General features: G+C 40.3%; 1 protein-coding gene across 2 annotated transcripts; it reads right to left on the minus strand.

The window, feature by feature from the left end:
- Positions 1-9,417: 9,417 nt before the first annotated feature.
- PXYLP1 (2-phosphoxylose phosphatase 1) lies at positions 9,418-51,265 on the minus strand. 2 transcript variants are annotated; one of them, XM_074153735.1, is made up of 5 exons: positions 51,134-51,265; positions 27,024-27,185; positions 25,961-26,087; positions 14,279-14,418; positions 9,418-11,755 (listed from the first exon to the last, which is right to left on the minus strand). In XM_074153735.1, exons 1-5 carry the CDS (start codon positions 51,210-51,212, stop codon positions 10,824-10,826), a joined length of 1,440 nt encoding a protein of 479 aa, XP_074009836.1. In that variant the 5' UTR covers positions 51,213-51,265; the 3' UTR covers positions 9,418-10,823. The 2 variants fall into 2 exon arrangements, with proteins under 2 accessions (XP_074009836.1, XP_074009835.1); XM_074153734.1 differs by lacking the exon at positions 51,134-51,265 and adding an exon at positions 32,527-32,620 and having other exon boundaries at positions 10,824-11,755.
- Between the last annotated feature and the right edge of the window lie 20,824 nt (positions 51,266-72,089).

Below are 72,089 nucleotides of genomic sequence, written 5' to 3' on the forward strand. Positions count from 1 at the left end.
CCTAGTGGCCTTCTATGATGGAGTGACTTCGTCAATGGACAAGGGAAGGGCTGTGGATGTCATATACCTGGAATTCTGCAAGGCCTTTGACACGGTCCCCCACAATATCCTTCTCTCCAAATTGGAGAGATATGGTTTTGATGGGTGGAGTGTTCCGTGCTTCAGGAATTGGTTGGATGGTTGCATTCAGAGGGTAGTGGTCTATGGCTCAATGTCCAGATGGAGATCGATGACAAAGTGGTGTCCCTTTTCAGCATGGTCTGTTGCAATAGGACAAGGAATAATGGTTTTAAAATAAAAACAGGTAGATTTAGATTAGATACAAGGAAGAAATTTTTTACAATGAGGGTGGTGAAACACTGGCACAGGTTGCCCAGAGAGGTGGCAGATGCCCCATCCCTGGAAACATTCAAGGTCAGGTTGGACGGGGCTCTGAGCAACCTGATCTAGTTGCAGATGTCCCTGCTCATTGCAGGGGGGTTGGATTAGGTGACCTTTACAGGTCCCCTCCAACCCAAACTATTCTATGATTCCATAACATATTTCAGTTTTGAGCTCCCATGAAAACTGTTCCCTGTACCTGCTGATTCCAGTTCGCAATATGACATTCTGTAGCTGCTTCAGCTCATGCACATTCTATTCATACTTCTGTTCCCTGGTCAGTTTCCAAGTCCTCCATACAGCTACCAAAATACCTTCATGATGGCCAAAGCTGGATGAAATCTACATCCATATTTATAGGGAAATAATATTTGTACAAAAGCAGATAACCTTCTGTCAAGGTGTGCCAGTGCTGGCTTACTCCCTCTACAGATACAGCATAAATACTCTCAGGCCATTAAAAAAAAAAAAAAAAAAAAAAAAATCATTTCAAGTTGGGGTACAACATCAACATAGGACATGAACCCAACCAGCATCCAGATTTTTTGGATGAAGCAACAGGTTGATTGGGGTGGCATTCAAGTTACTGAGAAGAAATATCTTCTGGGCATTTCCTGTTGGAGAGAAGAGATCCTCTCTCTCCAGATAAATCCCTGGTTTGTGCATTTAATAACAAATTACTGCTGCTAAGATTTTGTTTGCACAGTAAGTGCACAAATACAAATACACAGGACTGCAAATACAACTTGAAGGAACACGCATCTTAGTCCATTATTCACTCACAGAACCACATTCCACGATTTCTTTACTGTTACAACTGAAATGCTGGCAACTTTGTAAAGTGCTTGATTAAGACATTATTTTACTACCTTTTTCATAATTTAAAATTAAGCCCGGGTTGACCTTAGCTTTTTTTTTTTCCTGACTATGTTTTCTGACAAAGCTGTGCCAGTCCGAGAGGGATGCTGAAAGCGCTGGAGGAGAGGTGGGCGCAGAGCGGGGTCCCTCCGCCCACCCTCGCCCATGGCGGCGGGCCTGGCAGGGCAGAGTGAGAGCCCACGGGCCCGCCCGGGCCCAGCTCCCACCTCGCACGCTCTCACATTTCAGCAACAACTTTCCACATTCCCCGTGGCCTCGCCTTTTGGGTGACCACCACGCTGTTATTCTACAACGTTACCAAAACCGCAGCAGGAGGGCGGACTCCATTTTGTTGCCAGTCACTTTCTCCACACCGAGCAACAGCCGCCGCCTGGCGGGGCGCTCCCGCGCCGCTGCTCGCCAAGGGGAGCCCTGGGCCCGCCCGAGGTGGCGGTTTCCGCCTTCCTCCTCCCTTTTCTCCAGCTTCGCCTCAGGACTTCCAGCCAGCAGCCGCAAGGGCCGGTGGTACCGGCCGGGACAGGCGGTAACCGCTGAGGCGGTGACAGCCAGCAGCCGGGCCGGGCAGGCACCGGCAGGGCCCCGCGTTCAAGCGGCCTCGCCCGCCATCGCCCCTCAGCACCGCCGGTAAGCTGGGCCGTGAGGGGAAAGCCCCGCTCCCCCGCCGGCCGCGGGGGACGAAGCCTGGCGAGCAAACAGCTGCGGGGCTGCCTTTGCTGGAGCACAGGTGTTCTGAGGAGCGGCTGAGGGAGCTGGGGTTGTTCAACCTGGAGAAAAGGAGGCTGAGGGGGAGACCTTATAGCGGCTTATACCTTATAGCAGACCTTATACCTGAAGGGAGCCTACAAGAAATGTGGGGAGGAACTCTTTATCAGGGAGTGTAGCGATAGGACGAGGGGCGATGGTTTTAAACTAGAGCAGGGTAAGTTTAGTTTAGACATTAGGAAGACAATGAGGGCGTTGAGACACTGGAACAGGTTGCAAAAAGGTGGTGGAGGCCCCATCTCTGGAGACATTTGAGGTCAGGCTTGATGAGGCTCTGAGCAATGTAATCTAGTTAAAGATCTCCCTGCTTACTGCAGGGGGTTGGACCAGATGATCTTTAAAGGTCCCTTCCAACCCAACACATTCTATGATTCTAACTACCTGAAAGGAGGTGTGAGAAACACCGGCTCACACTTAAAATTTTAAAGAGGACAAAGTCACTGGAGCAAAGGTTTATTGTACGAAGCAGCGCTGAATCGGGTGCATCTCAAAGTAGAGGCACACACATCTTTAGTTTTTTAGATATTTTATACCTTTCTTTCCCGGCCGCCTGAATACCTGTCTCTCTTCTCATTGGCTGAGAAGTTGGAGCTCACATTCTTCCCGACCGTCTAAAGACACAAACCTTTAATTAACAATACATTGTTTCACAGTCTCTGCTAATATCTACTGTCTAATGTTAGTAGTTACAAACATCCTGGTGGTCATCTTCTTGATCTAGTGTCCATATCCTTCTTTTCTTCAGTCACCCCCCAGGTGGCCTTTATCCACTTATCACCTTCCACCGTCCTTTGTTCGCTTATCAGTCTACCATCAATTCGGTTCTCCTTACCTAAATGGCTTCTTGTAAACCAGAGTCTCTGGGCCATTCCAGGGTACTTGTAAGGATTAGTTAGATGCTATAACCGAGCACACAAATAGAAATATACCAAGTAGCTGAAGCAAAATTCAGCTCATTTCTCACAGAGGGTATAGAGAGGTGGGGATCGATCTCTTCTCCCAAGGAACAGGCGATAGGACAAGATGAAATGGCCTCAAGTTGCACCAGGGCAGGTTTAGATTGGATATTAGGAAAAATTTCTTCACAGAAAGGGATATCAAACATAGGAACAGGCTGCCCAGGGAAATGGTGGAATCACCATCCGTTTAAAAGATGTGTGGATGTGGTGCTGAGGGACGTGGTTTAGTGGTAACTTGGAAGTGCTAGGCTAATGGTTGTACTTTATGATCTTAAAGGTCTCTTCCAACCAAAATGATTCTATACTAGAAAAACTGCAGGAAGGAAAATTGCAGTTTTAAAGGACAGAAGAAGCCAGCGTATGCTGCAATTACAAGGTCTATAGGTGGCATTTTTCAAGCGCCCACACATACATCAGAGAATAACAGAACTGAAAAGGAAAAGAGCTACAAAAATAAGGAGGAGCAAATAAGCTGAATTTTAACTGCATCACCAGCAGGAGCGTGGCAGGAGGCCAGCAGCGATGCGGCTGGTGAGATACAGGGATAGTTCCCCAGAAGCTGCTGCCATCACCACAACCCCGAAGGCTAAGGCAGAGGGCCAGACCTCTGCCATGGAAAACTGTCCTGCCAAGGAGCTGTCAAGGACAGAGGAATGCTGTTTTCCCTCCGGCCATGTGCTGCCAGGATTTGCAGCAGTTTTTCCTCCCAGCAGGCTGTTGGCCCAACAGACAGATGTTAAGGTCTGCATCCCTTGTACTTTACAAAAATTAAGGATGGCAAGTGGTCAGTCCGTCATGAAGAGGCAAGATTCAATCAAATCCTGTGGTTTCACATGGATACTGCCGTGACAATTGACTCCCATTCTATGCCAGTCAGAGTAAGCACTGTCAGAAGCAGCACAGATGCACAACAAGCTCTTACAGTTAATGAGACCCTGTCTCTCTCTGTGTGTTTAAGCTGGCTGCCTTCCTCCTTATAACCACCACTTCAGAGCACGACTGCCTGGTTGCAGTCCCCTATTAAAAGCAAAAATATTTTTATCACTCTTCTGCAAGCTGATGCATTTCAGTCTTCTTTCTTACCAAAAACCCAATTACCACATCGCAGACAGAAGGAGAAGTTAATAGTTAACAGGCAAAACTTTCCATAAACCTACTTAACTGTGGGTTCACATTGAAAGGATTTGGAACGCAGCTGAGAGCACAGTAATTGCTGACAAATGTCATCTTACACCAGCTCTATTACATAGTAATGGACATCATTTAAACCCCTATGAAAGAGGTTTAACCAAAGAGATAACTTTCTGGCACTTGAGATAGGAATAAGAACAGGCTCAAGACATTATTGTTGCCCAACTGGTAACGTCAGTAGCCATTATCCTTCTGATGACTCAACTATGCATGTATGAATGCAGCAGAAAGACACTATAGCCTGTTACTTACAAAGGTTTGTTTGTTTTAATTAACGAGGCACTGAATTGGTCAAAATCCTGTTATAAGTAGGACTGTCGAAGGAGAACATTAAGTATGTGACCAGTTCAAAAGGGAGAATGAAATTAGCAACCAGTGGGCCAGTATCAGTTCATCAGAAACTAGGCTTGGTTCCCTCTCTGTTGATCACCACTTTTGGGGCTGACAGACTTTTTTTCAGGAAGAAACAGTTTTACCAGTATTACAGTCATCCCTCTCATCATCTAAATCTGCAGAATCACTTTTCAGATCACTTTTTCTGATGACAAAATTGTTTGAAGTTGCCAAATCCAGTAGCCCTAGAGAAGCAAGACTGCTGCAGCTCTGCGTACCCAGGTCCAGCCAGTAGCAAGACAGCACCCAGCTTGCCCAGTAGCTGGGCCTGGAACCTTTGATCTTCCAGTGACCACGCACACCCATAAGTACACGCCAGCACCAACAGCTACACACTACGGATACCCCCGAAACTGGCTTTAGACACTCAGTCTGGATCCCCAGTCTGCTGGCTGGTACGCTGAGAACAGCTGCCGATTTGTACCTGCTCCAGGGAAGATGCATGCACCAATTTGCAACATAGGCCACGTTTTCCATTTCTGTTACCTATTTTTCTTCTTTTATCTTGCATGTCCTGTTTTGCAAGGGCCTTCAACAGCAACGACTTTGGCTCAAACTTTTCCTCCCCACATTATCCAATGACCATTTTCCAATGGCATCTTAAAGACTGACAAACAGATGGGCTGGTTTTTTACCTCTACTGTAAAGACTATTCTTAGAGTGAGATCTGGGCTGCTTTACATTTGAAATGCCATCACTCTTTTCACACCCCCGCCCTTTTTTTTTTTCTTTCAATAGAAGAAAAACCTTCCATGATTTTTATCAGAGGATCCTAAAGGAATAGCTTAAAGAGTAGTTCTAAATCACTTCTGAAAATAGCTGTCCAGGACTTTTGGAAACAAAGATCTTACTGGTATTTGTTTTCAGTTTGAGGGAACTTTGCAAAGTTCGGCGCCTGTTATATCTCAACTGCTTGAATAACGACATAGTACACACATGTGGCGTAGCTCCTTTCATGCAGAAAAGTGGAAGGAACCAAACCACAAGGCAAGAAAACCAGCAAACTGACAGGGAAATAAATACTCTGCTTTGTAATTCCATATACTATAGGCTTTACTAACTTCAAAACTTGCTCTGCTGGAAAGAGTAGAACTGGTACAGAGGACAGCAAAGCTGTAGTGACCTGGAGAATACACCTGTGTGCAGCAATATGAATGACTTGCTTCAAAATAACCATCACAGTTGTCATTATTCCTACTTCACACCACAAGGTTTTGAGCATCTTCTATCAAAAAATAACCATTCATTTAAGCCATGGAAAAGGAGGCCTCTTTTTCAGACTGCACAATGAAATCCATCTACAACTTACCTGGATTTAACTCTACTTTTCCAGTGTTGCAATTTCAGAGCAAAGGCATATTTATTTTTTTTCCCAGTTTAATTCACACAAACCCATTTTTGTACAGAAAACTGCCACGAGAGGGCATCCTATTTCTTTTTTCTTCAAATCTCTTCCTCTGGGCCAGCATTTTCAAAGAGAACCTTCTTTCTGTACTACTTTGCACCCGAATATTTTGCATTTAGATGCCTTCTCAACCACTCCCAAATACAAAAATAGAATACAACAGCTCAAACCGAGCCATTTGGCATTTATAACATTCAAAGAGCATTTAAAACTGAAGCCGTTATACCTACCAGAACTGGAACAAATGAAGGGGGAGACTGCACATCAGCACTGCACGGAAAAATAAGCTGAAATTTAATTTAAACTGCACACATTTCACTCACACTACAAGCACTCAATATGTTTAAACATCAGTTTCTAAATACTGTTTTGTTTGTGCGCTAAATACATCCCACTCCTACATCAATTTCAAGGCAACAACATGAACTCAGTGTTCCTTAAAGCAAAACCTTTTATTTCTGCTCTATCATTTGATTAAACTGCATAACTGCACGAGTCAATGTCTCCCAGCTGGTAGGTCTCATTTATCAATGCATTCCTATAGGAAGAGAAGTGATCAATTCCAGAATAAATAAATTCCCACCAGTTCCTCTTTCCATTATTCAGGTAGTTAAATTTATCACCTTAAATAAATCCACTCGCAAATTGCATCATAAATTAGGTCAAACTTTAAAACCTAATAACTAATCAAGTTTTGCAGTTTGCTTATCATTTGTCAGAGGTTGGCGAGAAGGATTTCAGTCCTGCCCCTTTCTCTTTTAGCTCTTGCAGTGGGACTGCAGATGTACCAAGTCTTCCATTGCTGCAGATGCTCTGAGTATGTGGCTTAGAAGAGACGAGGATATCTTAATGAACTATGCATATACAGAATAATAATTAGCTTATTTTATTTATTTATTTATGTTACCTCCGAGATTTGGTAATGCCCATCCACTGACCCTCAGATATACAGGTAAACAGGTGCTAGCAACATGGTTAGTTCTTGTTCCGACTGACTGCTACAGGAAACAAGGAAAATTATTTATGACATCAGCACCAACAGATGAAAAGACAGGAAAAGATACCTTTCGCTGTAACTGATCTGCATCTTCCACCATCTAAATGGTATGAAGAATCTGACCCTTTTGTACCTTTGAAAATTTTGCTCCAGACTTTCCTTAAACTCCCCAGTCCAGGTTTCTTACTGCTGCCCTGAGCACGGTGGAAGGCCGCTGTGGCTGGAACAGCTATCATGCTCTTCATCATGCCCAGTACAAGAGAGATGGAGCTACTGGAGGATCCTCACTGAAGGGCCATGATGATTAAGGGACTGGAGCGTCTCATATGAGGGAAGGCTGAGAGAGCTGGGACTGTTTAGCCCAAAGAAGGCGGCTCAGGGGGATTCTCATCAATGCGTATAAATATCTGAAGGGAAGGTTAAAAAAAGGGATTTTTTCAGTGTGCACATTGACAGGACAATAGGTACTGGGGACAAACTGACACACAGGAGGATCTACCTGAACATAAAGGAAACTTTTTTGTTGGTGGTGGTTTGTTTTTTTTTTTTTTACTGTGAGGGTAACTGAGTACTGCCTCAGGGTGCCCAGGGAAGTTGTGGGGTCTCTACATATATGTAATATGTTTAAAATAAGCAAACCATAAGAATACAATGCAATGACCTACATTTCCTTTAAAACAGCAAAAGTTACCTACCTGTTAATTTTCGTTTAACCTTGTTTCTTCTTCAAATGAAGGACAAAAGCATGCAAGAAGCGCAATGACTGGAAACAGTCAGAAAAATAACATAGGTGCCTTTTGACTAACCTGCACGCACATGGCCTGATGGTACAAGCTGCTATAGGCTGGATGCCAAAAGGAAAATTGACAGAGACATCAACAAATCTGAAGTGCACTGCTTCTTTCACCTTGCTACATTCCATTATGGCCACACACCTCTTCTCTTATCCATTCTCGATGCAAAAGGGCTACATTCAGGCTGTGCTCCTCCATTTATATATTGTATACGTGTTTGTTCCTTATAAGTCACTCAGCACCACACTGACTTGCTTAAAAACATATCAGGGATCGTTCTTTTATTCAGAGACTCTGAAGTAAGGAGTGACAGCAGAGGGAGCGCTCGGCATGAACAATGCTGGGAAGAGCATGAATAGTTCCTACGCTCACTTTCTCACCCTGCTTAAACACACCAGAAGTTTACAGGTAACAGTGAAGCAAAGGTCGAGGAAGAGAAAACAGAAACGAGGAACGAAATACCAGTTCCCATATCTCTGTAAGCATAAAGAGAACTCTGGCTAGAGGTTAACAATACTTCATATTCATCATTACCACCGTTATTAGGGACACCCTTCAACATAGCAGCACTGATTGATATTAGACATCCAGAAAGGACAAGCATTTAACATCTGGGTCAACCTAAGGAACTGCAGCTACTAAAAGAATCTGATCTTTCTGCATCTGTCTTTCTTCTTGATGTATGACTACACACACGAACACATTTCCTGGCACCCAACTTGACTGACTTACCTAGGGGGATTCACCCCAAGGTCTACTTGAGACTTCAATGCTTATTAGTTGACCAGCAACCAAAGGTACGTAAAATCAGGGCATATTTGTTGCTCTACAAAAAAGTTAGAAGTTTGGAAAAACAGCTGCAATAACCTATAATATCTGGGATCCCAATGCTTCTTTGAGCCCAACAAATGAGAAATCCATCCAAATTCATATCTCCTCCCATTCACGGCTGCATCTCAAAACCCCCACAGCATACGCAGGGGATCTTTCTGCAAAAGGAAATTAAAACAAAACACTTCTATGGTCTGTCTTCAGAAGAAAATGCAAGATTAGATGCTATTCCTTGCACAGGCTTTTGAAGACACCAAGACTGGCATTTGCAGAAGCTGTCAAGGGTTCAAAGTTTCTAAATAACACACTTGAAACACCAATGATATGGTAATGTTTTCTGCACTTCAACATCATTCCTGCAAATGGTCACCAAGCAGCATCAAAGCTTCAACAGATAACATTCTGAAGAGCTACAGCTGCCTTTTGCAGATAGCTCAGCAGCTCTTTGGAGTATCTGGTACTAATGTTGGACAAACGGTCCAGTTCACATGGTTCATACAAAGCGAGCTCAGCTTTCAGATCCTCTCTTCCTGTTTGCCCTCCAGCACACAAACATTGATGATGACTAACAGAGCTAGTCTCTTAAAAAGAGAACCCTTTCCAGGAGTTACACATTTTAACATGGCACAAAAGCCCCAAATTTTCTGTCATAATTTCTGTGAAATGAAATGAAATTAAAACATTCATGAAATGCTTACCCGCTCCTTCTCGGACAGGGAACCAGAACACATTAAGTGCAGAAGCTACTAATAAAACTTAACAATACACACTTATCTTGTAACTGCAAGCAGCTAAGGAAGTCAGAATAAACATAACACACAAGTACAAAAAGAGTCCCCAAAATTTTATTTAAAGAAACATGTTCAAATGCAGCATTGAAAACAGAGAGAGAGTGGAACAGAGAACTTGGGCTGAGTTATGCTTTCTTTGATAAACTAGCACCATTGAATCACAAGTCACAGACTAAATTATTTCTAGAGGTGTAAAAAACCTCCACCATTATAAAATTTCTATGAATTCTATTAAAAATTGGTTCTCAATTTACTACTCCTAGAGAGATGAAAGCAGTTTGAAGTACAAGTTTTCATATCTACGCATTGTTACCCATAAAAGACAGTTTATTCTTAAGTCTAAACATCCTGATCAAGGGGAAAACATCTAAAAGTCAGCTTCACAAGTCTTTACAAACTAAACAAGTAAGAAAGATCTACTGTGTTATAAATAGACACAGTACAATATGTACAAGTCTGATCTTACAAAATAGGAGCTTCCTACTCCATAAAAATACTAACTCAACTACAAAATTTTCTTAGTGTTTAGTCAAGCTGTCTCAAGCAATCGCAATATCAAATTCCTAAAACACTGACTTGTTCCCTAGCACAGCAGCTCGAACATGTTCACAATGGGAAAGAGCCCAACACTTTACCATAAAACTGATTTCTACTCCTAATTTCCCACACAAGTTTAGTGGTAATGTTAGTGTTTGCTACCTATTTTAATGTCACAAGACCTTTACATACTTCTAGACTGTGTTTGAACTATTCAAAGTGCTGAAAGTGCGATCAAAGTATAGAGTTTTGTATCCATTTTCCAGTACACCCTTCTCTGGCACTGGCAATAATAGCCAAGTATTTATAGGTCTGTGAGGTCAAAAAGGCACACGCTCATGTGTACACACTGAGGGAAGCACACACAGATACACACATGCACTTTGCTTTAAAGACCTGCCCCTAAATATTAAAATGCTTCTTTTTCAGTAGGGAGCTTCGAGAATTCCTTACAAATGGTTTAATGCAGATGCCTGGAATTCATAAATAACTTGATACAAATTGCTTAAAATGACCGAGATGGTGGTGAAAAAAAAAATGGGTTTGGTTTTACTTATCGTATCCAAGTATTGCTCTGGAATACACAGAAACAAAGTCTATGCTCTCTCACTCTTTATCAAGCGACGTCCAGGTTACAGTAGCCCATGTGACTTATTTCATTACAGTTAACACAGCATATGTGAGCATACACATATACGTAACACTCCCTCAGTATTTCTTCTTCTATTGGAGACCATCTGCAGTCTGAAGGAAAATAAAACTATTTGAAGAATGTTTCAAGCAATATCCTTTTGTACTTACACATACAAGTACAAGAAATAACAAAACTGAACTGCGCCTCAACCAGAATACGGACTTTCACTGATAGGCAAATTAACATTGCTTCCTTTGCGCTTTCCTTCCCTACAGTGGTCTTCTACGACATGCATCATAGTAACTAGTGCTGTTAAAAACTAAGAACATATCTCTCTTGACAAAGTTAACAAATTTTTCTAGTGGGCACATTGGCTTGCTGGAACGTTTATAAAAATCCTTGCAAAACGAGGTCTGGAATGTGACATCGGCGCCGTTGTACAAGATACGGATAAAGTGTTCTTTGGGTCTCTTCCCATCCTGCCACAGCTCAAAAACTAATCTGGCAGCAAATCTTGGAAATCTGGCCTCTGTAATGCCCAAGGCACTAAGAACAGGTGACAGCGTGACATCATGTGCAGAGTAAAGAACAAATACTTCTTCTTTCTTGCCTTCTGCAATACGCTGCAGCCGATTCACAGTCTGGTTGAGGAGAGGATGAGTAGCCAATAGTGCATACAAGAAATAAAGTTTCTTTTCCTGTCTTTCCCTCTCATCCTCCAACTGATGCCTTTTGATTACTTTGAAGTGTTCCATACCAATGCAGCCAGTTTTGGTACAGGGAAAACTGACATTGTGGCAAAAATAGCACAAGAGAGAATCTATTGGGTTAGAAGCTCTCAACTGCCTGGTGGGAATGCCTACAATCTTTGCCATATCCACGTATATTTTCTCCAAATCACTGTTTTTCACCCGTAAGCTGTACTGTCTGCGCTGTTCCTCTTCCAGGTAATGGTTTCGCATTGGACAGTCACAGCTTCCGGAGCAAAAAATGGTGCTCCACTGATGCCTCATGTTAATCTTTTTCCAGTCAAAATCTGGCAAAAAAGCGTAGAGCAGCGCCAACGCGCTCTGCAGGGTTCGACTTTTTCCTGTTGTCTCCAAGTAGAGCTGTTTTGCTGTCCAGTCGCTCAGAAGCAGTTTATGTTTGTTTATATAAATTTCTCGTAATAGTTGTCCGTTTCGCAAGTGTTGTACAACCCCTGAAAGAGAATTTTTTAAGAAATTATACCACATGACTAGAATCTTCTTAGTTTTGCAGAAAAAAATACAGCTAGCAGTCTCACTGATAAACGAACAATTAGTTAAAAGGTTATTAACTTCAAAACTGAACTTCACCTATGCTTGACTGTTAGGAAAATTGCATGAAATACAAGATACCTGCTATTCTTCAGTATCTCTCAGATTCTAGGAGCTAAACTGAGATATAGATAGAAAAAAGCTGGTTCCTTAAAATTTGGTTAAAACCTTAGTGGTTTAATATTTGTTCTTTGGACTAGAGACACAGACTGAACGAGCCTAACACAACTATAAAAGTAAGATAGTTATGAAGATGGATCCAGACTGCACGTGAGTCACGTTTTCTGACAGGCAGCGAATGTTGTCCTCCCCACAAAATTATGGCAGCGGGTAAAACTACCAGCAGCCAGGAAAAGAATACACAGAACAAAAACTAGCATGTAAACTCACTAAACTGAGTGGTGAGGTGTGACGATTGCACCAAACTTCCCTCTCCACCTTCCTTCAGGGAGTACTCAAACTGCTTGATAATTCTGACACTAATGATCTGCCTTTTCCAGCTGGAAAGGAAGAGGGGCTGTATCCCTCTCACATGCCAAAACCTTCACTCCAGGCGTGAACCCTTTATGACTAGAACATCCATGTAACTTGCTACAGGCAATAGCAGCCCTGAACACTAGCTCAGTTACAAGCTGTGTGCAACAATGAATCCGGTCTCACACAAAACATGGTGTGTTAGGAAGAGTTCCTTGGGAACCTGACTAGATTTCCCCTGATGTCACTTTGCAAGATTTGACACTGGCCTAACACAAACCTTTCTTCTGACGGGATCCCAAAACATATGAAGAGTTGAGAGGCAATTTTTGGACTAAACCATACAGGAGATTCCCGGAAAGACAGTTGGCAAGAGCAAAATGGTGCTAATTCCCCAAGTCTTCAACACTCTTTTCATTCTCTCTAGTCAGTCTCCAAACCTACTGACTACCCAGATCCACTGCAATACACCCTTTCAGTCATTGGTACTTAAGATGAAAAGAGGAACACAGTAAAAGCAAGGGGTGGTAATAAAATGGAATGGATCAATGTTAAAATTTAAAAACACACAGGAGAACAAAAAATTATTATTAATGTGAATTTTCAATTTAAATTAATGAATGTTGAAATGAAAAATCCACATGTGACTAACCCTTTTCGCAATCACATTTCTACCCAGTTGTGCAAAAGTGTGTTTCCACATGTTTGTGGTAAAGTACTTCTGTATTTTTATTTTTGACCCACAGATATGAATACACACAGAAAAACAAATGCAAACAAACACACACAAGCTTCAGTTCATACAAGTTCAGCTGGCTGTTCTTGGTAGAAAACAAGCAATTCCAAGAGCTGTGGAATCTGTGAAAATCTGTTTCTTACAAATTGGCAACTTGTTTCTATGCTTCTGCCTTCTTACCTTTTGTTCCCCTCATATTTTCTCTTGCCTGCTGACAGCAGGCCCTGATCTTTTCCAAATGGCTGTTTGAGCACTGCTCTGATCCAGCACTACCTCCGTTTTCCCTCTCCAATCCCAAACCCTTCTCTCTTTCTGTTATTCCCAATGCCCCCAGCACCACAATACTCCCAGCTCTCCACACGCGTTCTTCTGCATAGTCAAATCCCTGACTGCAACACTTCCAGTTATCTCCCTGGTACAGATAAACTAGACAGCACGTTCGTTAGCAGAGTTCCACAGCCTTTCTCTCACTGTAGTATTGATGAAGTCTCAAAAGTTCATTTTTTAAAAAAGTTGCTTGGATTTTAATTGCTGATGTTTCCACCTTTTCTCCCAATAACTAGCTCAGCAGAACTGATAGACTGAGTAAGAAAATAAGCTTCATTTTCCTGTGGTGAAAATATACATAAATAAATATGCTGGCTTGGAACTGAGCTGGGGGAGCTGGGGGGAGGGAGGAAGCACCAAATGCATAAAGTTTTTCTATTTCCATAATACAAGCTTAAAATATGTCTGTTACATCTGAATCTCTTGCAGGGGACACAGTAGTTACACCACAGGTACAAACTGGTACCAAAGTGATTGTTCTTGAGTTGCAGGGCCACTTTGAACTACAAAGCAGTCAGTAACAGCACCAGGTCTTCCTCAGGAGGCATCGAGCAATGCCATTTTTCACAAAAGTGACAAAGAAATTTTGTGGTGTGCAGCCACATCAGGGAAAGGTGCTCTGACTCGTTACAAATAAAGTTAAAAGAGATGCCAAGTGTGATCAATCTGTAACAGAACTGGCAAGCATGGTTTCTAGAACTGTTACTGCTTTTACGGTACAGAGTCTAATAGTTTATTCATACCGCAGCATAACCTAGGCTATGACTAACATTATAAGCTTCCCATTAAAAAGCATATATTTCAATATAAAGAAAAATAAAAGCTTCCTTTTCATACAGACTATATTTAACGGAGCAGAGGAAAAGACAGAGGTGCTATGGAAACTTACCTGTCTGTGTCAGCTCCCCCATTTCACACAAAGAATGACTGGGGTAACGAGGCAGGCTGCTCAGGGAACCATCCATTTGGGCTGCAGAACCTTTGGACATGTGTTTAATGAACGCTTCAAGCTGAGGATGAGAAGGTTTCCTAGAGAGGTAAATCAAAATGTGAATATTCCAAAGGCATATGGGAAAACAGCTCAAGAGAGTCAAGTATTCTAAGTATGTCAGCTGAGAAATTTCATGGTGTGAGGTTATTTCCCACTGAGACAACATCTGCTCTTACTCAGGACTTTTGCAAGTATGCAAAAAAAATAAAATATCTAATTGCTTACTAACTACCAAAAAGCTACAGGGAGACTGCTGTCTTGTCACGTTAAAATTACGATACCTTTAGGTAAGTAATTTGGAAAGATTTCTTTGGGTTTTTTTTTAAACTCAGTTCCTAGTACTGTTGTGAATTTTAAAAAAAAAATCCTTACCAAAAATATACTCTCTCCAGTTTCTGAAGTACCATTGCACTTTGACACCACAGCCAAAGGCACTAACAACCTATAAAGGGGTTCAAATAACCCCTTAGTATTTTAAGTAGATGATCTTAAAGGAATGTTCAAGTTTTGTAATGTACAACACTGATTACAGTCTCGCCCTCCACTTCTAATTACTTCAGGCTTCAAATCAAATAGCACATGTAGCCTCAGTTATGCAGTACCCAAAGGTAGTATCAAGTGGTCTTGTTAAAATTGGAAGTAATTGTTTTGGGTATTGTACTAGTACCCAGGAAGAAAGAATCCAATGCTGCTGGATGCTTAAACAGATAAGATACCCCATAACGCCAGTAATTAATACAACTGGAAAAGAGATACACACAAAAAAGTCTAGGTTAACTCACTGAAACAGAATTCAAGTCCGTGAAAGAATGCTTAGACCCCCTAAACTGTTCTGCAAGTTTCAAATACACTACAGACTCAGTTCACTGTTGCACTGCTATGCTGAAAACCACCCATACAAAAGAGCCCACAAACAATGCAATCGAAAGGGATTCAAACCTTTAAAAAAAAAATAATAAAATGAAATCTGTGATCACACTTCTACAGCTGAAATAGAGTGCATAGGGATTTCTTCATTAAATGTCAGCCTTCAACAAGTGTCACACAGTCACCTCTACTTTTGTGCAGAACTAAATCAGAAACTGTCTGGCACCACAACTCTGCCCCAAATTGTTCTCATTTTAATAGGACTTTCAGCCTGAGTAAGGTAAATATTTTTTTTACGTTGCATACAAAAAAATTTAAAATATATATTTATATAAAGAAGATAAGCGTGGTCAGAGAACTTTTACAGAAGTCTGGGGTTTGTGTTTACTGTTCATATTTACACTTTGCTAAAACGATAAACTTTTGATACATAAAACCTCAAAGTCTAAAAAACTTCCAGAGTTGCAGGAACCACAAGAGGGAGCAATAACACTACTAAAGTATAAAGTAAGTGTTTGGAATCAAAGTTCACTAGGACAAAGACATTCATGCTTACACAGAAGAGCCAGCTGAGAAACTCTTAAATGAGAGAGCCCTGCTTACAGAGCTATGCTCACAGCACATGCAGGAGGTCTCATAAGAATCAGTGCCTCTTTCAACAAAAAGGTATCATATTATTTGATATAACTTGAATTTTCCAGTATTTACCTTCAGGGAAAAAAAATTAATCACAAAATCCAGGAGGAAAATGTTACAATAAATTACGGTACAACTCCCAGTAAGAAAAAACGCAAAATGAGACAAAAAGCAAAATGAGAAAAAATACTGGGGTTGATTTTTTTTTTTTTTAATGTTTACTTTAAATTGAAAGGTAAACCAGCTAATTTACAACATTCCAAATCCACAGCTGCTTCTATATATTATAATTTTAACAACACAAATGACGATGAATACTTGAGAAGCAAAGGCACATAAAAAAGGCTTTGTTCCTTTCTAAAGCAGCGGAGGCTTCCTGTTGCACTGAGCATCCATTAGAAAGCTCAATCCAGCTCCAGATGGGAATTTCAAACAGAACTTTTTGTACAGTTCACTGTTTTCACTGCCCAGCACTGCAAGCTAAAAATGGAAGCATTAAGTTGAGAAAATTAAATTAAACCCATTAACAAATAGCTTTTTAGGCTTATTAACAGACATAGCAGGCTGAACTACCAATTTCCTAAACTTTGCACTTAAACTCTAAACATGTCAATCATAATTTTCCTTAAACCCTGTTCACATAATTAGCAAGTTCTCCAAATACATGTGCAAGACAAATAAAAGAACTGCTTCTTTTGCTGCTTTGTTTAGAAAAATATGAATTCTAAGAGAATCAAACCTGTTTTGATAAAACTATCAGCAATCACTTGTGGGAAGGAAGGAAGAAAGCAAAGAAGAAAAGTATTTATCAGTGCTCTGCAAAAAGATTTATCTAAAAAATGGCAGGCAAGATAAACTAGCATTCAAGATAAAATGATAAAATGTACGATAATTGATAAAATTATATTCCAATGTATTTATACAGCTTTTCGTACACATATGTAGATGCAAGTTACTTAACTTTGGATACTATTTTTAAAGTGAGCACAAGTTAAGCATATGCTTAAGTGAATTTTGAAATGACTGTTAAGACATATTTCTAAATATAAAGTCAAAGCTTACTACTTGTTAAATATATTCCGGGGAAGAAAAAAATGAAAATCAACCAATAGAGGTCAGAGCTGTTCTGCCTGAAGGGGACAGACATCTCAGGCTACAATCTGCTTGGATCCTGAATGTAACCCTCATGTATGTAACCAAATTCTGAACATATCAGCAATTCTCCTGATTAACCCCGTACAACTGAGCAAATAAAACCTCATTTTTCTCAACAGCAAAATTTACAGCACCACTCAGGCTACTGGCTAACAAATGACTCTCCTGCCCCACCCTAAGATTTCTCTTTTATTTAGAATATGAATCCTCCTGTTGAATTGGCCAATTTACAGATGCCGCAGGAGATGGAGTATCCAGGCAACACAGCTAAGGCTGCCGGGACTGTTTGAGCAGGAAGCAAAGAAAATTACTCAGTTGTATAGATGAAAAGACTGAAATACCCTTAAAATTTAATTTCCATAAAAGTAACCAGAAACTAAAGACATACCCTTCTGTAATTTGCTGGACATCACGACAGTTAACTACCACATTTGGGAAATGTATTTATACAATAAATATTTCAAATTTTGTCAGAACATGGAACAGCTTTTCAGCTAATACCACCAGGAATAACCATACTTCTTCCGAAGTTTGAACATTTATTTCCCATTTCAATGTCTCTTAATTTGCCTTTTAAGGATTTTATTTTTGTAAAATAAAATAAATTTTACCTGTTACAAAATTGAGGATGGTTCTCTTCCCTCAAACAAGGAATTCAGCATGTCGTCTTGTTATTTACAAACCAAACACTTGGGGTAACAGATCCCAGATTTAATAGTGTAGGTTTTATACACTAGCATTAAAATGGACATTTAAATCCTTATTCATCATTAAAATATCTTATTTGTAAAGGTCTTAAAAAGCTTTAATACTGAAATGTCATCTCTTTATTGCTACACTGTAACCAGCTACATGGAAAGAAATCATACTGTGAAACTATTTGAACTGCCCATGTACTTCTGCCAGCAACTGAGCTGACATCCTTCAATAAAAATTTCTTTTTTCCTTGAGGAGTTTAGATACAAAAATGTAGCGGTTTTTTGTTTGTGGGGTTATTTTTATGAGAAGAAAACACTAACTTGCTGGTTGTTCTGTATTAGCACAAAGTGAGAAATACAGTACCAGAGTGAGCATATGCACACGACATCTCAGGAAATCTGCTGACAGATTTTGGATGGTTCAGGTCTAACCGCACAATACACTGTGTCAGAAACATGCATGAAAATACATTTATTACATCTATTATATATGTGCTATATATAGTTTTATTAAATATAACTCATGCTGCTCAACATTAAGTTCAAACATACTACATAGCAAAGCCTCAGATCTTGCAATCTTTGCACAGAAACCTTGGTAGAGGAGGTGTTTGCACCACACACCCACGACACTAACTAATGTCAAGACTTCAAGGTCAGTATTTAGAAACTGCTACAGGAGACAGCGGGGCTTTCTGCCCCCAGACAAAGTGATGCTCAGACAATTTGAGTGCATGGAAGCCTCTTTTGGTAAGAAGATAGCCCTTTGACCTAATTGCCTTTGTTGAAACAAAATGAAAAATAATAATAGTAGTAGTAGTAATAATAATAATAATAATAATGAAGAATCACAACATGAAGACCACTGCTAGACTTGATAGTTAGTTCACAGACCAGGAAGAAAGTCATCCTTGCTTCTCGGGGCTACTTGTCTCAGGACCACTCAGGAAAATATTGCTATTGATTTATATTGTCTACTTGTGAAACCTTTTCTTCCCTAGTGATCCTTGTGAGCAGAAACTGTTTTTATTAAAGAATTAAAACATAAATAGAAATGAGACCTAGAGCAGAGTTTTGCTCCTCCTTTAGAACTAAGCTGCAAATAGGACCCAACAAGGTCAATTTTGGTAAAAATTCCCTACCCCTCAATCCTTACGTTTATTAATTTTAGGACTGCTTCTGATCAAAATTAATTCCTTGACAAGAACAGGTCGAGATTCCTTTAACATTCTTTCCTATGAAAGCTATTGGACCCCTGAACTATTGCCTTATTTCTACTGTGTATACTGTAAAATGAAGTACGTTGTAGCCTTGTTTCTTCAACAAACCTGATGGTCAACAAACCACAGCATTCACTGTCCTCTGACTTGTTAAACGAGTCGAGCCACCTACAAGTTTCAGGCTACGTATCTAGAAAAATTGCAAAGTTCATCCAATTAAGATGAAGTACAGTGCTTAAGAAACAGATGTGGAAAGACATTATCTTGACAAGACTACATGCAACTACAGTTTATTTAATAATTTACATGTTGATAAAAATTCTAAAGTGGCATAAATAACTACCATCACCACCATATAAGATGCTACAGACAACAACAAAAAAATGTTGGTCAAGGTTATGATTAAAAGAGAAACTGTAATAGAATAAATACTTTCATTATTGAAATCAGTTACTAAGAGTCATTTACTTAAAAGCTAAAACTGAATAGTTAAGTAGAAAACTAACAGCAGATTACGGGTGCTTCACAGAATTAAAGGAGGGGTAAACTTTTTATTTTTACCTCTGTTACTGCACAGAGCTGTGCTCTCACAGCACTATAGAGTTCTGCAGGAAATCTATATGCCTCAGGAAAGAACATGGAGGTGGACATTGATACAAGTGAGATATTGATTTATTTCTTTTTTCTTCCCAAACCTTATTTATCTATGCAAATGTCCCTTTTGTTAGCAAATGCAGAATTTGCAAAAGCCAAGAGGACCAAACTTCTCACAAGGAACTGCAGAACCCCCCGTGTGTCACTTGGTGAGTAAAGGTGACCATGCCAGGCACACGCCAAGCTTCTGACAAATCAACATTACCTTTTTGTAATTGTATCATAGCAGATTCTGTCTGCTAACTGTACCAAAAGCAAGTCCCTTTTCCCCTTACTTAAAATGCAAAAAATGATTTATAACTTCAAGCAAAAATAACGTGTTTTCTGTAAAGTTTAAGTGGACAAAGAATGTATTAGATCAAAGGACTACACTGTTTCGTTTTTAGAAGGCAAATGAATGGCAAGAGCCAAGGAAAACAATAGATTATTGTAGTTTACAAAAAAGATCTTTAAGACAGCATTAGTACTGGTTGGGCTTATTTATTCATAAAAGTCTTATAGCCTTTACATTTTTATAACAAACTCTATAGTGATCCAGTCTACTTCACTGCTCTTCTGAGTCTTTAGAGAAGTCAGAAGGGGCTCCAGGAGACCTTTCTTCACCTACTTCTGGTCTGGATCATGCTTTGACCTCGCTCCAAGTCAAATCAACACCTCCTTTACCTCACAATATGATATTTGCCTCTCCCACACTTTTCTCTCTCATTTTTCTGGCAGTTTCAAGACATGTATATCGAACCTAAAATTCAAATATTTGTTACTAAGCTTTTTATGATTAACGTCAACACCTCTAAAAATGCCCTAAAGCGTACGCTAATTAACCTAGCATACTATCAAATTATAGCAGTCTTCTGAAATCATTTTAGCATCTTCCAAAAAGCTTTTCTTCTCTGTCTTGCAAACAAAGTCAAAGAAGAAAGATTGCAATTTTTTTTTTATTTTTTGACACTATAAATACAAAGACAAAAAGAAGCAGGAGATTAATTTATTCCCCCATAAGCAAACACTACAATGAAAGGATTTTCATAACATCATTCAATTAATTTTCTTGAGGGAAAAAAGTATATATTATTCAGCTCCCTTTGGAAATTTGCTTCCAGAACAATGAAAATAATAATATTAATTGAAGTTTGAGATGGAAGAAATCTCCAAAGCATTTAATCCATTTGCTTATATTCATTCCACACTTATATGTCACAATCCATAATTCACAAAACCGAAGCGTGACCTCAAGGCTATTTTGCATACCCATTAGAAGTCCATGGGGCTGTAGCATAATCTGCTTAATTAATGTATTCCATCAGCTGAATGCCAAGTCAAATAAAGAACAGACTGAGTATGAGCAGCATACTTATCTGAAACTAAAGTCCAGAAAGCTTCAACAAGCCAGACTTTCAATCAGACATCTCAACTTAATTATACAGCATCAAGAAACCTTCAGTTCAAAGGTAGCAATTACATACCTTGTAATACTCTCAATATAAATACTTTTACAATCAAGCACCAAATTTACATCACAAAGGAATATAAGCCTGACAGCCAAAAGCAGCAAATAGCTTCCTGATGTTAAAGTAATAAATCTTCCATTCAAAACAATGGCAGAAACATAACAATTCTAGCTCATTTCAGAAAGGTCAGCTTAAACACATCTGGACAAAGTGGTACAGAGCCAACTCCTTTAATCTTTCTGCTGCCCTTTCAAAGTTGGCTAGGAAATTCTATTTTACATAAATTTAGTTCTCAAGCAGACAAGATCTTTTTGGTTCTCCGCTCATTTTTAGTGGCTGTGAATGGTAGCGGACGTATCATCTATACGTTATAATGCATCATAAATCAGTAACAGCCAGGGGCAGATAGACTGCTGGCCTCCTCACACCCTGACACCATCCCCTCTTAACTGCTTGACTTGGTCATTCTGTTGGCAGCGTCAAAAGCTGCACTACTTGCTTGCCTTTTACGGATAACATTCCTGACTCCGGGACCTTCACCTCGTATTCCTTGCCTGAAACTGAAGTGGAAATATCTATAAAGGCTTCTCTGACAAACACAAAACTGAGGTCTCATGTGGCACTGTATTGAGAAATACAGCTACTCATCCAACTTTGTCACTTGCAGTTAACATCTTTGCATAAGGTTCTCTCACATACACTCTAATGTGACAGACATTGCACAAGATCAGAAGATCAGAGCCTTTAACAACTCCAAAAAGAATCTGGATCATGTTTCTTTACTTAGTATTTCATGCTGAAAATGATCTCACCCCTTAAAGGCAGGTCATTAAAAATGTTATCATAGCTATTAGAAAATGATTCATTTTTCATCTTGTTAGAGAAATTAATTGCCCACTCAACTCTATGGCAGAGAGATCTGGAGTTTGCTCTCCTGTCTGCAGTCTCAGGGCTGCACATCTGATTTCAGGAAGCCAGTGGGTTTGCAACAGGCACAAAACGTTGTTGGGGCTGGGCACCTCTCAGAGAATTCAAACTTCTCTTGGAGGATGTCAGATAAGACCACTGAATGCCACTTCTTGCCAAAACAAGCATTTTGGTGGAAGTTGAAGTATGAATAAAGAAAAGAAGCCGCCAACACGACAGCAGAGGAAAGTTGGGGTTTTTTTTAAAAAAAAAAACAAAAAACAAACACAACCCTGCACTATGTAAAATGTCCCAGACCACTATCACTTATGAAACTTGTTCAGTATAGTCAGAAAATCAGTTGGTTTGGGTTGCGTTCACAGACAGGAATTCCAAAACAGTAGATTCCTGTCAAAAAAGGAGGATGTGGTTTTGCTCAATTCCTGATTTTGATACTTGTACTAAGCAGCTAAGAAAGATGTAAGTACATATATACACTCTAAAACCAGTGAAATCAGAACCTATTTGAATCTGCTAAATTCAATGTCATGTTCACCATAAAAAGCAGATTCCTCATGTCTATTTTGCTTTCCATTTTACTTTTAAAAATATATATGTACATTTTTGTATGTATACTTGTATATATTCTAGATAAAATATATACATGTGGAATATCCCATTTTTCTTCTGTTTAGAGGGAAAAAGAACTGTAATTTTTCCTCTGTTTGAATCGTCATACAAAACATAGGCAGATAGATAAGGCAGCCTGAATATAACTTAGGAGCTCCTAAGTCTGTTTGCTACAAACAGGTAGGCACACAGAAGGGCTAAAACTGATGACGGTTTCAGACTTCCATAGGGTTACTCCAACCACCGGAGCAGCAGCTCCATTCAGCAATAACAGTTGCTTTTGAATATCTCATGCCAGAATAGCGTTACAACACTGACTGCAACTGAAGACAGCATCACAAAAACCTTGCAAATTTCAGGACATCTACTAATAACAAGGGCAATTTCTTTTATGCAAATACCTGACAAGAAAAGCAACACTGGCTGGATGGTCACACTCAAAGAGTTGCAGTCAATGGCTCAATGTCCAAGCAGCAACGACCAGTGACAAATAGCATTCCTCAGGGGTCAGTACTGGGACCAGCGCTGTTTAACATCTTTGTTGGCAACATGGACACTGGGATTAAGCGCACCTTCAGCAAGTTTGCTGACGACACTAAGCTGTGTGGACCAGTCGACACACTGGAGGGAAGGGATGCCATCCAGAAGGACCTGGACAGCCGTGAGAGGTGGGCTCAAGTGAACCCCATGAAGTTCAACAAGGCCAAGTGCAAGGTCCTGCACATAGATCATGGCAATCCCATGCAAAAATACAGGCTGCGTGGAGAATGGATTGAGAGCAGCCCTGAGGAGAAGGAGCTGGGAGTGTTCATGGATGAGAAGGTCAACATGAGCCAACAACGTGCACGTGCAGCCCAGAAAGCCAACAGCATCCTGGGCTGCATCAAAAGAAGCATGGCCAGCAGGTCGAGGGAGGTGATTCTGCCTCTCTACTCTGCTCTGGTGAGACCCCACCTGGAGTACTGCATCCAGCTCTGGGGCCCTCAGCACAGGAAAAACAGCTTCGTGTCCATAATAAGATATGACATGGACCTGTTGGAGCAAGTCCAGAGGAGGGCCACAAAGATGATCAGAGGGCTGGAGCACCTCTCCTATGAGAACAGGCTGAGAGAGTTGCGGTTGTTCAGCCTGGAGAAGGGAAGGCTCCAGGGAGACCTTACAGCAGCCTTCCAGAATTTAAAGGGGGCCTACAGGAAAGATGGGGAGGGACTCTTTATCAGGGACTGTAGCGATGGGACAAGAGGTAATGGTTTTAAAAAGAAAGAGGGGAGATTTAGATTAGATGTTAGGAAGAAATTCTATACTCTGAGGGTAGTGAGACACTGGCACAAGCTGCTCCAGGAAGTTGTGGACACCCTATCCCTGGAAGTGTTCAAGACCAGGCTAGATGGGGCTTTGAGCAACCTGGTTTAGTGGTAAGTGTCCCTGCCCATGGCAGGGGGGTTGGAACTAGATGATCTTTAAAGTCCCGTTCCACCCAAACCATTCTATGAGTCTATGAAAATATTTCAGCTTTCTTCAGAGAAAGATCCAATTTGCTGATCATTTTCTGCCAGCCTTTTTGTCCACTAGCGTATGCATCTAGTTAGCAAGCCTCTTTAATCAAGCTTTCCATCACCTTTACAAATATGATATGAAGCTATACTTAATAATTAGTTTCAGGTATTCTTTCATATCACTTCAGTGTATTTTAGCACTGTGCTCTATTATTACTGCATTTGGGTTTTAATATACTTGAGCCAGAAATTGACACAGGACTAGATACGAAAATTGGTTCGCTTTTCTAAATGGAACTGCCATAGACTAGCTAGTCACAAACCTAAGGGTGTACCATAATCCTGCTCCTCCTTCAGAGAGATTCTTCTGTTAAAAGCCCACTAAGGAAAAGCTGAAAGAACAGAGTATTTCAGATATAACACATAAAATAATAAATGCTGTTGACAACAGGAAGCTACTAAAATTTTAAGGAACACGGCCCATGAATCTATCAAAACAAGAAATGCACATTTGATATATCTACGTCAGGAATGCACTTTCACTGTGCCATTAACACTTTCAGCATGACACAGTAAAGCCACTTCTGAATAATTCTACACCAGAAAAGCAAGAACATGATCGCTTTGAAGACAGATTCCACGCTATTTTGGAAAAAGGTATTTATGGTGCATCTACACTGCTCTGTAGATCAGGAGACCCACTGTGCCTTTTTTCCCCAAGTAATGAATGCAGGTACACAAAGCAGATGCAGCCCCCACTCACTGAAACCTCCACACCTGACACTGTTGAGTGGGAAGCAGTATAAAGCTGTAGATTTGTCTAGGGGTTTTGCTAACACATCTGATACAGTTATGAGAAAAATATAAAGAAAAACTAAGTATTCAGTAGGTTCACTGGAAAGTACTCTGTTAGAAAAAAATAAGTAATACCACAGGATCCTACTTAAAAGGGAAAAAAAAAAACCCAGATGTAATCAAGAAACCTAGGACAAAGGTTGGCGATTTACATCTCACTGTTTATTTCTACACTATAATTCATCTTTATCAATGAGTAAACTCTAAACAAGAAAAAAAGGTTCTTCCACAAGGAAGAGAAGCAATTCAGACTACATCTACAGCTCAAACTGGTTCAGGTGTGAAAATGAGCATCAGCAAACTACAAAGCCATGATGTTGGACAGAAGCACACTATACTGAAACAGAAAGGTAAATGATGTTTTAATGGCAGTCAGACATAAATAACTTACGTGTGACAGTTTTAAACAGCGAGCAGTAACTACAGGAAAAGGGTAGTTTTCAAGTAGCAAACAGTACACTTTCTGTTTAACTTGGACTTTAATATTTAAAACCCTTTTCTTTCCCCCCCTTTAAAAGTACTTTGATACAAATCATTAATTTAAGGAAGTTCTGATAACTTCTATTTCTGAAAAATCAAAAATAATAATATAAACCACAAAAATTTCCCTACAGCAGTGAACAACTGGGATCTTTTTGTATTCACACAAAAGGAAGCATGATTAGCTGAAATGGAAGAGACACTCTCAAACACTGCACTCATATTTTCAAAATGTGTAGAAGTTTATCTAAGAAGAATGGTAACCTAAATATTCAGCTAAATAGTTTTTGCTATTTTAGCAGAAATACCAATAATTTCATCTGGTCTGAACTGGTAGCAAGTAATAGTTTCTGTTTCAAATGAAATATCGTACACCACTGCTATAGCATTGTTGTGGTTTTTTTTAGTCTACCACAACACACAAACATCACAAGTCACAACGTCCTCCAAGTTGCACAAATTGTTTCCTGAAGAGGAACAAAATAATTATCGTGAAAAACACACACTTAGTAATGATAAAGGCCAAGAATTTTACCTGCTAGGCAGCAACATACAGTCAATGTCAGGTCTCTTTGTCTTGGGAATGGCATATAGTGGATACCTATCGCCATGCCGAATCAACACTTGGACTGACACTAGCTTAAAATAATGAGGTGCATGACCTAAAGAGAAGGGGAAGGGAGGGGAGAAAAAAAAAAATGTAAAAAGTGAATGTTACGCAAAACCTTCCCCTTGTGCACTTTTTCCTTTTAGAAAAAAAAAAGCAGGTATAATTGGCTTAATAGCTTTGGTGCTGTAGTGAAAGAAAATCTCCATAAGAAACTATAGCTTACTGTCCCAAGAAAGATTTCACTTTAAATTGCAAGACAACTTATTCAAGACTCAGGTTCTTAGCACATTCTTCATAGTACATCTAAAGTCCGACAACCACACAAGTCAGTATTCAAGCACTGATCTCTGCCAACACAGTAAGGCTACTATACTCTTTATGATGCCCCTCTTTCAGATCTCTATCATAATGACAGTTTGCAACGTGCCTAATTTGAAGGGGTTTTTATATACTAGTTTGTGATTTATTTTTTATGCATTATTGGGAAACGCTAATGAGGGAATTTATTCAGGCTAACTTGCTGCTGCAGCCACTACAGGGTGAAGAATGCAAACATGTCTTCTACCTGACTATGTCTAATGGTTTGAAAGCTCCAAAATTAATAACTTGCAGTTGGGGTTTGGTTTTTTTTCAGAATTCCAAGTCAACTGTTTTTCAGATGTTAATAATGTAATTTGCGATGTAGCTCAGAATAAGCATTATAATTCAAATATTAAATATCTGTATCATTCCCACCCCTTTCACCTTTTAGGCCTCCAGTTGACCATTAACTAGAAGCAGAATAATTTCCAAAAAAACGAAGAGAGAGATAGGACATAAAGGGAAAGAAAGAACAGCATATTTTGAATGATTTAACACAATTCAGCAACCAGCTGGCATTTGCTCTGCGTTCTCCAAACACCAAAGAACAAATGCACAAAGTTATGGTTTCCAACGACAGCAAATAGAAGCAATCAACTAAACTGTCATTTGCATTCCCAGAGCTTACCTTCCATGCTGCGTTCAGCAATGGTGGGAATATTGCAGTAAATATGAGCTTCATAAACAGGATCTATTGCAGGAGGCTCAGTCAACAAATCAGGCATTATTCTCTTTCGGCTTTTAGGATTCAGACCATCTTCCCTGATGGGGTTTACTGGGATTAGATGCACTGAAAGATACAAAACATAGAGCATAAACATTTAGGAGGGTTTAAGGACATATAGGACTACGATTTTTTTTTTTCTCTTTAAAAAAAAAAAAAGTAATTATGCACAAAGTCTATGGTTCCCATGAAAGGATGCCACTTTATAGTTTAAATCTTTGTTCTGAATTTTTCATGACTTAGTCAAGAAAGCAAGCCTGGAGAGCTCTTAGCAAAGGCAATTCTTGGCTAAGACTACAGAAATACATCTGGATGTAGAACAACTCTTCCTTTTGCACTCTTCTTGAAGCTGCTTTTTCTGTCAGTCTCTTAAGAAGCTCCACGAGCATGAATAGGAAGAAAAGGGCCATAACAGGCCTCTGTCTCTCATCATTTCAACTTAAAAACTGACACTGAAGGAGATCAGCAAGAGACACAGCACACTTATGATGGTACTACAAACCATTGGGAAAACAAAGTACTCAAGATTGAAGGGGCTGGGCTGGATCGTCCATCATTTTCCCTAATAATCCCCATCCTTACATGGCTACCTTGCCAGCCTTACATAGTCTGACTCACCTACAGAAAATGCACAAAAATATATTTGTTAAAATGTAACAGACTACCACAAAAAATGTTAAACACAAAGAAATGCAATTAATGTTTACACACAGCAGTAAAATTAACAGAAATACCACCACTAGTCTTCTGACACGTAGAAGCATGCTGAAGCATTTCTGAATTTAAGGCAAGAATTATGTTGACATCTTTTTACCTTGTCTTGATGTGAAAGCACTAGTTAATTTATGAGCCTTACAAGACTACACTTGTAAGAACAAATGCCCACATTTTTTTTTCCTATTAGTACCTTCTGGTATTTGAACGGGGCAGATTCAAAGGTGAAAACGAGGAGGAAAAGTGTTTGTATTTTTACCCCTATTAGCCTTCTGTGGTGAGAGGAGAAAAAGAAAAAAAAAAAGAGAAAGAAAAGACGAGAGAACAAATTTTGAAGCAGAATTTTATTAATTCTTCTGGGTCATTTCCTCAGTTACATCTTGACTCCCAAACCTAATTTTAAAAGCTAATTTTTTACCGCAATAGAGTTGTGCGGACAAAGAAAACCAATGAAGACAGCAAACTGAAGTGAAACACACAAAGGTTTTAACAGCACACAGCCGTTAATGTAACACAGACTCTTCATTCTTAAACTACAATACACTACTTTGAATATTTTAATGTGGTTTCTCTTTGCCTGCCAAAACCAAAATTCAAGCATTTTCCATACCCTTGCTAGTGCTGTTGACACGGGTAACCACCCGCGAAGTGCAGCAGCTTGAAACTCCTCCTTAAGCTGTTTCAGATTTTGCATTTGACTACCCACAGGACTGTGCTTGGTAAGAATATTAACTGTAATTTTGACTTCGGCCACTTCAACTGCAGAGCTCAGCTGCCATTCCAGCATGTATTTATCAGGTTCATTTTGTAGCTCCTTCCATGCTAAGACTCACGTTACTGTGAGACATTGCAAACCACCGGCCAAGGAACTCTGGCAGTAAGACAGAGCCTTGGCAATATCTATCAGAGGTTGGCAAATCTGGCTTGAAGGGGGCTTGCAGCAAATTTGTATTTGGGGTATAAATCCCAAACCTAAGAATGTGTTTACAACAGTTGCTGCAAATAAACAGCATTACCAGACAGCAGTTGCCTAAAGAGTGTAAATGGGAAGCTATAGCAGTTATGTTATACTGGTCAAGCTTCCTACCCAGAAAAGGTCAGGAGCAAAAAATTATTAAAAGAAAGCTGAAAGTTGTTAAGAGCAACGCACAACATCGCTACTGCTCACCTAATGTCACAAAAAAAGTACAGAGCTGCATCAAGTCCTCCTGGAGGTAACGTAACTCCATTCAGCTTTGATCTGTGACTGTTTCAGAAGACAGGGGAAAACATACCTCAATAGCAACAGCTTCGAACTCTGGTGCTAAAATTTGGTTGGGAGATTTAAAAGCAAAATAAAGAACCTAATTATTTATATAAGGCAGTTTTAACTACAAAAAACCCTGAACATATCACATTTTTGCACTGAGACTATTAACTACAGCAGTCAACAGATGCATACATTAACTTATTAAGATCAAGTGCCTGTGGTTCATGAGGCCAAATATTTTGTTTGCAGATATCAAGTCTCATTTCTAATCAAACTAGTTGAATAAATACTTAACACTGCCAGACAAATTTAAGAATAAGGAAAGGCACCAAATCTTAAAGAGAAAAATCTATTCTATTTAAAATATTAAAAATAAATTTGAATATTAAAAGTAGTACCCACAGGATTATCAGATTACATGTTTGAAGTTTAAAAGGCCACTGACAAAACACCCTTAAAAGAGACTCTTAAATCAACCCAGCAGTTACGGGTGCAACATAAGACCATTTTGTGGACTGGAAATGGACTCAGAGATTAGGAATAACTAGGAATAACAATAGTTCATGTCAATTATTTAAAAAAAAAAAGTTTACTAAAAAATATCCTATTCTAAGTGCTGCTCCTAACAATATTTATTAATTACTTAGTAATAGCTTATAGCTAATAAGCTTGGCTTATACCAGGGAAGAAGGGGAGACACAGCATTTCCCCACTGAACTATCACCCTGTCAGCTTCCAAGTATCTCAGGTGAGGACTGGTCTAAAGGAGCTTCTAACTTTGAACCCACCTGGGGCATAACCACCTTGTCTGGATTTCTGAGCATATTTAAGCATCCTGATCTAGTGAAAAATGTCCCTGCCCATGGCAGGAAAATTGGACTAGATTACCTTTAAAAGGTCCCTTTAACATAAACCATTTTATGTTTTGACTTAAATGATTCAAATTGTTTGCAGGTTTGAAAAAGAAAATTATCAAGAAGGTAAAAAACTCCTAAAAGTCACCTAAATAAACACTGTCATAACAAGTAGTATTTACATAGAGCACATTTGAAATAACACATACTGGGGAGGAAAAAAAAAAAAAAAAAGAAAAACCAAACAACCAAAACTACCTACGCAAATACCTGCGTCTTCCATTTAACTATGTTAACTATGTTAAATGGGAAAAGAAAAAAAAAAAAAAAAAAAATCATATCTGGGGACCAATCTAGGCTGTCCACTGGAAATTTCCACAAAATGTATACACATAAAAATAGCAAACACTTCAGAAAAAAAAAGACCAAGTACAGATGAATTCTCATTGGAAAGCTGCCTTCTGTTTGCTCAGCCTTATCAGCACGGTGACCCTGAAGGGCCCACCCAGCAAGGCTGGTCCTTCTCTCCCCTTGTTAAAGCTCTGCACAAGCAGGAACAACCCTGCAGTTTCAGAGCTTTGGGAAGAGGACCCCAAATAATGCAGCCTCTCTTCGTACTACTGGCTGGTCCAAAGAATGACAGAGGTATTTTCCACACTGGCAGCTAAAGTCTCAGTTGTCTCTCAACGCTTTTCTCGTCTTCTGCCATTCCCTGGACATGGTTAGTGCCTTACGTATTTATGATGTTTTCTCCTTTCTCCCTCCCTTTTTATTTCAAGTACGTGGGCATCAAGCTCCCTTGCTGTCCTGCTTCTGAGCTGCTGACTCCTCCTTTGCATGCCTCATCCTCTCCAGTTCCCTAAGGCACAGAAGGCTCGGTTTGTTCCTCCATTTTGGTACCCCTTATACCACATTGAGACGTTATTTAAAGCTCTTTGAAGAGCAGACTGTCTCTAGTGAAAGTTCTCTTCTGCAGTCTCAATCCCACCTTTGTCTCCCAAGTGGGCTTTCTGGCCCGTATGTAACCAGGAAACCTACAAGTAGTAATGGACTGACACAGCGCAGAGGAGGGAAGAAGAAAAGAGAAAAAAAAAAAAAAAAAAGAGACCCTCATATGGAGTTGAAATTCATCTTTTTACCAAACTCTGTTCTGCTCTTTCAGCTGTAAATAATAAGATCAGAATTCTATTCTACAGTTTTCACATGACTTTTTATAGCTTAACACTGCTTTATAGGACTTGTTCTATTAGTTCACAGTACCATGCACTTGCCCAAAACCAAAGTCTGCCAATGTGCATATAGTCATACTTAAAATCTTCAATTATGGGAGTTTTTCAACAAGGTCTTTACACTACTGTGCCTTTCAAAGCTCATGTTTTACTATGACAGGAGTACAGCAATTAAACCAGAAATGAAACAGATGATTTTGATGTGTGTTTCCCACAGCCAGGGCAGTTAATAAAACGTATCTAAAACATATTTGGTGATCTAACTAAAAACTCTGCGAACGCTGAAACTATAAAGAATACATGAGTATTATTATAGAGATAGTTTGACAACAAAAAGGGAAAGAAAATATATTTTATTTCCCAATATTCATTAACTTATTTTTAAAATTAACGAAGCTACACAGAAACCACTTTGAAACATTAATTTTGAAAAAATCTGTAACTAGGAAAAAAAAGCTCTGTGTCCCACCAAGTTTAAAATTGTTTGAAACACAGTAAAACTAAACACACGGGCTGGTATCAGACAAAAGTAAGACCTGATCAAACAGCAAAACCAGTCCTGTGAGAGACAGAGGGGCACTGGTCACACAGTAGAACAGCTAAATACTGCTGTAGAATCACTCCTTCAAGAATTTTTGCAGCTTCAAACTGAAATACGATTTTGTTTTTTAAGTGGAAAAAAATCAAGAGGAAATAAAATCCAAACTCTGATACTAAGCTTAATTAAACAAAAAAACTCCAACAATTTTTATTTTAAAAAAATCAAACCACAAAACCTGAAGACCAAATTTTAAAATGAAGCTAACCATTCGACTAAGAAATGTCTCTATGAACAAAACCAATGGCATCTGAAATATTATGACATAGAATATGACCTATTTAAAGAGCAAGAAGCTAATCTGTCTGACTTCCATACTCCCCGCAGTTCCTGAATGCCACAAAACATACCAAAAAAGACAAATATTAGACAAATAGTTTCTAAGGGAGAGACACAATCATTCAGAAGTGCTTTCAGTATAATGATTGTAACAGTTACCACGTAGCAACTAATCCCCTCTGGAAGAATGTCAAGTTTACCAAATCAACTATTGTACTTGGAAGCCCAAGGAGGGAGCCAGTCTGATACGAATTAGGGCTACAAAAACTGACATGAATTTGACAGAATTCAGTACAGCAGGAAAACAAACACAAAACAAAGTGCAGTTCATGCAGAAGAAACACCAAATTGAATGCTAAATCATTCCATTACCAGTTTCTCTCCCTCCTGCAGTCTTAGTTTCAGCTTGAAAAACAAAAGGCATCAACTGTTTACCAAGAAGAAAAAAATATATCCATGAAAAAAAAAAATTACTAACATTTACCTAAAACCAGAAAGACAGGCAACAAAACCATTTTCCATTTCTGCTTTCCCTTGTAGCTCCAACCAGCCTGAGAAGCAGCAGCACAGGTAGCCATGTTAGTCTCAATTTTCTGACTAAACAGAGACCTGAAGTTTTCATCTGCTACAAAACAGAAGGTTCTTTCAGCCCCATGCAAACATACTATTTAAAACAGTCACATGGAAATGAAGCCACACAGCAGAAATGGAAAAAAAAACAAACACAAAAACAACACCCAAACCACCAAATCACCCCACTGTAGGTAACCTTATGTTAATTGGTAAAGAAAAGCAAATGCGCATGTCTGAGAGCACAAGAAGTTATTTATCCCTCTTCCACCTTTTCCCCCCCTCCTCTTTCTGCTCCTAGCACAGAGGAGAACACTCAGGCTTCTGAAATTCTGATGATGAATGTAGACTTCTCTTCTAGTTGCTCACTCTCTTATAAAATGGAAGGTAGAAAAGGAGAAGCGTAGGGGAAAACAACCAGAAAAAGGCAGGAATGCTTCAAAACAAATGAGATGGGAGGGAAAAGGTGAAGATGTATGGAGCAAAAAAACCAATCTGGAAAAAGAAGATAAGGCACACGTGGGCTGAAGAGCAGGTAGTGCAACAGCGAAGGCAGAGGCTGTCAGCTTGGAAACAAGGCAGCCGGGGCACAGCACTGCAGGAGCTCCGACACCCGGCCACCCCAGGCTGGACCCCGGCCACCCCGCGCTCGCGCCTGAGCAGCACAACCGCAAGATCACTTTTATAGCTCTATGTGGGATTTACAAATACATATTCGGGCACCAGTGAAGTTCAAATACGCCTGTGTGACACACAATCCACCTTCCTCATTTTATTCTTTTGTACAGCTAAATAAAGGCTTTACAAGTCTCAAAGGTAAGATCTGTATGAACGGCGAGGGCCTTCATCCATAATGCACAATGCCACAATCACTGATGTGCTGTATTTCAATGCTGAGTAATCACTCAAACAAAAAGGCTTATTAGCCTCACACTGGTCAAATTATCAAGTACTAGTAAGAAAAACAACCATAGAAATCTTTAAAAAGGCTTTCTACACCTGTGAACATAAGCTTCTAAGCTTCAGATTTTATGTTTATATAAAATATAAATAGAGCTACCAAACTTTTACATAAGTTTGTCTTAAATTTTCACTTCTAATTTATTAATATGCAATTTAAACAAAAAACCTCCAGTAATTCTTATTTTAAATCAAACCACCTGCCCTACAGAACCCAATTTTCTATCTAAAATCTGTCCACACAGAACTTAGGAAGAAGTGACAGTCCTCAGCACCTCTGCAGTCTCTATCCCTTAACGATTCACATCTGAATCTATTTCTTTCACCACATCCCTGCTTCCCCTGGCATTTGCCCTTCCAATTTCTCCACTTCTGCTGTGTCTTCTGCCTGTGGAGGAGCAAGTGGAGCAGGGTGTCCCTGAAGCCCAGATGTATTCTCTACGGAAAGCTTTCCATGAAGCTGCTGCACTTTCTACTGCAGAGCAGGCTTCAAGCTTCCAGGTTTTCTTCCCACAGTGCTGTTAATTTCTCTGAGCATCACTCCAAAGGGAAAAAAAGACTGAAGGGAGCTATGGGGGAGGTGGGTAACAGAAAGAAGAACAGCAGGGTCCTTGGGGATACACACCTAAATTCAACTTAGAATAGCAACAGCAAAATGCTCTGCTGTGACAAATCCCTGACAAGTTAAAGAAGGTTCCTTGGAGTGTAATTTCTCCACAATACTTCAACCTAGCAATAGCATGAGTTTCGAGGTCACATAGGTACAGCTGTCAGATTGCAGCTGTAGCTGGGAAGCAGAGGTAAGCACTTCCCTTCTTGTACACTTAAAAATGCTATCAAACCAAAGCTCTGAAAATGGATGACCCAAAGTACAGATTCATCATCATCATTACAGAAGGGGGTAGGAATTTCCAACCTCATGGTATTCACTGAGCAGTCAAACGTGAGCAAACAGTGAAGAGAGACTACAGATCCCTTCCTCAGAGTATCCAAGAATTTGCAAACGTTTAGCTCTAGCAGCAAGTTACAGACACAGACGTGCCCCGACACATACGCCTATTTGACATACATTCGGTTTCTGGGTTGCTGCTGCTGTTCTTCCTTCTGTAAGAGAGATCACAGTAATTTTGAAAATTTTCAAGGAGTCTATTGGTTTATGGCACAATCCCAATGCCAGCACCCTAAGTTTCACAATCTAAGACAGACTTTAAAAAAATAGGAATTCAGGAAGAATATTTATAAGTAGCATATATCATTGAATAAACATTCTTTTCAAGCCAGTGCTTCTAATCAAAAGCACAAAAATGCTTGCTATGGCAACCTTGAATACATGCACTTCATACTGCAGAACCCCCAGATTTCTGCAATAGCCTTCATTACAGCTTATTTTGACACCAGAAGTTAAAGCCCATTAGAATAGTTCTATTGATCCTATCAGGTAAATATAGACATCTCCCTTCCTACAGCAAAAATATCAATTACTTTTCAAGACCATGAGAAATGCTGCAGCAGACTTGTGGAACAGAACATCATATTTTGAGTTCTTACATATAAACATTAACCTGCCAAGAGAAATTGATTAAACTCACAAAGTTGTGGGGCGTCCGTTTTGATGCACTGATCCTTGAAGGGTAAATTTCTGCATTACCTGGGTCAATATTAGAAAAGTGCTGCTTTCAAAATTCTGTTCTTTAGTGCTATGTTGTACTTCCTTATGTTACTTAAACTACATCTTCTGTTTCAAAGTGACAACAAAAAAGTTATAGTCCCATTTCCTTCCCAAATTACTTGTGATTTAATAGAAACAAGAGCTGGATTCCCCTTTTCTTTTACTCCTGCAGGCCCAGCCATTGCAGAACCTGAAAGCACCAGTTCCCTCGCTGCCCTCCCTCCACCCGGAGAACTCAGCCACAGCCTTCAACCCCAGACACAGCGGGGATGGGAGCAGGGCAGGCAACGTGAGGAACCACTCTCCTCCAACTGGAAAAATTCTCATGGGATATTTAAATTAAGATTTAGGATAAACAGATATTGGTTTTTCATGCCCAAAGAAAGAACTTGCCTTAACTGTTCTTCAGCAAAAAAGCATTCCCCTAGCAGGGACATGTAGCGCACTGCCACCCATGCTATGTGACACAGGTTTTACAGCCATCATACACTGGTATAGCAGTTTGTCTATGAGAGGAGCAGCATCATTCAAATTTAGGATCATAGAATAGAATCATAGAATTGTCTAGGTTGGAAGACACCCTTGGGATCATCGAGTCCAACCATCTACCCTACTCTACAAAGTTCTCCCCTATATCATATCCCCCAACACCACATCTAAACGGCTCTTAAACACATCCAGGGATGGTGACTCAACCACCTCCCTGGGCAGCCTATTTCAATGCCTGACCACTCTTTCTGTGAAAAATTCTTTCCTGATGTTCAGTCTAAACCTACCCTGTTGGAGCTTGAAGCTATTCCCTCTCGTTCTGTCATTAATTACCTGTGAGAAGAGACCAGCACCAACCTCTCTACAGTGTCCTTTCAAGTAGTTGTAGAGAGTGATGAGGTCTCCCCTCTGCCTCCTCTTCCTCATACTCAACAGTACCAGAAATTTAAGGTACACAGGTAATAACTGTTCCCCAGAACTTCAGCTGAAGCCTTGCTTCTTATTTTAATTACCCAAGACACAAGCAGCAGTCAATCCCAGTCCCCCACCTTGGGCAGAGTCTCACTAAAGAAGCACCATAGGCACCCCAGGCACAGCAAAACCTAGACGGCAGCTTGCCCAGTCTGCATCGCCCACTGGAGTGAGCGCATTCATTATTACTGTGCTAACGTTGCTCAACTGCGGCATCAAATTATCATCAGGTTGACCACCAGAAAACATCGGCCCAAGCCACATGTGTTGTCAATAAATACTTTACAGTGAAGGGAATTCAGCTATCTTTTGAAGACTGTCAAAGACCTCATTAGAGGAAAAATTGCAGCAGACAATACAACTAACAAGACCAATAGCTATAGCAACTCATTACATTTCAGCTCACAGTGAAAATAAAAAACTTTTTGGTTTGCCTGCTACATTTTCTCTGATATTATTTGTAACCCAAGGAAAATCACCTGTCCAAGGCTGAGATGGACATATCTACTGGAAATAAGAAATTTAAAGAAATGCTACCTAAAGTTTTCTATTTTTCATTATTTTGTTTCTAGTTCCTTAAGCTTTGATTTTTTAATTTTTTTTTTTTGCAATAACTTTCCTGTACTACAAGGCAATTTTCCCCCTAGAAGATTGAGCCGCTTTTAATTATTTAAGTAAATAAAAATGTTGTTTCTCTGTTTAAATTTAAATTGTAGGATAAATAAGTTTTCAGAAGCATCCTGTCTGTCACAGGTTTACTGTCAGAAAATGGAAACTCAGGAGGGCTAGGAGTTTGCAGATGTACCGCATGTTAACCTAGTGGAAGTCAGATCTGATTGAGGGGGAACAAGTGTGAGCTGTAAAGTATTTTATTAATGTGCATGTTTATAAGAAAGCTGCATTTCTATTAAGCTACAAGGAAAAAACCTAAAGACTTGACAATGGTCTTCTTCCATGCTTAAGCTTAAATAAAGATAAGCCAAATTTTAGTTGACCAAACTGGAGGTTTATAGATACACCCCAGTATGAGCTTTCACACCACAGTCCCTTCTTTCTCCCCAGAACAATCGTAATATGCTTGTAACTGCAACTTGTTAAGCGCATCTTAACTTTACTAATCAATATTGACGTACTTTTATTGCATGAAATGCAATCAAAAGCTTATTCTTCAGTCTAACACTAGCTGAGTTTTCAGATCTCTAAAGTTCTCCACTGGAGATGCAAATCTCCATATGGACAATTGAGAACTACTGTAAATTGGCTCCTGTTTTTAGCTGTTTGTCACAGACTTGGTCAGAAATAGCCAAATCCCCTACCCCCTTCCAGTAGGGTCAAGGCCTACTTGTCTGCCTATTTTCTGGATCACAATTTGGGAACTTTAAAGATTTTCCTCATCTCAGGACAATTACCAAAAGTAGCCTTCTGCCCACGCAGTCAGAGCTCCCGGATAAGCCCCTGCCCAGGGTCTTACTCCTTATCAGATGCAGGGGAAAAGGCTAGATTACCTTGTCTGTGTATTCACGTTCAAAAATAAGTAGAACAACTACACATGACCATCATGCACGGTAGCTCTATTGGCTTTAAACAACTCACACCAGGCTTTCTGAGAAAAAAAATCTCTTATTTCCAGTTGCATGCTTTGCTGATTTTTTACAGGGTTCCAAGCTGACTTACACAAGGAAAATAAATATGCTAAGAAAACCTTTTTTGCACCAAAACACTACATGGTAGGCCTTGTAGTGTTACGTTTTTGAGACCAAATTTAATTCAGACACATTAAATTATACAATGGGTGCTTGCATTTATTGAGTCCAGATGTGGCTCTGAAAAGAGCTTTATAGTTTTGAGACGTTCTCCCCCCTTGTTGTTTCAATTAACAATTCAGAAGGGCATATGGCCCTGCTTAAATAGCTTTCAGGATTTTCAGCCTGACAGCAATGCTGACTGCAAATCTGAGCCTTTTCAAGTTCTAGAGGAGACAGTCATTTTCCACTTCTCCCAAAGTGAAAAATTACTCCCTACGTTTTATTCTATTTTCCTACTACACTGAAACTCTACATTTTTTAACATGGAAAAGATTTATATTTCCATCAATTAAATGCAGTCCTTTGAGTTAAAATATATGTCTAATAAAGCTTTTCCTTACCAGCTTCTCACTAATTACCTCACTGCTTGGCTCTTCAGTCAATTCAAAGGGAACGGGGGGAGGTTCTTACTAGACATCTAGACAAGCAGACAGATTTCCTGCTCTATAAACACATTGCTCAAGTCAGATATTTTCTCATGCTCCAAGCTATTTTGTGACAAGATGCAAAAAAGGCTCCACTGTTGCTTATGATGAAGCAGTTATGTTGGTCCCTCGCCTAACACAGGCTCGTTAGGATTTACAAATGAGAAGTGTTACGTATATTGCATCACAACACTATAAATGAAGTCATTCCTATCAATGTATACGTGTAGCTGCCACATCTCATCAGGCTGTGAGATGACTTCGACTGTATCAAATCAGTGTCCCGAAGGCTACCAAACAAGGCTTAAGTATACAAAGACTAAGTAGGGGCTTTTTATGGTCTGAAAGCATGATTTTCATAAATACAATGGATCCAGCCATTATTACTTATCTAACAAGATTCATGAGCACTACAGTAAGACTTTAAAGCTCCGTCCTGCTTCTGTCTACGGAACTTGGCAACTGGTAAATGAACTAATCCAGCTGAATTGTCCTAGAACAGATTTTCAAAACAGCTGTTATCAGCTGTGTTCAGAAACTGATGGCAACTCTTCCCATTTCCATAGTACTGTCTATATAAATATAAATAAAGGTCAACATGAAAAGGTAGCTGCAGGACACAATATACTGAATGCTACTGCCATAATTTGCCTGTGGGTGGTGACCTTTATTTTTTCTTTTTGTCCTGTATATTTTTTGGGATCTCACAAATACTGAAGTGGGAAGCTTTGCAGCAGTGATTACATCATGACTGAAGAAAAGACACTTGACAGATTCACATGTGAACTGAACACAAACATAGAGGCCAACTACACTGTGTTCAACAGCAGAAGAAAACATGGCAAAAAGTATTTTCACAAGAACACGGACTGCAAATCCTCTGGCTTCAGTGATCTCTTCATCAGCAGCAGCTGAGGATGATATAAAAATATGCCCCATAGAGTAGAGTTCAAGACAGTTCAACAGTTGCTCCTGTTCTGTTATCCAGCAATCTGTCCCTAACGCTTTAGGTCTTTGACAAGGGCTCTCTGCTGCTGAAACATGCATGTTTCATGTGCTTACTCTTTAAGGAATTCTCTAACTCTTGCTAAGTTCTTGCTCCTCAAATGGATATGAAGAGGAAGTGTGTGCAATTGTTTTCTGTCACCCTAGATAAAATGTTTTTTTTTCTCACTTTAAAAGACCAGATGATAGGACTATATAGTCATCTAGAGCTTCGAGTGCATGTTGTTGCCTCTTTTCCTTAGGGCTCCTTAGACAGCATCCCAAAATACTCAGAATGGCTTTTGAAACTCAAGTCAGCTTTTATTAGGGCATGTACTACAACATCCAGCTACTGAAATAGAAATCACAAAATACATAGGTAAAACCCCAAAGAAATAAAAGCACTTAACAGCACACCTTTGCTCTGCCCACTGCATCTTTACAAACATTGCTCCCATGATTTCAGAACACCAAGTCAGCAGCTTTTTGGATTGCAGCAAATTGTGCACGTCTGCTCACCGGTAAAAGCCTCTTTCTGTCACCTCTCCACAGAGCTGCTTTCTGCACTTCCCAGCAGTGTGTCTGTGTCTGCACACCTGGGTCACATACAGTAATCTCCCTTTCTCTCAAAGGGCTCCCACCCGAAAGGCAGGAAACCGCACCATGTCTACAGTCCAGCCATAGCCTCTGCAAAGGCACAGGACACAAACTGTTTAATATGTTAATGTCATCAGTCAAACACAATCCACAGACATCTGGCACTTCCCTACATCCGTGCCCTTCCAAGATAAAAAGCCTTACAAATTCAAATCAATATTTTAACTACTGCATTAAATTAGCACCTTTCTGTTTCACATCTAATCCCAACTGTTTTCTATCCATGAACTGACCTGCTCGGGGAAGTGATCTCAACACCATATGCCACTGCTTACCCAAGCCAAGCCAGCTCACTTGTTTGTCCTTGTCAACACCAGGGCACAGAAAGCTGCCATGGATTTTCTAGCAGCAAACCCCAAAACAACATATTTCATATAGTAGAGCCTGACAGATTTTCGTGCTGGGGAAGGAAGCCTGTAACGACAGACAAAGTCATTAATCTCAGAAATTCAGAACAGTGTGCTCTGGATCAGAGAATTATTGATATCTTTAGGACGCTGGCCATAAACCGGCTTAGAAGATGATGGTGAGTCTTATTTCTTGTCTTCATCCAGTATTCATGTGCACAGTTGGTAAACCCAAAATTACACCATGGACCTAGGGTTTCCAGCTCTTTTAATCCAACTATCTCACAAAAATCATAAAGAGAGATCACTTCCACTTTCCAAGACTTCCTATTTCACTGCAGCAAGTCCACAAAAGCCTCAGTCTTTTAAATACAAACTACTACCCTAACTCATTAACACATAAACCACAATGCCATTTAGTATGTGCAAGTGCTGCTTGTCTCTCAGTGAGTGAGCTTTGAAAATTTAAAAGGGAAGTAACTTTGGGAACAGAGATTACTCCTATTTTTTAAAAAGCAATAAAAAACTGCCTGCGGGCATTAAAATCTTCAAAATCAGTACAGCTTAAGAAACCTTATTAATCACAGAAGATATACAAGCTCAAGAACACATAATAAATTTTTCAAAAATCTTCACAGTCAAATGACGAGATGCTTTGGATTGAGTAAATCATTATATCATTTCAGCAATAAAAGCCCAGCAAAAGCACAGATAAAAGAAAAAAACTGCCTAGAAGATAAATTGCAAGAGGAAAATTAAGAGGACTAAGGAGAAACTTGAGCAACAACTCAACATGAAGAATATTAAGCATATCTGAAACAGATACAAACAGGAGAACCAGCGCATCCACAAGACCAATGGTTTCCAATTCAGTTTGCAGCAGCACAGTGGGGATTAAGGCAGGCACAAAGAACAGCTCAGAAAAACAAACCTATCATCAAATCTAAAGTTAAAGTACTCGTCTGTGCTTTCCTGAAGGCTGCACATGGCCTATAAGCAGGGGGAACACGACTGCATTATCTCTGCTCAATTTAAGATAATTTTCCTTGTACTCTTCAGTTGAGACTGTGCCTGCACTCTGACTGAGGAGGGGAGAGAGGTTTGGGTCAGAACATTCCTCTGATGAAGATGCAGAACACAAATCTCAAACAAAGGACAGCGAACAATTACTGTATGATGAATCCATTTGCAATTAATTGTCCTAAAAGCTCTGATAAAAGTAAAGGAAGAGGGGTAAAGCTAATACAGTGTGAATCAATTGTGAATTCTCAGAAAACTTGTCTAACATCTGAGTGGTCAGCAAAAGACGAGCAAAGGGCTTGTACTAAAACAAAGCAAGGTGACAAGGCTGTCTTTACCTTCTCAGCTTAAGACACCCAGGTTTTGTTTTGATCCCATCATCTCTGTAATGAAACACGGTAAAAACAAAGGTCCAAAGTAAGGCAGCAGATAGCACGGGGCTGAGAAACTGCACATGGAAAAGAGAAAACCTTCAGGGCCGAGAACCACTTCCCACCGCCCAGCCAGCCGGAACAGGAAAGCGCAGCAGGGAGGGCAGAAGAGAGCAGCAGAATCAGACACCAACAATCTCTGCCTTCACCAGCTCATCCACAGGTGAGCAAAGACCAAAGCTGCCCAAAGCACATCTCCCAGACAGCCCTGGCAGCCATCAGCTGTGCGGACTGAATCCACTGAAATCTGTCACCCTGAAAATCCAACAAGAGCTAGAATGCAAACCCCGCGCAGAGGGGGCATTTTCTTGTGAGAACTGAGGTCTTATATTGTGCAGACACCACCTGCTTGAACTAACCCTGAATCACCAAACCATATTTACCATTTATGAAGAATATAACAGCTGCACATTAGAAACAAAACTCTCCTTACTATTTCGACAAACAAAATAAGTTTCAGAATTTAAAAACAACATTACAGGTGTTAAAACACAGTTCAGGTCAGCATACAACTAACCTATGGAAAAATCCTAGGAATAATTGTTTTGACTTTAAAAGACAGACGTGCCAATCCAAATATCTGCAGTTTACTGCAAGGCAGCCTAACTCAGCATTAGAGAGCTAGGAAAAAGGAATAGCAGAGAACTGGAGTTGAAATTTTAAACAACAAAAAAGAACTTGCTAATAAATAAATAATTCACCTGATCTATACTGCTACAGAATAAACTAAACATTTAGGTGGGAAGGGACCTCTGCAGGTCATCTGCTCCAACGCAGCACTGGAAGCAAAGCTAACTCAAATTGGCTTGCTCAAAGCTTTGTCCAGTCAACTATAAATGGTTTAAACGTTACACACATTGCCTAAAACCACCTGCAACTTAGAATAATAGTAGACAGACTAAAGCTTGATTATGACTATACAATTCTTAAAAGAAAAAAAAGGTACAAATTTCTTCATCGTCCTATGTCTTAACTGAAACTGGCCATCGAGTTGATATACATTAAAGCACAAACTGCCCTTTTCTGAGAAGAGATTCCATTGACATAAAAAGGCAAGCAACTACTGGCTTGTAAAAGGAAAAAAGAAGGAAGTGGTATAGGAACAAGAGGTATACTCCATTAAAAAAAAAAAAAAAAACACCACACCAAAACAACCAAAAACCAGAGCATTTCTTCAAGCTCTACAGAAAATTTGAGCTACTTATTCTAGGTACCATACCTCAAATTGTCTGCAACTGCAATGCCAGACACTCCCAAGTTACGGTTCCAAAAACACCACTATGAATTCATAACAGACTAATACAACATAAACAAGCTCACAAGACTGTGAAACCTGAAGAGGTAGGCCAAACACTACAAAAAATTGTGAGTCACCCAAAGAAAACACCGCACAATCATCTTTTATTAGCTCCCCCAAGTCCACCACACTTCCGCAGACTTTCATGCAAGGAAACTAGCTATGCCCACAGTTATAAGAGTTCAACTGCGGTAGAGCTCCTAGCAGTGACATTGGCACATCACTGATGTGTGAAAAAACCGAGTAAACCAGGTCCCTAAGGAATACACCCACCCCTCAGAGAGCCTCTCAGTCTAGAGATAATTCCACCATTCGGGCCTCCACAAGAACAAGATTCAAGAGGAGGGCCGTTGTCAGAAAAGTGCCTGAGGAGCAGATGAAGCCAGAATATATATTTAAAGATTTATGAAGTTCTGTAGCCTGCCAAGTAACTTCTACTGGTCAAATCCTGTCTGAAGCAACTTAATCTGACCTATATTTAAAGCAGATATTTAAAAATGATTGCTCTATTTTTGTGGGATAAAATAAGACTGTCACATAGTATCTTTCTCAAGTACTCATCATGTCTCTTCCCCCTTCAAGGGTTAATTTCTGGACTGGTACATTATACCACCACTTTCGAGAATCAACAAAAGGTTATTTAAATCTCTAGTTACAACATAAAAAGCATCTTTAACAAAAACCTCTATATTTACAGTTAGCTTTCTTCATTCACTACTAAAATATACACCGCCTTGGATATATTATTTGTGGGTTGTTTTTCCTTTAATCTTAAATTCATATTAAATTAGTACTTTCAAAAAACCCAGAGAGACTTCTCATTAGTGGAAAATCTGCCATGCTTATGAGCTTGAAGGCAAAATACAGGAAGGGAGAGATCTGATCTCCTTTTAATTTTGCATGCTGGTAACATTTGACAAAAACAAGTTCTCTGCATCGAGAATTCTAAAGTTGTGGCTTTTTAAATAGTTAGTTGTAAAAATCAGCAAAATGCAACACACTAATTGTTTTTTTTTCTTCCACTGAAGAAATTATATTCTTAAAATATGAAATGTGCATAATTACTGTTTGTTGGTAAAGAAAAGTAAGAGATGGTAGGGAATTCCATCCCTGGAAGTGTTCAAAGCCAGACTGGATGGAGCTTTGAGCAATCTGGTCTAGAGGGAGGTGTCCCTCCATGGCAGCGGGGTTGGAAGGTTGGAACTAGATAATCTTTAAGGTCCCTTCCAGCCCAAACCATCCTATGACACTAGGATTCTATGAATTCACCCTAGAGTATGGATATGTACTTTGTCCAGGAACAGCCAGAAGCTCATATTACCTTTTTACTGAACACCTTGGAGTTTTTTCATCCCTTCTTCAGAAACTAAGTTCTGGAAAAACCCAACTCCCCCATGTTTTCCACAGACTTCGCGTATCCCTGAGCATATCCCTGAGCTCCTCTGAGCATCCCACTGGCAGTATCAGGGCAAGAGGCTGTGGGGGCAGCTCACACCTCCATTCTAGTTCAGGGTGGAGACAGGGGGACAGTGGCAGCTCTGCAGTGCCACAGCTACAGCTCCACAAGATGAGGAAGCACATCCTGCTTTGCAAATGGAAAGGAGGAACAGGGATGCGACACCTCCTTGGCTTCCACCTCTGTTCCCACCAGCAAGTCCCTGCTGAGTGTTTGGCAGTGGCACGTGCTACTCCGGAGCCTCCTCCCCAGACCATCTGAGCACCCATCGCACCACAGCTTCTCTGGAGCGAGGAGCTGAAGCGAGCAGTGGCAAGGCTACCCAGCTAAGCCCCAAACGCTTCAGTGTTGCCCTTGCACAGCTCTACTGGGCCACCAAGCCAGGACGCAAACAGCAGCAATCACACCAGAGGGGCTGGGATTATTAAAACAAACAAGTTTCCAAGAGAGGCTGTGCAGCAACACAGCACTCACCTCCTACAGACAACATCATGGCAGGGTTGCATGTGGTGTTCTCACCATCCTCATAAAATAAGAGCTGCCCGCAGCACTCGAGCCAACAAAACTCTACTACTTTTCCCTGTGGAGAATCCTAATTTCCATTTCTCATGACTCATCTGTAAAACCAAGCCTCCAGTGCAGACAGAAACTAGAGGGAAATTATTACTGGAAAAACAAAATGTCATCTCCAGACATGCTAAAACACCAACACACAAGCCTGAACCATCAAGGCAGAGAAAGTATTTAAAAGAAAAAAAAAAAAAAATCCACCACACTCCCAATGCTTTACACAGGAAACAGCACCCTGCCAGGGTAGCAGCTGACATCCTAAAAGGCAGTGGCAGATACCAAAATTCTTTTTATCAAAAGACAAGCCTGAGGCACTGATCAAAGTATATCATAGTATTTAGGGAAACAAACTTCAAACCAGAAGAGAAGCTCCACGTGCAGGATCTGCCTGAGAGCCAGGGACTTTGTGATTCTGCAAATGCTTGAAACAGGCAGGCTCAAAAGGAGAGCCGGTAGTTTATGCTTGTCACAGGGTTAAATAGCCGGTACAGAGAGCTGTTTTCCCACTACAGTTTTAGTCCTTTTCTGTCAACTGTTTCTTGCTTTAGGCTTTCAGTAAACAGAAAGAGAAATAAAAAACAAAGTAAACAAAGGTATTTACTTTGTTGAAAAAAATTTACTTACATGCACTTAATTAAAAAAAAATAAAAATTCAGAGTCATTGTCAAGTAAACTTTACAGAGATTACACATGGCGTCTTAACAGCTAACTTTTAAATTTCTTTTCAGTTTGGTTTATTCAAGGTAGTTTCAAAGATAAATAGTTGAGACATCCTGAGAAGACTCACTTTCAGGCTTCCCCAGCCAGTTGCAGATGCTCTAATATACTGGAAGATCTGTGCATGCCCAGTAATTGGGTTCTCATGTATGACACCAATCTTAAGGGGAAAAAAAGAAAGCAGGTCTTCGGGCATGCTTGCAATCTCTTCTTCCTGAGCTGCCCTACAGGCTAACCAACATAATTAACATTGACAGGGTCCTAAATTATGTCTTTTCCCCTCATTGTGAGGCTGTAGGACCACAGCCAGATTCTGACACATCCTTTACAGACACTTGAATCTAGTTGCAGCACTATCCTCCATCTCTGTACTACAGAAACTCCCCCAACCACTGCATTTAGAATCCCTTTGCACAGCTCTTGGCATTTTACACAGACTAGGAAGATCCCAAACACTGCACCTTTTCCTCCGGCAAAAAAAAAAGAATAAAGTATCCCCACTTGCATTCACTCTGTTTGTGCAGAAGTAAACTGCCCAGTTTTAGTCAACAGCACTACAGATAATATTTACAGAGATGAAAATACAGTCCACAATCTAGCCCAGGTCATTTTTCCATTCTGCAGTTTTTCTGACAAAGCAAAACATGAAGTCTTTTAAGATAAAAACAACATAATTCCATTTTAGAACAGTCTAACTGAAAAGTCTATCGAAACCAGTTCTCCTTTCGTCTCTAGTACTGAAGTTTTAAATTGATTTAGAACCATGACCACTTACATAAACAGACAAAGAGGGGGAAAAGGAAAACATGTGTGGAGTGATAAATACTATAAGGAAAACACTTCTCCACTCTTTTCCATAGATCTGGTCTCAAACATAAAACAAGAGGGAAACAATGACAATTCCCAATAAAACTTTAAGCTGCCAGTCATATCTGGTTTGGAAGTCAACAGTCACCTTATCCAATGGCTTTCCCAAACAAAAAAAATCTCATCCAAGACAACATAGCATGCTTTCAGTCAGTAGTGGAAGATTTTCGGGATTTTAACTTTTAACACTGTCATTTTTCTATACTATTTAAAAATTAACACACATACAAAATTTGGAGGCATTTGCCATTGAAGAGAGTTTCCCTCCATTGCTGATCTGGTCCAGGTTTCACACTGTACAATTTATTAACAGCAAACTGAATTTGAGAACACATCTGGCTCCCAGTCTTTTGCTTCAAAGTCCAGGCCACACAATTATATAAAAGATGCCTAGAACCATTAAGACTTGCACTTTTTCATCAAGTATAAACTTCTTTTTAAAAGCCTTCTATGTGCCTACTAGAAATAGTAAACAACCCTGGTAAAACTATGAACCGGTTTGGGAATATTCTCTTAGATTTCCAAACGTGTCTCAAATCTCACTCTCCTGTCACCCACCAGATACGTTCAGAAACAAAAACCCGAGGCATTATTTACGTAAATAAATGCCCATAGCTTGAAAACAGTAAGACCTCTTGAAGAAAGCTACCTTACCCTCTTGCTCCAAGTGAAATACCCAGGGAGCTGGCTCGCACCCCAGGCAGAAAAACCTGGCACCTGATGTCGTGGGAAGCAGCAACAAAAAAGACTGTACTCAGACACTGTGCCTTTCGCTCCTGTACAAGGGCATAAAGAGCAGAACTGGTCAAATCCCCCATAGCTCAAAACCTACGTGGACAGAGGACTCTGGGAGCAGGAAGGAAGGTATCTTAGGGCATCCACAGCTATTACATCACCTTGAAGAATGACTAGGACATTTTTTCAAACTGTAATTTCTCCAATTGTTTGGCAAAGTGCAGTCTGCTTTTATGTCTCCTCAAGATAAGGAAACAAAGAAGATTCAGGTGGCATTCAAACCAGCAAGCCAATCTAGCACATAATGTTTGACAAACATGAACAAACTGCTCCACAGAGCTGCTCCTGTATCTCTGGTACCATGGTACTGCAGATGCAAGGCAGAGGGTAGCTTCTGCTCTGGTAAAAGCGACCCTTGCCAACCGGTCCACGTCCATCCACTGCAACTGTTGGTGTGACCGAACACTTTTAGCACTTAGAGCTGTTGGTTGCTGTCAAGAGAGATTTTGGGGGAAACCCTCTCAATTACTTACCCTGTAAGTTAAACAGTGTTAGTATCCATGTAAAGCACTACCCTTGGGTGGGAAAAACACCACAGGAAAGCAAACTAGTTTAGATCAGAACTCAGAAACCACAGCAGAAGAGAAAGGGACTAAGAGCAAACATCAAAACAGGATACAATGTCTTCTGCCAACCCTGGGTCCATCACCAGCCTACCAATACTGAAGACTCTGAGGCCCAGTACCGGTTGTTTCTCCAGTGTTTCTCTGCTTGTGTCTAAACCCAAGATGTGACAACTATTAGCCCTGAAACAATTGCCTTAGGACCTTGTCTTACAAGGAAGGACAGACATTAGGACTGCTGACACTTATGACACCCATCACCTCCACTTCATCGTGGCTGCAGAGATCACTGCTCATAAAGCAGTTCCAGACCCTCCATAGCACAGTCTATTAACAGCATCGATTTTTGCATGACTGGGCTGCAAACTGCTGCGAGCAATTCCTGAACCCTCCCAGCTCAAGCATGGGACAGACTGTAATGTTGTCAGCCACCCCAGTGTCCCTGTTTGTAATATTGAGTCAGAACCTACAGAAAACCAGCTGAACTTGGCCCTCACTACTCCCTTCGCTTCAGAGTCAGCTACAACTCACAAGTCTGGCTTCAAATCGCTGCAGTTCCACGTGGATACGAGGGGATAAAACATCAAGCCTTTACAGGAGTGATGCTCTGCAGAAGTTTAAAAAAGGAAGATACGTACCATTTATATAATTACGCATTTAATGTTACTGTTTCACTTTTCTAAACAAATTTAGCGCAGAAAGGAAGAGATATTTTCAACATTCACTGCTTAAAGAAGCAGTAATATGTTTTAAAATGACCAGCCCTCCTCCACAAAGCTGTGCGCTGCTTGCTACAGAGAATCAATCTCACAACAGCATAAAACATTCATTTCCACTCCAAATGCTTCAGGACATAACTCCCTTCAAACAAAACAAAAAACAAACAAACAAAAAAAATCAGCATCTTAGGCATTTTCCTGAGTCTAAATGTATAAACTCCCATTTTAATTCCATGATCTGACACAAATTATAAAGCAGTATAACCAAAATTTTTCTGCAGGCAGCTTATAATGTATCAAAATTTGGAAACCGAATTTTACAGTCTGAAGAAAAAGAAAAGCAGCATATTGCTTTCAGAAAAAAAGCTTTATACATGAACCAAGACTACATTGCTACCACTTTGTGCAACAGCAAGAATCAAATCACGAGGAATGTGTGCCTCAACTATGTCACGTGTTAAGAACAGATTTGGTGCAAGGAAGGACCTTCAACATGCCAATAGGAAACAAACAGTAAATACAGATCTACTAAGTACATAGCGTCTATGTCCCACGGAGCTGGACACTTAGATTTTCTGTCCTTCAGTGCTCTATCGCAGTGAAGGGCTGCATATCATGCAGTATCAGAGGGGCCAGCAGATGTTTTCTGAAGGACGTTCTGAAATTTCTCAGGTGGGAGAAATTCCATAATAGTTTTATACGGTGACAGAAGAAGAGAGTTTTGTCTTTGCTTTGGAGATGGTCTTTGGTCCGAGTTTGAACTAGACTCTCTACAAGCTGAAGCCGGTAGAAATTAAAATATCAGGCTACCTGTATGTCATAAACTACTTGGTCCCTGCTAGCCGGTACTGCAGATCTCATTATGTAAAAATTTCTATACGTATTTTGGTATTGGCACTAAGCTTCACGATGGCTGCTTGCTGTAGCTTAAGTGCTTTTTAAGGCTCCCCTCAAACATCTTTATCTCCCGGAATTCCTCTTGCACAAATGTTAAGTTCTAATTAAGTGGAAAATAGCTTCCTCTTTTGATGATTCACTCTCCTATATGCCTCCTTCCTCCTCTCCAAATAATTTTTGTTAGCAATTCGGTTTCATGTTTCAGTTGAAGTTCCTCTAGGACCTTCACCCTATACACAATTAATTACTAACCATATAATGTCAAGGGCAGAGCCATAAAGAGCTTAACGGGCCAAACAAGCTGGATTAGACCCACTGGCACGTACCCATAAGAAGCCGAAAAAGCAATTCAGAACCACAGGTCCCTGTACTACATGCAGATGAGTTTAAACACAAAAAAATAACAACATAAAACCACAGTGTTCCTTCCTCCCCTCCTTTTATTATTTTTTTTTTCTAAGTTGTCCATCATATGCGAAAGACACATGCTAAATCTATAGTAAACATCTGGTTTGGGGTTGGTATTTGTTGTGGTTTTGTGTTTGGTTTTTTTTTTTATACTCTGCAAAAAAAGCATAGACCAGAAGGACTGCACTCTTACATTAAAACATGATGCAAGACAACAACAACAAAGAATGTTATCCTATACAACAGATAGACATTTTTCCTTGCCTTCTAACAGCAAGTAACTACATGAGTGTGTATTAGTACACATTAGATTTACACACAACACCACTTTACCTAGCAAATGTCATTGTTGATGAACCAGGTGACAAGCTGAATATGGCACAACGCTCACTCGTCAGCACACACTAACCTGCACTCAGCACCACCCACCTGCTCAGTCATCAGTAAACAACGGACCTCTGGATTGACCCAGGATTAACTGATCTGAAGCACAACATAAATTATCTTTTCTTAAACAAACCGGCTACTTGTGATGAGCCAATTCAACTGTTTAAAGTTTCCTAATGTGAGGGTACAAATAAGGAGAAATTCCAACACAACCCTCTTACAGCAGTTTTCTCAATCCTGTCTGGTCTGATGCAATGTAAAATAGGAATTGCAGCAGTTTTCACTCAAATGTTTTTTGTCTACTTTCATGGAAGAATTCAAATCACGTTCAATTACTTAATTGCACTACAAAATTAAGAGTTTTTTTCTGAGATGGCCTGATTTGAGAAGTCTCTAGATTGTATAGATTCCTATATGGTACATAAAACTATTCTTAATCTTACATTTATTTTCCTATTTAAAAAACAAAACCAACACACACAAATATTTAAATACAAAAAGAATGCTTAAACAACATGTAAGCACGGCCATTTTTAAACACACCTGTAGACCACTATACATAGAAAACAAAAGGGGAGGACACTTACAGAATTGTAGACTGAGGCTCAAAAAGGCTAGTAAGGCTGCCAAAGCCAGCAAGAACAGAAAACGGTTTCGGAAAAGCATTATTATTCCTTCTGCTTTCTCTTCATGGTTTCATCTTCATATATCAATGGTTCCTGCAAACAACAAAACATTGGCAAATATATTTCAGATGTGGATAGCAAAGAAAATTCAATACCCTTTGGACAGTGTCAAGTTATTTCTTAAAGGCAAGCACATGAGGCAATTCAAATTGGCAACAACAGTATCAACAAGTTGTCTTCAACCTACTTATGAAATTAACTGTATTTCCACAGGACAGAACTTTCAAGTCAATTTAAAAAAATGCCTTTTCCCATAAAATTAAGTTTTCTCCTGCTAACACAGGGTTAATACTCATGTCAAAGTGGTCAATAGTTCTTCAACAAAAGTCTCTTGCCCCTGTGCAAAGCAAAACACAACAAGAATATTATTACTTAAGGGCTCTCAAGAACAATTTGGTAAATCATCCTTAGAAACAAAATAATCCTGTAACATCTTAAAAAGGCAAAGGCACATGCACTTTTAAACACTGGTTAAAAATTAGTTTCTCTAACTGGTAGCTCTTTTACTGATACAAAGTTCACAATTCTTATTTAAGAGAATAAAGAGTAAGAAAAATTACCCATACCATTAGGCAGAAAATGGAAAAGTACATTGATTTAAGATTAACACCTGGAATAATTCCATGTAACAATTTTTTTAAAAAACTGTTTTGACATGGATCAGAACAATATATTTCAATAGTATTTAATAAAACTTCAAAACTCAAATAACTCCTTGCAAAAGCCTTAAAAAAAAAAAAAGACAAACCCTCAAGCCCTCTCCTGAAAATACCCAAACAAGAAGCATGCACCATTAGTAAAAAATGCACTTTTCCTTGCTAAATGACATCCCGAAGTGCACAGTATGTTGAAGTGCCCTGTTTTCACAGATACCCATTTTCCTTTGGAAAATGGCTCTATATAAGGGATGTGAGTTGGACTGGGTGGTGTTCTCACACACACACTTTTTTTTTTTTTAAACAACCAGCTGCTCTTATGTGTAAGAGATGCCTTTTGCTAGCACTGACAGAGTGTTGCAGGAAACTGGTTCATCTTGAAAGAAATCTTGAGATTCCCAGATCCTTTGAACTGAGCTCTGTTTATGACAGCACCTTCAAACTGTTGACAGAAAATAACTTTTTCCACCCCCAACAATGTCTCTTTTTGTTCCAGGGCTTATTTGCTCAGGGAAAGAGATCTCTCTTGCTTCTTTCCTGATTTTGAAAACGAAGAGGCTTACATATACGTATAATTAATACGTATTTGTTTATCAAAACTCTTCTGCGCTCCAGAAACTAACCATCTGGCAAGATTTTAATCTCTAGCTTTGAGCACTGATAAACCATGTAAAATAACAACCTCAAAATTCAGATTCCGCCCCCCCCAATTAATTTTCTCGTTAGTATTTGAAAATGTCTCATGAATCACTGAATTTCGTATTTTATCTATTGTGGTTAGTCTTAAGAAGAGTCGTGGGATCTATAAATTGGCCCAAGGTGACTTCTGTAGAACACAAAGCAATGGGACCCAGAGCATAAGCGGTGATCTTCCAGAAATGATGGCAGTGGGGTCTGCAGTAAGTGAAATATATTATGCATGTACATTGTGCAGAATTGAGGTCTTTCCATCTCGTTTTACTTGGAGAATTCCTTTACAGCTTTTGAAAACTGTGGAAAAATGGAAAGAACTGGAGATACTGAGAAGCAAGAAACCAGAGCTATTACAGTATTTTTCCAAAATGCCAATAGCACCATAAATGGCATGTGCAAGCAGTAATAAAAATGAAGTTAAAAAAAAAAAAGGGAGAGAGATGGAATGATTTTAACAGTCTCAGTTTCACAAAACCATAGCTCGTCCTGGAACATCTTAGTGAAAGGTATGCTGAAACTAAACTGAACTGAACCACTGAAACTAAACAAAGCTGCGAAGGGTAGAAGGATTAGTGTGTACAGAACACCAGGAGAGAATAAAGCAGTTGAACGAAACAGATGGAACAACAGAAGGGGAACCACAGGAAAAAGCTAAATTAGACTTAGCAGGGAGAAGGTAAAATCTATTAAAAAGCTCTCAGGAACAAGAGGTCTTGTGCATGGTCTATGCTCATTAATACTGTTACTGCATTAAAAAAAAGTCGCCACAAAAAAGGAAAAGTTACAAGACTGGAAAAAAGGAGATCAAACGCACCTCATATTAGCAAAATGTTTTAGAGAAAAAGCTTAATTAGTTTTAAACCCCAGTTGCAAGATCAGAAGTTTTAAAATGTTTAGTTTGAAATGCAATATTCAAGAAATCATAAACAAGGTGGAAAGATTTTTCTTTCAAATATACTTTAACCTGTTAACAAATTAAAAGTTGCTGTGTTACAGCTTATGAGGTATAGGAATAGCTTCTGTTGAGTAATTGTTAAATAAAAGCCTGTCAATACAATTTGTCATCAGCTCCTACTTGATATCAAGCTGTCAGGAATCAGGTGAACGTATGTAAGATCGAGTACCGAAGCTTCTGCTGCTCTGTGCTGGCACACAAATTACTCCCAGGGAAAAGCAGCACTTAGCCAGCACGTATGAAGTGAAGACAGTACAATAAGCATTGTGAGCATTCACTGAAGTGAGCGTTTGTAAGCTAAAACAGATAAAACGGAGCTGGGGGGGGGAAGGGGAGGGAGGGGGTGCGGATTAAGAAGCTAACCAACCTTATCTCCCCTCAAAACTATTTTTATATGCAGACGGATCAAAAAACCAACCACACAGCGAAACACATTTTGGGTCTTCAGAACATACTACCACATAGCAAGAGGCTGCAACGTTGCAGAGCATCTGCTGCTAACCTGACATTCAGAGAATATTGATCTTTTCTATTTACTCTGTGCACAGGCCAGAGTGCAGGTCCTGCCCCAGCCTCCCCAGCTCCATCCCGTAAGCTCGCAGTTTGCAAAGGTCAATGCTTTCAACGCCGCCTCACTAGTCTCCAGGTATGGGCCTTGGTTCTTTGCTTCAGAGATAAGTCAGTAGTTATCGTTTTTAAAAGTGAGCAAGCACCTACTGCTGCAGGAGAGGTGGAACTCAGCACTGAAAGCAGCAGCGTTCCGGCAGCAGCTTCTGAAAAACGTGCCAGAAAAAACTGTCATTTATGGTCGTCCCTGAGAACAGGTCTTTTGCTCAAGACCAAAACGGGCTCAGGTTGTGCCAGGGAAGATTTTGATTGGATATTAGGAAAAATTTCTTCACCAAAAGGGTTATCAAACACTGGAACAGGCTGCCCAGGGAAGTGGTTGAGTCATTATCCCAGGAGGTATTTAAAAGACATGGCACTTAAAGATATGATTTAGTGGTAGACTTGGCAGTGTTAGATTTACGGTTGGACCCAATGATCTTAAAGTTCTTTTCCAATCGAAATGATTCTATGATTCTACGAATGCGGGACTTGATAAAGACAACCTACAGAATCCCAGACTTATTTCAGCAACACTAATTATAAGCATGACACACATCAGCAGTCTAAATACTCTGAAGGATAGTCATTAATAAAGCATCCTATATCAAAATGCAGATAATTAAAAGCTAATTCTGAGACACCTTTTGCAGCCTGCCTACCTACCTACCGACCCAGAGAATTTGTCTTTTTCTTTTAAATACAAACCAAAAGTCTCAACTCATCAAAACATGCCAGAATGACTCACAGCATTTAGAGCACCCTCAGCTCTTACCCTAAGCTCACAAGGCTATGCCAACATGTGCTAGTGTAAGGTGCGAGGCTATTGCATGCTCACGCAAGCGTAGAAACAGTCTTGTGATGGAAGGCCAGGCCAGGGAGTCAGGGGATGAGCCAAGCCTCTGCTAGGCTCTTGGAAAATTTTGGTCAAGTCACATTCTCCTGTTTAGGCCATTTCAATGGAAAAGTTAATAACTACCTAGAAATGCTGGGAGAGCAGCAGGTCTGCTAAGAGCCTAGACAAAACCCACAGCTCCCAGCAGACCAGCTGGCATCACTAACCTACTTTTTGTTCAGCACTAGCTGGGCATTGCTAGCAAGTGCTCCACATGCAGCCCGCCCCCTCTCTCCCACGGTATCCCCTCCTCCTGTGAAATATATAAAGATGACTTTTTTTTTTGCAGGGTTGACTAGCTAAACTATTTCTTTTGATTATTTTAAGTCAAGCCCTGAAAATAACTTGACATCAATGCTTTCAAAGTGCTCATGAGGTTAGACATGACGCCGATGCACCACTGCCAAACTTCTGTGCCAGTTGACTGATACTGTTACGTCCTCTAAACCACCATAGCCATCTAAAATACAAACCCACTACCTCACATGCAGCATAAGCACGTTATTACACTGACTCATCATGACAGCTTAAATGAATTTACTTGATTAAAATAGCATGTCTCCATAAATAATCAATAGTACTCTTCAAAGTCTGCCTCAATAAAATTACTGTGTTTATCTCATGTGGTACATCAAAATGACATTGTCTGCTGAAATACAAGCGAGCAAAAGTGGTTGCAATGAAACAGCAAAGAGAAATGGTGATTTTGCCCAAAAAGGAAGGTAGGAACTCTGTACCTGTGCATATGCCACAAACAGATAGAGGTATATTTTCTAGCAAGCTCATAGAGAGATGGAGAGCAAAAAGCCTACAATGTAAAGTTGATTTGGAGTAACAGTCATAGATAGTTTTAGAAAAAGTCAGGGAAGAACACAGGGACCCACTTACTCATCTCATGTCTCTACACTGCAGAGAAAAGTTTTTAATTGTACTTGCTTTTTGATGCATCTTTCATCTTTCATCTATATCTGCAGGCTTATTTTCTAACAAAACCTGTTTTGAAGACATCTAAAATGAAGGTGACAGCTCCTGATATAATTATAATGAAGACTTCTGCCTTACTTTAACTTGTGATGCTCCATCAATTATTCCCCAGCCATTTGGCAGCAGACTACCAGGCAGTACATTTTTCATCTACTAAAACCCACAAGTCCGGCATCCAGACATTCTCAGACAGCTGAAGAACTTTATACTCTTAAATTGGAAATTGCAGAAAATAGCTGTGTCAGCAAGTGGCATAAGCCAAACCTTTTCTTTGGTGCTTCAAAGGATTTGGTTTTTTTCCTGCAGGAATGAAAAATAGTGGTTGGGATCTTGCGGTTATGACCAAATCAACCGGTGCTACAAAGATGTATGACACGCACCAGAACAGAGAGGAAACGGGAACGCTCAGCAGAACCAGTTCTCCGGTCAGCACAACCTGCTTAGTTACTCATGCTTGTAATCATCACGATGAGGAAAGCCCCGCAAAACCCCTGCAGCTGACTGTAACGTCAGCAGTTTAAACTAGACATATATTTCCTGCAACACTGAAGTTGCTTTTTGCATAGCATCACAAAGTAGAAAAGTTAGCATCTGTGATAATGTTAGTAATAATTCTTCATTTTCCCATCAGAAAGAAATTGAGAAATAGGTCACATCACTTGGCATAAAAAACTGCATTTCTAAAAAAATAAAACCAGTTCATCTTTGAAATAATTAAATAAAACCTGCCCAGTAAATGTTAGTCATGCTAGCCCACCCCATGACTTAAGCTGGATGTTAGTAACCACAGGAAACACAGAACTTGACTGAAAGCACAAAAAGGTCAGCAGCCTCATAAAAAAAAAAATTTAAAAATGTAAGAGAAGGTAAGGAAAGCCATGGTAAAAAAGGTACCATGTACCACTCCATGGTAATCATGCACAGTAAGCAGCACCTCTCCAACAGAGCACACCTACATTTTGATATGTAAAAACTAAGAGCTACTTAAGATAATTTTATTTTTAAGTAACTTCTTAGCAGTAAGCACCTGATTTAAAAAAAGCAACCCAAACCAACAAACAGCTAAGTTGCTAAAGCTTAATACATTTTAGTATTTAGAGCATTAAAATATGTACATCTAAATTTCTCATTTCTCCTATTCCAAGTGTCTTCCTTACCTAGTCAATTCCAAATCCTCATACGGGCACAGCTGGTCTTGAGGTGTGCAAAACCTATTGAAAACGGCACAGCAGTATTGCGCAGTTCATCAAAGCAACCAACACAAGCTCTCATTTCATTAAACCTAAGGGATCAGACAGAGTTCCCACTCAAACAATTCTGCCCCTCTCCACAGCACTCATTATTTTCACTGTGCAGCAAATTTAACACTGGATTTAATAAGTAAAGGTGAAGAGTTGCTTAGCATTCAGAAGTGACGAAGGGACCATTAGCCATCCTGAAATGTGACCACACCTTGAAGATAATCCACTGTTCTCAAAATAAAAAGTCCACTTGAGTCTGAGATATTAGCTTTTAAATCTCAAGGTGCGCAAGCACATAACATGGTGAACGTTTTAAAAATCCCTTTCTCCTAACCAGCTTTCAGGTTTGAGCAGGGCTGTCATACAGTTTTATGCTGCAAATTTTGGGAAAGCAGTCTTCAGCTTACACCCTTCAAAGGCCAGTTTCCAGCTTTTCCATTCTGTCATACTCAAATCACCATTTTGATTTGCCTTCTTTCAGAGATCGGCACCTAAGAGATGGAAGCAGAACAAGTTTTTACATAGTTTAGGCTTGCATTTGATTTTTGTCAGTCCAAGTCCTTTACAATACATTGATTTTACTTAAATTAGAGCCTACAAGTCTATGAAACTCTTAAAATTGGTCAATAAACAGTCATGCAGACATACCTATATTCAAATTATGCTTAGTGCATTAATGCTGTAGTTAACGTAATGTTATGACATTACAACTATCCTTTATGGGTTTCCCAGCATTGGAAGTTGACTTATTTTGCAGCCATAAATCTCCTGGTTTCTGGAATTTCCTTAGACTTATATCAGTTTTCTCTTTAAATTATTCCCATGCTTTCTTGAACAAAGATAACTGAAAAAAAGTGTGGGAAACTGTCAAAAAAGCATGAAGAGATCATTAAGTGTTTAATTCTTTTATCTTTTTCACACTTCCACAGAATACCATTTAGATGTATCGGCTTAAGTCCCCTGTACTCAGATCGCTAATGACCTTGCACGGAACCACTTCTAAAACCAAATGCTTCTGACAATTCAAACAAGTTTTGGAAAAAATATCATTTTGACCTATAAATATATCCTTTTTATTCAACAACATTTAAAAATTGCACTTAAAAACATACAAACAATAAAACAGTATGTTTTAAGACCAAGCACAATCATTTTTGACGTGTAGTCACTAAAAGGTATCAGTTCTGCAGTTATTTCTACATAATCAATAGTTCCTAGCACTAGTATTAAGAAAAAAAAAAAAAGCAAATGCACAAACTAATTTAAAGATGAAGGAGACTGTAGTGCCAAAATATAAGGTACTGTAAAGATCTAATTCCTTTGGGATGATGCCATTGCCCTAGACCACTCCTTTCCTTCTCCAGTCCCTCTGCTCTTACCAAAAACATCAGTAGGTATCAAAGGAGTTCTGAACAGCTACAATTCAAATATAATTTCTATGTCCTGCACATCCCTCCCATAAAAATAAAGAAATAAATTAAAACATTTTAAATCCCTTCTCCTTTCCCCCTCTTCCAGAACACTTACCCCTTTAGAGATTCAACTTGAAGACATTTTGCTGCCAGCATGCCCAGGCTCTGGCAGCATCCTAACAGCAAAGGCATTGCTCCTCCTGCCAGTTTTACCAGACCATTCATAAAGACGATCAACTGTTCCTATCAGCCACAACACTGAGATGACATGCTCCTGCCTGGAGGAATTTACAGACTCTAAATTAGCTCTGACTGTAAACAATGAGGAAAACCAGGATAGCACATAGAACCAATTATGGGACATTTACTGCAGCCTGTCTGTAGTCTCCTTAATGTTCTACTTTCTGCCAGATTTAGACATCTGTTTAGACCAGAAGAAGTGATGGTCAGCATCAAAACTCATGCTTGCCACCTCATGCATTCTCTCTACTTAGATTAGTACTTTTAGTCATACTTCTTAGTCACTGATGCTCTGACATACCACTTCACTCCAGGGGGCTCAGAGCTGAGTCAAAAAACCTCTTCCGCTGAATCCTGCTCCACATTAAGGGAAACACAAAGGTAAAGCTCCACACTGCATCCACAGGAACCCTCCAGTCCTTCAGCAGGGAGGTATGTTGGCAATGACTGAGTACCGACTTCTCCAAATACAAATGTTTGCCCTTCTACAAGGCTCCTGGGTTGCAGGTACCACGCTGATCCTTCCGTTAAGCTGTAGAGAAGGTGCCACACAGCTCCTCCCCTCACTGCTGTTTTCCAGAGGAAAACAGGGTGACTTCCTCTGTTATCTACCACTGCAAACCATCTCCACCCTTTAATCTGGTCTCTACCTATTTACAAGTCTCATCTACTTAATTCTGGCAGTAACTGTATATTTAAAAAAAAAAAAAAAACCACACCAAAAAAACACCACCACACCACAACCAAAACCACAAAAAAACCCAAACAAAAACCAAACACACAAACACACACACACACAAAAACCCCCTCAAAACCTACATAATCATATATACAACATGTTCCTATACCAGAGGTATATACAACACACACGGTGTTTCTCTTTCCTTGGTTATTTGCCAATCCCAAAATTGCTGCTGGTGCACAAGTTGGAAACAAGTTGTCATCTCTTTTCACCAGCAAAATGTTTTTATTTAAGTCTGTATTTATATCACTGCTTGCAAGCACTAAATATGACCCAAGTTTTAATTTTGCTGGTTGCACCCAGCACGGGATCCATAGGATTGCATTCATAGGGCGCATCCAGGGAAGGCATGGCGATGGATGCTGTGATGCCACACAATGTATCTGGGTTGTCTTGCTGGGCTTGTTTCTAAACCAACGCGCTGCCAAGCAAGCCATCAAAATATAGGAATGAAAACACATTAGAGCAGATTTCCACCGGGTTTTCCTGCTTCAGAGTTTACAGAGATGAGGTGCTAAGCCCAGCTCTTGTTAAAATCAATTTACACCGCTGCTGTTAAGTTGTAATGGATGTATAATCAATTTCTACAAACATAAGAGCAAAACATGGGCCTTCTTACAGCCCTGGGTTTCACATCTATGCACTTATGCACTTTAAAAGAAACAACACAGTTACACCCTTTAACAGAAACAAAAAACTAAACTCAATATGCAGTACCTTTCAGTTTTTCTAATTATGAATACATAACAAAGATTTGTTATACTCTTATTAGTTAAAAGAAAGAGCATGAAGCCTACCAAATAACAGGAAAGAGCATCACTGAAAGCTGATTAATGGCATCCCCTTCTGTAGCAAAGAAAGAAATCTGGAAACAAATTGGAGTATTTTGAACAACTATTTTTGTCTTCTGTCTGACGCTACGGAGAAACTGCATGTAAATATAAAACTTCACGTTTCCTAGGTCACACACTAGTTTGCCTTTGACCACTGCTTTGAGGACAGTGTTTATACAGGAACATATTTGCTGCAGATAGATTCTGTGCTATAGATAAGAGATTTTAAAACGTGTCCTGGCACCTCACTAAGATAAGAAAAAAGCCCCATGCAAGTTCTACTGCCAATAGCATTTAAAACAAGCACACGCTGCTGCCACGTGCATTTATGTAACATTTCAAAGAATCAAAGTTTCTCTTGCTGTTCCCTTCCCAAACCTCCTTTCCCTCAACTCACCCTATCTGGACTATCCATTTTATACTACACCTGCTCAAAAGAATCAAAAAGCTAAAAAAAGTCTCCGACTCTAAGGAACTTACACATTCTAGATTACCAAAATTAAGATCACTTCGTTCAATAGGAAGAAACCCACAGATATACCACTGCTGTAAGGTCTCTCAGAGTATACCAGATACTCTGAAGATAGATGCAGTTCTGAATTTAAAGCTACATTTTAAACAGAACATGATATAGCATGGACCACTTCCTTTCAAACCACAGAGAAACTTCACTGTTAAGTCTATTGATAAAATCCAGACTATAATAGAATCTGTCAAACTAAAAAGCTTTAAATAGTCTTTAAATAACTTTGGATCACAAACCATTCCCCTTTTTAAAAAGTCAGACTTGATGGCATACCCCTATCATAAATACCGAAAAGGCTACTGCAATTCCTCTACTAGCTTAGTACCTCTTCTCTCATTTTCATATTCCTTTCAGGAATTGTTGAAAGTTTCCATGCTTTGGGCTTTGGTTTTCCAACTATGATGACTTCATAGGTCTCATTTGGTTTACTTGTTTGAACAGCAAATGTATAAAAGCATGAAATACTTCAAGGAGTACCTGTCCTTAACTTCAGGGTTTTTTGGTCCATTTAAAACTTTAGTTCAGGAGAACCTTCCTTTTAGACAAACGCCTCAATAAGTGCTTCGATCTGGCCTTGACTTTGCTTTTTGGTTGGAAATAAGCTCAGTGCCTACTGCTGTATACGTTGCTACGTAGAAATCTGAAAAATAAAATCAAAATCAGTAACAACCCACCAGTCCAGCACGTCACTTTGGAGGCCCTAGGAAAATCTGTCACAAGTCCAACTCTTCATCATCCGCTTCAGAAACGTCACCATATTCCTATTCCTTTTCCTATGCGATGATAGGTCACACACACCTCTGAACAGCATGGAAAGTAAAAACAAAAACAAAGGAAGTGCTTTTACTTCCTTAAAGGAAACTGAGCAACTCTTTTTTAACATTATTATGAAACTTGAAAGAAACCTTATGATTTTGATGGCTCCAGGCCAAAAGTGAATATTACTTGAGAGCAAAACTATTCCAGAACATACAGACAATTAAATAGTTCTTAAAAAACAGCATAATAATGTAATTATTTCAAACTCACAATTTTAAAACAGCATACCATATGCTCGTAATTGTATGAGCATAGATCCTAATCACACACAGACCACAGCCACTGGCTGATCAGATAACATCACAGCCCCAAAAAACACGCAAAGGCAAAGCAGTTAACTTGCTTGAACTGTTTTTTTGGGTTTTTTTTTTTTTTTTAAGTTAAGGTTTTCCTTTTTATAGTTTTAAATGTTTGAGCAATTCCCTCTCCTACTATAATACTCCCCCCGAATGCATTTCCAATATAGACCTTTGAACGTGGCTCCGAACAGGAATCTGCCTCCCTCTGCTCCAAATACCACCTTCTGGCACTAACTTTGAAAGCAAACACTGCAGGGATGTGCTCAAAGCGAGTTGCTATCAACCAGTGAGGTCAAGTTGGATAAACAGACTAGTGAAGAAAGGTCATAAATGTAGGAAAATGTTTGCTTTCCCACACCAGGTCAAATTTATCCTATCAAATGTTTGAGACTACGTTAGTATGAAGGACAATATTTTCCTCTGCACGTCTGCCCTTCCACTCAAGGTAGATGGATTTGAGAATAGGACCTGAGCTCTCAAATCTGTCCTTATTCTTTTAATTCCAAATGATCTTATACTGGGTGCATTTATAACCTGCCTCTACACATATATATTTTAATGCTGAAAGGTCACACACTCACAGTTCTCAGGGAATCCCCACAGTTAGGTTGATTTGCTTGCAGTATTCAAATTGAATGGATTTGGGGAGATTCTAGTTAAGTCCTAAGAGCTCACTGACTTAATTACTCCAAGCTTTTCAGCCTACTTGCCATCCCATCTTGTATCCCCTCTTCAGCTGGTCCTTTATCCCTTACCCCCTGGAAAATTGCTAGAATCTGAATCCACCAAGTTCCCCTGGCAACTCGGCCACTACTCCACCTGTAACCATTAACCAGCCACACCTCAGCTTACCCCCTTAAAAAGTAGCATTTTACATCTGGTTATTTGGCCATCGCTGAGAGCTTTCCATGAAGTAAAAGACAATTTTACTAAATTGCCTAAATTATACATGTGAAAAATGGCAGTGCAACAATCTGATGTTAGAAGTGTTTGTGCAAGAGGGACGGAAGGGCTGACATTTTTCATTACTGATTACATTTCTATTCTATCCTTGTGCTCAGGCTACATTTTGACGCTCATCCCAAAATATTTTTTCTCCAGCCTATGGCCCTGCTATGAAATATGCTCCATCCTATCATCATATGCCAGCTCACCCAACACTTCCATATTCAACCACCTCTATACAATCACGAGGATTCAAAATTACAGTCTAGATACTTCTGTTTCCTGTCTTCCAAACAGAAAACTTTTTTTCTCTCTGCAGCTTATACTGTTACCCACTGCAGCACCAACATCTGGCAACTCATACTGGAAAGGAAAAAGAAAAAGAAAAAAAAAAAAAAGAAAAAAAAAAGACTAAACAGACTTTATTCAGCAATTTTGTCATCTTCCTGCAATCTAACCCCAGAATGGTGATTATACAGATGCATTAGCAGACAGTCAGCATTCTCCGCTGCCCTTTCTTCCCCACAACACTTCGTACAACTGCCAACTCGCCTGGCTGCTGGATAGCCAAATGGGGAGTAACGCAGGCAACATACTGGGAAAACTGCCACGCTGCTGGCAAAAGGGTATGCCTGGTTTTTCCCTTGATCCTCATGGCAGCACCACAAGCCAACCTCTTGTAACACACCATCTTACACATGAACACAAAGGTGCAAGCAGGCAAGTTATTTCTTGGAAAAAATTAATGCAGATTTAGGTAATCAGCACTGGCATTAAACACAATGTCCTAGAATCTCATTTGAAAGGCCCATTAGCCTGTTTGAGTTACTTAGTTCCACAAAGTTGTTTTCACAATTTATTGGCCCAACAGAAGCACCTCATGAAGGCACCCAGAAGTCTTCACAGACAGAAACCCAAGACTATGTTCAGAATTTTACTTCAGGGGCAATCAGTAAACCAACCTCATAACCATAGATGTAAGGAAGATGAACAAAGCATGGAAAATACAACAAAGTGCAAGATCCAGTGTCAGCATCACTTTGTCCTTTTAAAACAATCATCAGAGAGTACCAGGTATTCACAGGGCCTCTCTTTGTATCACCAGAGACTATCAGCACTAGGAAAACATAGTACGGCATCTTCCACTACGTAAGAACCGTGGAATTTATCACAGCAGACATTGAGACAAAGTTATGGTGTTTATGTTTTTGGTTTTTTTCACAAGGGAAGTCACAAATCACGTGACAACTTTCCGGGGGAAACTGACTTCATTCTTGGTACCTGAAAACGTTTGGGGTAGCTGTAGAAACTATGGATGAAACAGCTGGAAGAGAGTCACTGACTAGTATTTCCAAACGGCATTTCTGAACAATGCCTTTACCAGGTGGTCTGAACAAATAAGCCTAACTATTTCAGCTTCCAGAAACCAGCTATTTTTAAGAAATATACCAGCTACCTAGCTTTAAAATGCCCAGTTTACCTCTCTAATCAATACAAAATAGCCTGTCAAGCTTCCTCTGAACCCTTTCTCATCAGAACCACTTGGTGCGTAATCACACACTTACCATCCACCTCTGCAGTTCTCCTGGCAAATGTTCCTATTATCATCTTGCACAATGAAAAAAAATGCTCTTTTTTGCTGCTTGGGATGAACCATTACATTTATGATTCAAGCATTATCTGAACACAGTAAAATGACATTATCTGATTTTTTTAAAAAGAATCATAAACACTGACTGTCACAGTATACCTTCCCACTCCTTATTTCTTCACTGAGCAAGAAAATGTCTCACCCAGCTGTAATCAGAGACCACCTAATACTTTCAAGACAAACAAGAACATTAATTTTGAATTCTAACCTAAACTCCATGCCCCAAAGCAAGCCACATGGGCAAAGCTCCCGCCCTCCTGCGTAGACGTAAGTCGAGACACATGCTATGATTTTTAGAAAATAAAATTTCCAAACTTTCTGCCCTAAATTGTTTGCAAAACCAAATGCTTACTCAAGGGGACTCCATTCGGGTTTCACCGAAGCGCAGAATAATTTTAACAGAATATAAAGTGTGTCACAGTCTATACGACATTTCTAGTATCTTTCTGGAAAGCTGCTACATAAACCTTCAGCCATCATCATCCTGTATGCAGCTTTATGATCAAATGTTTCCATTTTAATTTCTGTGTATCATTAAATTTATACCATACTTGACCTGCATTTGTTACAGAAAGCATTCTGTAAAGCGTTTCAAAAAAAAAAAAAAAAAAAAAAAAGAAAAGATGTATTTTAAAGTACAATCTTTTTCTCAGTACTGCAATATTTTAGTACATTTAGTACAATTCCAGTAAAATTACCAGAACACTAAAACCCATGTGAGTGGAAATCTTACATGAAATCTAGATGTAAAGTCTCCTCCCAGGCATTTGGCATTTCTTCCCTTTTTGGTACACAATTTAATTTTTCATTTTTATATATAATTTACCATCCAAGCTAGAGTATTTTTAAATACAACCTTCTGAATGTGAATCAACGCATAGCTCACTCGCTAACTCCCTCTCCCAGCGAGTCAAGATTCAAGGCTATGTTCACACACTTCCCAAACGTGACAAGCTGCTTCAACAGCTTTGACCTAAACGATGCTGTTTGTCCAACATTTGGACCACTGAGGTTCTTTTTAAGCAGATCTTTCCTCGCCCTTGAGGCTGCTGTCTAGCAGCACTTGTGTGTGCTAGTCAAGCGCTTGCCAGCACAGCTGAGCTGCCTTGCTGTCTTTTCATACATCTTATCGGTAACTATCCTGAGCATCTACCAGTAACTCCCAAAACCTTCCTGTATTACCTATAACAAACTCCACCTTCTTCAATCCTCTCATACTTCCTTCACCAAATGATTCCTTTAGCACCTAAAGCAATAGCTGCACGTTTTGTACACGCTTCCCAATACTCCTTGAGAGAGCACCTCCATCATTTTGGTAGAGGCAGACTTGAAGACTCCTCCCTCTTGAACAATTAAGGTACCACCACCTCCTTTGTAGCACCCATCATAAACCATAAATCTGATCATATTCAAATCATAAAGCATATGTTAGTAGGTAGCTTAACATTTAATTCCTACACTCATTTGATGTGCGTTTTGTGAGCAACATGCATCTCACCGTGGTTTTTTGCATATTAATTGCCAATTTTTTTTTATTACTTAAAAGAGAATAAAAACCTTGGGGAGAGGAAGAGAAAATGCAACTAGAACTGACGATAAATCCAGATAAAAGCCACACTTAGGACCACATGAATTCATCTTTCAGGCAATAATATGCAGATACACTTAAGATACAAGCCTTTTATAACTAAAAATAAATAAATAAATTTAAAAAATAATCTGCAACTTCAGCATTAAAAGCACCCAGAAAAATTCAACCGAAGTCTAGTTTCAAAGGTCTCCTATGAGATTATGAAAATGAACAAAGACCTACATAAGAGGCCTCATAGGACACTTAAAGGTTTCTTTCATCTAAGGAGGTCTAGAGGGAAGATAAGTATGTAAAAATATATACCCCATTGTAAAGCCACTAGAGAAAACAAACTTCACGGGGAACAGTAGTTTTGCACACCCTGAAGCATTGCTTTTTGTGTGCGTTCATTCCAAGATGCCTGCTTTTTAAACCAAAAAAAAGCCCAACAGACAAATGAAGACTGTTAGCGAAAATCAAGTTCACTATGATGAAACTGAAACAATAGAACTAAATGCCTGAAGTCTAACCAGAGGTACACCTCCGGTTAGGTCCACAGGTACAGATACATAGGTTTAGCTACACCAATGCAATTTTATAGCTCTGTTATTGTTAGACCTTCACATGAGGCCCTGCTACTCCTCAATGCTTCCTTTTTTGCATAACAGGGAACTTGGTTAGTATGTATTGAATCTTACAAAGAATTAATGTTTCAGCACTACTGAGTTTACATAAAATATTTAAGAGACTACAATTAAAAGCCATTAAAGAGAGGAGCATGTGTGCTTTAACCATGTACACTACTTTTAGTTACCTTTTTGAGAAGATTAAAATTAAGCAGCTTTTGCTTTTCATCCCACTCACACCCTCCCACTACAAATTCTGTCTGAGCTAATCCTCCTTCTACAGACGTCAAAACAGGACATAAGTATTACAGCTACTTACTGCCAAAACGTGTTCATTTAATATCCCATTACTATTGTAATACTGGCACAATAACTTATTATATGTGACAGCTTTTGCAGTTAGTCAAGGATAGAGCCACTTACTCTGTAGTTTTCTCATCCACATGAAACTATATTTGTAAAATTTGTAAAAGAGAAAATTTAACGTTTGAACTAGATGCTCAGCTCAGACTATAATGCCAGACAAAATAAAAGGCTTGTAAGGTCATCACACACACTTTTCCCACCCTGTCATTTCCATTGTCCCAGCCTTTATGTAAAGTGATCTCTCCAGAAATTCAGGTTACTGTACTTACAAATACATTATTTAAAGTCTTAGTTCCTAACATTTTAAAAGATACTTTCACAGATCTATTTTTTTTTTCATTTTTGTTATTTTTTAAATGCAACATTTTGCATGAAGGCCAAGAACACACTTCAGATGAAAAGTCCATGCTTGTCAAAAGGTGCAGGGTTATTCTTCAGGAATCTGCAGCACAGAAATACACTAGGAAGTCTGTTCAAGGCTCTAAAAATATTTAGGTTAAAGTATATACAATGAAAGGGACTGCTATCAGATATGCTAAAGAGAACAAGCATTAAAAAAAAAAAAAAAAAAAGATAAATTCAAGTAAGCTACTCCACTCCAACCACAGTCTATCAACCAACAATAGACAAAGTATCAGCCCACTGGAGAAGCGCTGCAGCTCTGCAACACCACTGGTTTACTCGCCAGCCACGGCTAGTAAATACGAACCCTCACAGAGACTCCGAGGGGCTGGGGAGCCCATTTCAGGCTCTTGCCTCACACGATGCGTGTGCGCACCCGGGGTCCGAAGCCGCTGAACCGCACGGGGCGCCGACACGCCTCGCGTGAAGCCCGTGAGTGCCGAGCCCCGGGCGTCCGCCCGCGGGGACCATCCCGGAGCCAAACTTTACCGGCCACGGCCTCGGGGAGGCGGCCAGGCTGGGTGCGGGGGCAGCTGGCCGCCGGCCGAGCACCCCCGCCCGCCGGGCCGGTTCAGCCAGCCCGGCCGAGCCTGCTGCCGCCCGCAGCCCTTCTGCTCCCCAGGCCCAGGTGCGTGAGGGCTCCCCGGTGCGCGGGACAGGCGGGACTGCGGCGGACCCTCTCCGGCCCTCGGAGCGGGGCGCGGGGCAACCGCTCCTGCCGCGCCGTTAACCCCTGGGCCGCACCCCCTCTCTCCCCGGGCGCCGGCATCGACCGCCCGCCGCAGCCGCTGAGCATTTAACGGGGTGGAAGCACCACAGACGCAGCCGGGTCGCACCGGGGCACCAGCCCGAGTGTCCCCACGGTGGGGCGCCGTCCCACCTGCCTGCCCGGGGTACACCCCCGCCCGCAGCACCCCTCACCTGCCCCGCCGCGCTCGGCGCCTCCTCCTCCGGGGCCGGATCCGCTGCCCGCCGCCACGCCAGGGCTCGGGCTGGGCAGCCCGCCCAGCGCCCGGCTCCTGCCAGCGCCGCCCCCGAACGGCCGCGCCGCCCGCCGGCGCCCCCTACCGCCCGCCGCCTGCCCCGCAGCGGCGGGGTCCCGTCCCCTCCCCGCCCCGCCCCCGGCTTCCCCGCCGCGGGACGGGCCGGGCCGCGGTTCCCACAGCCGGGCGTGGGGAGGGGAAGGGAGGAGGCCCCCGCCGCTGCCCGCGGCACACGCGGTCCGCGGGCCGCCCGCCAAGGGGCCGGGCGGTTTCCTTTTTTTATGAGCAGCGCCGTGGGAGCCCAGCGAGAGACTCCGGGACCAACGGCCGGCACCGAGTCCCAGTTCCCCGGCAAGAGCCCCGTTTTTCAACTTCCTGCTGGCTCCAGCGTTTGAGTAAACGGCCATCAGTTCCCTGGAGATACAACACAAGCATCTAACGCAGCTGAGCAAAATGCTTACTGCTAGTGACTCCGCTCGCAAATTCTTCTCATACTTAACTTACTGGGAAGTACAGCTGGAAGTTGTCATGGCTCTTTGTAAGAAATGCCAATTTCAAGTCCTTGTCAAAGGAAAATTCCACGAATTTCAATAAAAAAATAAAACAAACGTATTCCCCTGTACAGCTGACGCAAGTGAAGTCATTTCATAGCTTGCAAAGTATTCCCCAGGATTCGTTGCCAACAAAGAAGCTCCCAGCTAATCAGCCTTTCCCCTCCCAGGGGCTCATTCTGCTCTGCCAGCAGGAGCGCCCGTTTAATCCTACAAACCGATCATCTTTCAAATACACCAATTTTTCATGCATCCCTAACACAGATTCTAGAATTAATTCTGCAGATTTGGGGAATGCCTTAATTCCCTTCACACACCTACTTTGACATGTCTACGCAGAGCCTATGCAAATACTGGGTGATCAAAGCAGACACGCTGACACTAAACAGTTGGCACCAGTGTTTATGGCAAATGGCTGCAGGGTTTTATTGTTACAGTCAGGAGTCACCTCAAAGAGCATATGCAGTCCACGTGGTCCTGCAGTTCCGCTTGCAACCCTGGATACTTCTGCCAGCTTCCAGCTGCATTGTCATGCTGCCCTGCCAGCCAAGCTACTTATCTGTGTGGCCTCTACTCTTGGGTCACGGCGACCGGTGGTCACTGCCCCATAAATAGCAGTATGGAGCCAAATGTTCCTTCTTAGATATTGCACATCCACAGAATCAACACAGCCAACGTGTTTTTCTAGCTACACTAGTACTTTTGCCTGACTGGTACAATTTCACCTGGAAACGTGCTGAGATTCTCCTCCATTTGGGATAAGAAGTACGAATTACTCTAGTTTTAGCCAACAGACCGCACATTGGTGTGGGAAGTGGTCGTCCAGCTGCATATCAGGAGACTGGAGCCTTTACCAACTGCTGCTCTTTCAAGCCCCTACCCAGAGTTGCTCAGCAGCGCGCGGTTGGCCTGCCAACTACTGCTGCACATCAAATACACAGGCGCTGCTCTTCTCCCCTGCTGCCGGCATCACATCAGAGTAGAGCTAATCCATCATAATGATCTTCATATTTTTTTAGAAAACCAGTGCTGACCATTTGAAAAAGAATGGTTTGTAGGAGAGTAGAAGACAAATTATGGGACCCTTGATGTGGAACAGTGAGATTTCTGACTGCCGTTCACTAGATCACTTTAGGGCCCGTTAGTCTTGCATAATGCCCAACATCACCACAAAGAAATCTGGCCTTTCCCTACTCAGAAAGCAGAATACATGCTTTACAGAAAAATCATCTCCACACGGAAACAATGATTTACCGTGATAGCAAATGCTTGCCACAGCAGTTACATTTCCCCTCCATCCCAATTCACAAAGGATTTGGGATTGGGGAACTGTCAATCTGTTCTCCATGTAATGAAAGGATTTCATTTTCTTCACAGAATGTTTTTGCTCTGAAGAAAAAATTATGGTTGTCTATGCACACAAAAGAAATCAACTTCATTAGACATAGTCATTATGATATTTATAATACAAATGACTATGTACTCAAAAGTTGTTAATATCCTGAAAATTTCTCCACAGAAACCTCATATACTTGGGTTTTAAAGATGTATAGGACAAACTTTAAAGATGTATAGAGGAGACAAACTGAATACTCGCAGGGCAGAGCAAGTGCAACTACTGTCCTTCAAGCAGCCTTGGGGTTATGCACAGTCCTACTATACCACCTCACTTGTCAGTTGGATCTGCTTTCTCCTGTGCATACCATTATGCAGCCTGTGATCTTCTCATAGTGCAAATACTACTTTGTCTCAACAGAGTTTGCTCTTCTGGCAAGTATTGTAAGGATGTCCTTACAGCAGAGTGAGTTAGCTATGAACTAACAAAAATTCTGTTGCGTTAACCCAACAGTAGCCATGAGCATGGATGGATGCTAAAACCCTGAGCTTGCTCACTACCATCCACCAGCTGCTACTGAGGCAATTCACAATTATATGTGGTCAAAACACTGCGGTGTTCCTCCGTCTGACCTCAATCCCAAGAGGTAAACTGACAACCTGAATTACAAAGGATAGGGCATGGTGAAACGCAGCCCCATCGCCCAGGGAGGACAGTTCTAATTTGTTTACTTAGATTTCCAAGCTCCTGATTGTAATCCTGCCTTTTTCTTTTTCAAGTGAAAAAAAACCAGTTTCCATCTGGGAGGGGGGCTGGGGAGAGGGTGTCCTCCCTCTCCTTCATTTCTAGTCACAGAGTCAGAACTACACATCTTTCTGTTTGCCAGAGTTTGAATGTGAGATTCTCGGGCAACGATAAGGGCTGTCCTGCAGACAAATCCTAACACATATAGTACACAATCTGTTACGTTTTACTGTATAAATTAATTCAATTTTCTGTTTAATCCAACAGCTAATACTTTTGCAGGAGATGAGAATCAGGCAGTAAACCCAAACACTTTACCCAAAATACCAGCTACTGCTCCTAAAAGCCAGGAGCGCCATGGAGTGTAGTACATAAGCACAAGTGAGTGGGAAGAGAGAGACGCAAGTCACTGCTCTACAGACAAGTTTGAAGCCAGTTTTACTCATAAAGGAAGGTTTCAGGCACTTCTAAGCTATTGTACGTTTGAACTATATGGGTATTTTATACAAGGTAACATTTGAATAAGGTATTTCAGTTCTAGGGTTACTTCTGCATTCTAAGAGTTTCATGCCCTATACATTTGTAGAGGTTCTTTTTTCTTTTAAGAACACAAGAGTTTCAGTGGTCTGAAGAATTCTTTCAGTTCCATTGTTTGACTTTGGCTGGATTTCTCAGCTACATGCCTGAATGCTTTAGAGAGTCCTGACTTTCTTTCTAGCAAAAGGTCGCTTCTGACAATACCCCATTCTTAGCAAGCACTGTTTTCAGTTTGCTAATTACTG

This window comes from Numenius arquata, chromosome 9 (genome assembly GCF_964106895.1).
Source record: "Numenius arquata chromosome 9, bNumArq3.hap1.1, whole genome shotgun sequence".
Classification (NCBI taxonomy): Eukaryota; Metazoa; Chordata; class Aves; order Charadriiformes; family Scolopacidae; genus Numenius; species Numenius arquata.

What these genes read in the sequence shown, in the direction of transcription:
- PXYLP1 (XM_074153734.1), bottom strand. Translation starts at nt 32,620, where the DNA reads ATGGCTACCTGTGCTGCTGCTTCTCAGGCTGGTTGGAGCTACAAGGGA. An exon ending in GCCTGTCTTTCTGGTTTTAG is followed by an intron (nt 27,186 to 32,526) that starts GTAAATGTTAGT and finishes TGTATCTTTCAG; the next exon opens with TGCATCTAATCCCAGTAAAC. An exon ending in TGTATGTTGCTGCCTAGCAG is followed by an intron (nt 14,419 to 25,960) that starts GTAAAATTCTTG and finishes TTACCTCTCTAG; the next exon opens with GAAACCTTCTCATCCTCAGC.